The following is a 72,089-nucleotide window of genomic DNA, read 5'->3' on the forward strand; positions in this document are numbered from 1 at the left end:
CCTCCAGGGCAGTGAGCTCCTGGATCTGGGGTCTGCTCCTGGTGCCTTCGGTTGTTGGCAAGTTTTGCCTGCAAGAGAAAGGACGGCCTGTAAGTACGGTGTGTAGCCCTGATGTGGTGTGCGCTGCCTCCCATGGTGGAATAGCTTGGCCAGTGTGTAGCCCTGATGTGGTGTGCACTGCCTCCCATGGTGTAAAGTGCAGAATGTGCAATTGATGTTCATGACTGTCCCATAGCTGCTGGCTGAGGGCTGGCCATTAGGGCTTTCAGGTCCCTTTGCCCATCATGTCAGGTGTACATGCAAGGATGAGGAGGAGGCTGGAAAGGGTACTCACCCTGACAATCCTGGTCAGGTCATTAAACTTCTTCCGGCATTGGACATTGTCCCTGGGGGCATCGCCGGTGGCCGACCTCCCTCCAGGCTTTCCTATAGACGCTGGTGGGAGGCTTCCTGCCAGTGTCCGGGAACAAGATGTGCTGTCTCTTCTCCAAGGCCCTCACCATCACCTTCAAGTCATGGGCTGAGAAGCGCAGGGCACGCTCACGGGCCTTCTGTGCCGTTGCCATGGCTCCTTCTGATCACCAGCAGTGTGCAGGCCGTTGCAGCAGAGCAAGTCGACCCTTCCCCCTTTAAGAGCTGGCCGGCGCCACGGTGTCTGCTGTCAATCAAGAAATGACCGCACCTGCGCTGCGCCCGGCCTCGGCGCGATCCCTCAGCGCCGCCGGCTTAGCACCTAAAGATAGGCGTGCATCGCCAGTTTTAGCGCTCAAGCAACCTCTTAGGGCGAAGCTACTGAATATCGGCGAAGTGCCATCGACTTTGCGCCGGGCGCAAACTTTAGCGCCCGCCCGACTTTACCGCCCCAAAAGGAATTTCTAGGCCAGAGTCTCTTTACTGTTGAACCGCATATGTAATCTGTTGTCCACAGCGGAGGTACTGCGATCTACGAGACTCGAAATCTAAGATCTAAAGTTATTTTTGTAATCATTTCCTTTTCAGCCTATAGGCAGAAGGGATCTGATCCTGACAGTATCCGGTCTTGAAACAGCCCGGGGATATTTTCATTAGTAGAAGAGCGCTATAGAAATCGATCACCCTTGTGTGATGGGATAAGACAAGTCCGTGAAGGGACAGGATCCTTGTTTGATAGGATCATAGAGATGAATAAGATTTTTTAATAAATTAGGGTAAGTTAAGGACTCGGTCTGTAGTGGCGTACAACAGAGACTGAGAATTGACTATTTGTTTAGATAGAGTTTAAGGCTATAATTTGTATACCCGCGTGGATGTGGTTTGTCCTAGTTGTCGTCGTTATACTGTTGTGTTCAATACTTCTGTGCGACATTGCAATTGAAGAAACGGGAAGAGGCACTAGGGAAAATTGTGATTCGGAAAAAAATTGATTGAGAAAGGAAACAGTGCCTAATTGATCGACTACGGTTGGTTCATGTCAACATATCTCACACACCCAGACTGAGCCTGAATTAAGAGCCTTTTTAGGCCACGTGACGGCCAGTAGAAGTGGGCGTAGAGAACTCAGTTGACCGAAAAGGATTGCGAGATCAGAAACTGTAAAAACTCTCAGAATGGGTGCCGGAGCAAGTAAAACACCAAAGGGCATGCCAGCCTATTTCATGATCCGGAATTGTGGTCAGTCTTCAATTGACCACTTACAAAATTGGACAAAATGGACTAAGGATGATAACAGGCCATTTCCACCTGATGTTATTCTTTCTAAATTAAAAGAACCATGTCTAGGAGTTGTAGGAATTACTAGGGGGTATATTATATATACTGGGGTTATTGCCTCTGGCCAGTCAGAAGTATGAGCTGCTACAGAGCCCCGTGCGGTTTCAAATCGCTCCCCTTTCCTAGTTCTGACTGCCGGGCTTACTCAGTAGCGATGTAGACAAAACGAGACTCGTGGTTGGGTGCAAAACAGACCAGTATTTATTAAAATAAAAATAAATTGAAAATAATCAATACAGCACGCCTATGCTTAATACAGCAATTTTACTTAACACAGTACACTTATTGTCTACTACAGCACTCTCTTGCTTAGTACAGCACTCAACTAGTGTAGCACTCTTTTACTTAATAGGGGAGGCGAAAACAGACACTAGGGAAAATTGACTAAAATTACAATTTAACAAAAATGCCCCTTAATTCCCCACCCCTAATACCTATCTAGGTTGCCTTGTGATGGGCCAGAAAATCTATGCTCACCAGAGAACGCCTGCTCCGTGCCCTTGTGGTCTTAGATTCTTCGATACCCCAGTGTTTAAAAGCAACTGCTGGTATTCCACTCCTTTGGGCGGGCTGTCGAGTTGTTCTTCCTTGCAGGCAGAGCGAGGAGGCAGAGGCAGAGAGAGACATCCTGAGAAGCTATCTTTATACCCCATTTGGAGCCGAAATCTTCGCGCCCAAATCCAGATGTATCTGGGTTATACAAAAGGAAATCGATCTGTCCCCATTCATTGTGATGGGTTTTTGAATGTATCCCCATTCATTGACTGGTTTGAATAAAGATGTCTCAGTTTGAAAAACAATGTCTGTTTCCTTAAGTGCTGAGTACACAGCCCTTGGATGTTTGTTTACACTAAGTCCAATTGTCCTGCGGTCACGCCCAACCACAATTGATTGACAGTCTCAAGTCTTAAGCCAACATTGTAGCTTTGTTAGTGTAAACAGAGTTCTTTGACAGTTTGAATACCTCATTACTTCAGAGGCTGGTTTTTTTTAAATCCTTTGTCAGCCATCTTTGATTTTCCTTTCCACATGCACACACAGGCTGCCCTTTTCTTCTGCCACGAGGTCTGACAGCCATTTTGATGCCCTGGATTTTTAAAAAAGGTATATGCTACCCAGGTTTTCTTTAATCAAAAATATAATCTTTGGGGCTGTAGAGATTTTTGAAATTCTTGCGAAACCCTACAGAGTGTCTTATAGACAGAGACCCAGGCAGAAGAGGTAAAAAGAAAGTAAATTGGTTGGTATTTGGGGATTGGAAAAGGGAAGCTGAAAAACAACCTGAGAAAAGCCTACAGGTCAGCAAGCAGTGTACTAAAAGGGAAAAAACAAGCAAATAAACAAACAGAGCAGGAAAGTTGTCCTAGACATGGTAAAAAACCTATTTATGATGGTTGCTAAAGAAACAAAAGGACACCCGCCAAATGCCCCTAAGGATTGGGATGAGAATTGGACTCCCTACGGCAGGCCACCACCATATGTTCAGCATGCTCCAGACCAAAATGAAGGTGGTGGTGGTGATCAGGCTGTTCCCCCTGTAGTTCAAGCAGAGCCTGTACTTCAGGCTCTTGCACCCCCGGCTGCCCCACAAAACGGCACAGTAGCAGGAGCACCTGTCACTCCTGACAATGATAATACAAATCAATTCCATGAAGGTCCGGCAGGGTATACACGGAGTCGGACAGAACAAAGGGAACGCAGTGAAAATAATACAGGATCTGATCCTCCACCCGCTCTTATAATGCCAGTGAGACTTTTTCCCAATCCAACACCGAACGGATATCCAGTTGCTGTTTATCGACCATGGTCACCAAGTGAGTTAAGAATTGTGGAAGGATTAGCAGACCCCAAAACCAGTCTTGAAAAGGCCATAGACCAATTAAAAGTAATCGTCATGTGCCATGAGCCCAGCATATTAGATGGCCAAATTCTGCTAAAAGCATGGTTAAATAAGACACCAAATTTGCCAAATTAGAGACGAAATTGATGTGTATGTACCTTTAAGAGAAGAACTGATTCTATACTGCAGTACCGGCAGTGATCACCCCTGTATATAAAGCCATAGCAGGCTTCTGTACGTCAGTCTTAAGTTACCCTCTGTTCCCGCATTGCTGGCTGTGCAGCTGCAAGCACAAGCAGAGGGAGCAGCCAGACTTGGAGAGTGGACCAAAGTGGTGGTCCCCTGACCAGGCAGAGGAGGAGAATGCTGGACCACCACCTCCACCATCATCATAGCAACTGAGGTGCCTGGAGAGAGAGAGGACAGAGGAGAAGGAGAAAGGAGGCCTGCAATAACATCAACCAGGGGAGAGGCCTTTCCTATCACTGCCTCCCCAAATTGGCCTCCACTTCAGGAGAGGGAGAGAGGGGAAAAGAAACCAACATCAGCAGAAAACAACCAACTGTTTGGAAGGAGGGAAGAAACATCATTCTGAACATCTACAGGTGGGTGTTATTTGGGGCACTCTCCCAAAGACTTTGGGCTGGATTTTGCTACGGGGGCGGGTTGGGGTCGTGTTCCCCACACGAATCCTGAACGATGTGGGAAATTGATGCAATTTTGATTTTATAGCCCAATTGATTCCCCACGTGTGGGAAACCCTAGCCGGAGAGCTTTTCAGGTGAGAAGCTCGCCTCCGATAACATCATCACTGCTGCTTCATTTAAGGGCTTCCACAAGCCTTGCTCACTTCAGCAGACTGCCAAGCTTCTGGCCCTGGCAGCTGCTGCTACCATCATCAATCATGGCGACACATCGGAGTAAGGCATCCCCCAGGTTTGACGAGGCAGCCCTCCAGGCATTGGTGGAGGGAGCGACAGAGAGCAGGGAGGTGCTCTTCCCCTCCTCGGGGAGGAAGAAGCCACCCCAGCAGAGCAGGTGAACGCCAGCTCGAATACCAGCAGAACATGGATCCAGTGTCGGAAACGCTTCCATGACCTTCTGCGCACTGGAAAAGTGAGTATGATGTTCCCATCACTCTTAATCTGATCCCCATTGCCTTTCCTCACCAGCTCTCAGCTTTACCGATCTCTTCCTCCACATCCCACTTGACACCGACATCCATGCACCCTTTCCCACTCCCTCTCTATGGTCACATTCACCTAACTAATGGACTATGCAGCCCTCACACTCCCTATCACTGTCATGCTATGAAAACAACTTACATCACATAGGGAGGGCCCTTGGTCTTGCCATCTCACTCCATCTTTCTCTCCTTCTAAGCATCTATGCCATCGATTCTCTACACTCACTCCTTCATTCTCGCTCAAACTCCACTTGTCTCCCCCATTGCAGGAAAAGAGAGCTCACAACCGAAGAGCGCGAGCCAGGACAGGGGGAGGGGCAGCCTCCTTAGCCCAGCTGACCCCATGGGAGGAGGCGATCCTGGAGATCGTCGGCATCCAGGATGACACACAAGTGGGGGACGGAGAGACCGGTGCAGCAGAGCAAGCTGGTGACAGAAGAGTTTTCCAACTCTCTCAATTGCATTGCATGACTCGCTGATAATGACTTGGAAGCTCTAGCAGATGGACCTCTGATCATCTGCAATAAGCACTGTGCAGGTAACCCTGGCCTCTCATCTCTGACACTTTCCTTTACTCCCCCACAGGACCATCGCAAGCTCCCGTCTCCAGGACGCAGGAGGAGGTTCAGCCTCAGCATCCAGACTCGTCAGAGGAAGCTGAAACCTCTGAGGGCGCAGCGTCAGCAGAAGGCAACGCACCCAGCACCAGCGTAGACACTCACACCTCGGTGGGACCTTAAGGACATAGAGTAGTGTTGTGAGCTGTGATACACCAGGTGACAAGTGAGCCTCAGCAGATGGTGGAGACAGGGACAGCAGTGGAGAGTCCTAGTCGGAGGGCGCAGCACTCTCCCAGCTCGGCTCAGCTGCATGTCGACCCTCTGCCTCTGGGTCCATCCACAGTATCAGCGGTGATGGCACTCCAGAAAAATATGCAGGAGTCTCTGGCAGGTTTTGTCTCCAGGGTTGCTGCGAGTGTGGAGCGAATGGAGGAGTCCGTCGCTAACATGAGCAAAGCCTCTGTGGAGTCATTGGCGCATCAACGCATTACCACGGAAAGGATGGCAACCTCCGTGGAAAGGCTGGCTATGGCCATGGAGGAGATAAGTCGCGCGAGTGTTGAAAACATGGTGAGTGTTCAGACTAGACTGACATCTCTGGAGGAGCGATGGGCAGCTATTGAACAGAGAAACCAGACATTCATGGCAGTCCCTCTGAGAAGGACTGCCAGTCCCGACACGGGTCACCATAACTCCCCTGATGTGCAGCAAGGTGCTCTCTCGCCACTTGCAAGCGCTGAGGGGGACCTGACCAATGAGAGGGATGATGGTGGCAGAGAACAAGGAGGTGGGGGCTCCTCTCCGAGCGCTCAAACTTCCATGCCACTGACAAGTCCTCGGTCAGAGCCCCACCTGAGTCAGCACCCAAGTGAGATCGGCGTCTCAACCCCTGCACAGCCGCAGCAGCAGCAGACTGTTGCGCAGCCCTTACAGGCTCGCAACCCCAGAGGACGCCCGCCAAAGGTGTCCAGACAGGAGCAGCAAGGAAGTGAGCAAGGGGCCTCCACATCTGCTGATGCCACTGGGGAACCACTACGTAGGAGCACGCGTAAGAGAAAGAAACTGCACAAATAGTCACAAGGGTAGTCACTTGGGTGGAATTTAGTGTGTTATGGTTGAAAGCCAATCAGAATAATGGTAATAAATCATCTGTTGGCTACTGCTGTAGTTGTGGCGTGTGTCATTTCGCGAATGGGACTTTCACTTTGAGGTCAGTATGGTGGTCACATCGCGAGAAGTCAGCTGGTTCCTGGCTATTGTCAGTGCTCAGGTAAAAGGATGCGAGGCAATAGTCCCTCATGGGCGAGGCTCAGCAAATCTGCCCAATATGAGCGCGTTCCTTGCATGCCGGCCACCAATGTTCTCGCGCACTGCTACCGCTGGTTGATGAGCCTCTGCAAGATGTTCGTCTTTGCTCTCCTCCTCCCCCTCATCCGAGGAGGATATGTCAGGAGCCACTTGGTCCTCGGCCATCTGCAAGCCACGATGCTGTGCCATGTTGCGAAGCACACAGCAAACCACAATGATTCTGGAGACCCTGGCTGCTGAGTATTGCAGGGCTCCACCTGATCTATCCAGGCATCTGAAGCGCATCTTCAGCAGACCAATGGTCTGCTCGATCATGGCTCTGGTGGAAAGGTGGCTGGAGTTGTAGTTCTCCTCAGCTGCGTTGGCTGGCCTCAGCAGCGTCAATAGCCACATCCTCAAGGGATAGCCCTTGTCTCCAAGTAGCCATCCGTTAAGTTGGTGTGGCGGACTGAATAGCGGAGGCACAGTAGACTGGCGCAGTATGAAGGAGTCATGGCAACTGCCAGGGTACTTAGCACAAACATGCAAAATTTCCTTCTTGTGGTCACACACACCAGCTGAACGTTGAGGGAGTGGAAGCCCTTGCGGTTGACAAAAATACCAGGATTGCGATGGGGAGCCTTAAGGGCCACGTGTGCAATCAACGATGCCCTGCACCCTTGGAAAGCCTGCAAGATTAGCAAATCCAACCGCTCTCGCCATGACACTTGATCGATCCTTGGTGAAATGGATGTGATTGTGCGCGATGGCAAAGAGGGCATCAGTTACCCGCTTGATGCAGGTGTGTGCGGCCGCCTGGGAGATGCCGCTGATGTCTGCCGCTGATCCCTGGAATGAGCCCGAGGCAAAAAAGTTGAGTGCGATGGTGACTTTGACGGCCACTGATAAGGGGTGTCCAGCTGCTCCTCTGGGCTCCAGGTCTTGCTGCAGCATTGCGCAGATGTCAGCCACTATCTCTCGCGAAAGTCGGAGCCGCCTTTGGCACTGCTGCTCAGACATGTTGAGGTAGCTGACCCTGCATCTGTAGACCCTGTTTGGGGGGGTTATCTCCTGCGCCGACGGCCTTCCATGCGCTGGCCCCTTCTGGCCTGTGCATCCTCAGGTGGGGCAGCAGCAGCTTGGCGCAACTGTTGCTGCTGCTGTTGGGCGGCCTCATGTAATATCCAGAAGGGCAGGACAAAAATGGCTCCCATGCTTCTGGTAGATGCCTCAGTTGAGGAAGCGCTCAGTGAAGGTGGCAAGAGGGGTTTCCCAGGAGGTCACACTGGAGATGGTTGTCAGGCTGCAAACTTCCAGAGCTGTGGGTATGCCTTCTGAAAGATCCCCCAGACCTGAGAGAGCAAAGTTATGCCACTGCAATTAAAGCCTGTTCAAATCTGCCATTTAACGGTTGAGCTGCAGCTGCTACTCCGCAAGCCAGTTGTGCTCCCGCCACGTTTCAGATGTGTGTTTCCCCACCAGGCGTGTTTCACGTGGGAAAACGATTAAACTTGCAACTGGTTAGGAAATTGGGATTATAGAGACAATTGAGGGCTTGTTAAAGGGCCTTAAGGGCCTATCCCGCCTCCTGGAGGCGGGACGGAGTCGGGACCAGCAGACACAAATTTAGGAAAATTGCGTGGAGGCAGGATGGGGCCTGCACGCCAGTTTTGCGATTTTTATCCCCCACACACCTCCAATCCCACCTCCCCGGCCCTAGCAAAATCCAGCCCTTTGTATTTTAGGTGGGGGGAGAAAAGAAGAAACAAGGCCTTCTATTGCCTGACCTGGTGCTGAGCCTGGGCATCTCCAGCTTTCCCAGGTGAAGACATCTTCTCCCCCTGCCAGAAGACCACCAGTTTTAGAGACTTTAAATTTCCATTAGGAGAGTGCACCCCTGCCAACACCCACCCACCCTCCTGAGTGGCGACCCTGCCTTTGTGGCCTCCCTCCTTCCCACCCCCCCCCCTCTCTCTCTCTCTCTCTCTCTCTCAAGAGGCACCTCTACTAAATCTTTTTATTAATTGCCACTTGAGCAGAGGGGAGAAGGCCCCTCTCCCAATTCCAATCAATAGGGGGAGAGGTGTGCCTTCAATTTAACAGCACCCTCTGCTCAAGGGAGGACTTTTAACCCGAGGCCATTAACACCTTCAGGCCTGTGACTTGGGGTGAGTGTAGCCCTTATAAAAACACCCCAGAATGGCGACTGCATCTTCGCCGGTGACGGGGCCAGCCAAGACGTATGCGGGAGTGGCAGCCACAGCTGCTCCGTCACCATTCAGACTAATAACTAAAAAGCTTGGGGTGAAGAGCTACACTCACCCCACTATGACTATTGAGGCCTGCGTTAAAGCCATGGCTGGGGTTGTCGGCCCCTCAGCCATCGTCGCGGCCTCAAAAATGTATGGGAAGGCTTTGTTCTTCCTGGGGTCGGAGCGGGCGGTGTCCCTGGCCATTGCCAAGGGGCTCACCGTGGGCGGGACCTTCCTGCCAGTGGATCCTCTCGAGGCCACCGCGCAGAGGATCGTCGTTTCCAACGTCCCGCCCTATGTTCCTGGTGAGCTCCTCCTTCCCCATCTACGTCAACTTGGGGAGGCGAGGTCAGGGATCACACCCATCCTGCTCGGCTTCCGGGAGGCCAGCCATCGCCACGTCTTCTCCTTCCGGCACCAGCTGTTTATCCAGCTGGCGCGGGAGGAGGACACTGACGGGGCCCGCCTATCGCATCTTCTGGACGTCGGACGGTGTGCGGTGCCACGCCTGCAAGGAGGTGGGGCACATCCGGAAAAACTGCCCCGCCTCCAACGCCGCCGGATCATCTCGTGCGGCCGAGGCTGGCGCCGCTGCCGCTCCTCCCCCTGGATATGCCCGCGCGTCGGGAACGTCTGATGCGTGGTCGACGTCGGGGGCCGATGCCACCAAGGCCTCCGGCGGGGGGGGAGGGAGCGTGTCCGGCCGGAAAGAAGGCGCGGCGAAAAAATAAACACCCCCGTGGATGGCCAGCCCTTGCCCCTTACACCCGCGCTCCTCGCGGAGTTAATCGGGGCAGACGCGAGCGGGAGGGGCCTCGTGCCCAAGCCTATGGCTGCAACCGCAATGCCGATACCTGCGGCCGGGCTCGGGCCCAAGGAACCCGACAAACCTGCTCCGCCGGAGGGAGCCGAGGAGGAGGCCCCTGCAGACATGGAGGTCTCCCTCGCTCCCTCCGTGCTAAAAAGGCGCGACCCCCCTGGAAGAGGAGGAGGACCGGGAGGAGGAAGGTCCTTCAGGGGAGTCGTCACCCGCCACGGGTACTGCGCCCCCCCCGCTGTCACCATCGGCAGGGGTCGCCTGTCCCTCGGGAGGCTGAGGCAGATGTGTCTGTCCAGCACGTGCCTCCCGGGGATGGGGACGAGACCCTGCCCGTTGGGGGGGGGGGGGGGGGGGTCGCGGAACAACCCGCGGTGAAAATAGACATTCTATCGGTGCTGTTACCCCTCGCCGGGTCGGGCGAGCTCGAGGATAATGAGCTCACCCAATGCGACCCAGACATCTCCCAGGGGCTGCTGGACCTGGTAGAGGGTTTAAGTCAAAACACCCCATCCGCTGGGTCGGAGGTTGGTGGCGGGGAGGAGGATGGCCCCCTGGCTGCGTCTCTGGTGCCGGACGTATTGGAGGAGCTGGGATTTGTTCTCTCCCCGGTCGTTCCGGCATCTGGGGCGGAGGGGAGCTCTAAACCACCGCCGTCTTCTGGCCCAGCACCCCTAGCCCAGCCCTGTTCCTGGGACTAGGGACAGGGTCACTGGCAAGGCTTGGAAGCTAAGCAGAGCCAGGCCTGGTTAGTCCCTGGAGGGGTGACCATCAGGGAAGACCAGGTGCAGAAGGTCACGGAAGGAGCCCCGGGAGGGGCGGCTGGTGAGCAGGCCCAGGCGTTGGGCTGAAGATTGTCAGACAGGAGGAATGGTGGAAATGGAATGGCAGCGCGCACAGACACAGCGGCTTTGCTTCTCCCAGGACGGTGCTATTTATGTTTAATGTTAATGTTATTTGTACTGGACTCATGGGAGCTTGCAAGATCACATTTTGTTGTTCATGTACTTGTGCATTGTACAATGACAATAAAGTTGAATTATTATTATTTATTATTATTGGTGGAGGAGCCCAGGGAGAAATGCTCTGCCGCCGATCCTGGGGGTGGGATCCAGGCGGAGGCAGGGCTGGCTGGTGCGGCCGAGCAGTTCGCTTCGCACTGCGCGGCGGACGGGTCGGCTGCTGGTGACGACCCCCTGGAGGAGGATGGAGACTTGGTGATGGGCACGGAGGACGATTTGGACTCCAGCGCCGAGGCGATGGATGACCTTGTGCCCCTTGCTGAGTCTCCCCTCATTCCTGTAAGGGAACGCCGGGATTTTATGGCTACGTGCCTGGGTCGGTGCAATAAGGTCCGGCTGGCCCTCGACAGGTGGTCGGAGCTGGCGCTGCTCATCGTATCCGTCCGCGCCGCCGTTAAGATCATGGTCGCGGACGACGGTGTGAACCCGCTCGAGCTGCGTCAGCTCGGAACGTTTCTCACTGGGCTGCTGAGGAAGTGGCGGCTGACCAGCGGCTGCGCTTCCTCCCCCCATTAGGTGTAGGTAGAGGTTGCACTATGCTTCTGACATGAAGATAACCATAGCCAGCCTCAACTTCAACGGCAGCAGGGAGGCGCGCCGCAGATTCAATAACTTCTCGCTCCTTCGGGACGGGAAGTATGCGGTGTGCTTCCTGCAAGAAACCCACACCGTTCCGGGAGACGAAGCCACGTGGCTCCTGGAGTGGCCAAGAGAGGTCAGCATGAGTCACCTCTCCAACAATTCCAGCGGGGTGGCTATCTTGCTGGCCCCGCATTTTCAGCCGGAGATCTTGGGGGTCAAGGAGCACGTGCCGGGCCGCTTGCTCCAGGTCACTGTTCGCCTGGGGGGCATGCCGCTCCATCTAGTGAACGTGTATGCCCCTCAGACCGGTGCGCAGCAAGTGCGCTTCTTCGAAGAAGTGTCCGCTCTTTTGGGCTCCGTCGACGTGGGCGAGTGAGTCATCCTCGGGGGGGGGGGGGGGGATTTTAACTGCACCCTCGAAGCGAGGGACCGTTCGGGTCCCCCGCGAAGCCCGGCGGCGATGGAGAAGTTGAGGGACCTGGTCGGGTCCTTCGACTTGGTGGACGTCTGCTGAAATCTCCACCCCGACTCCAGCGCCTTCACTAGCGTGAGGTCTGGGGGAGGAAGGTCCAGAATCGACCGCCTCTACATTTCCCAGGCGTACATCTCCTGCGTTCCGGCGGCTTCCATGCGGCCGGTGCAGTGCACGGACCAGTGCACGGACCACCACCTGGTGTGGGCGGAGCTCGCTCCGCGCGCGGTGGGGGGGTCCGCATACTGGCATTTTAACAACCTGCTGCTGGAGGACGCGCAGTTCCGGGATTCGTTTTGTCGATTCTGGGCCGACTGGAGAAGGATGCGAGGGGGCTTCCCCTCCTTGAGGCTAGGTTGGGATGTGGGTAAGGCTCACATCCGTTTCTTCTGTCAGGAGTACGCGAAGGGGTCGACCAAGAGGCGGGAGGCCCGGGTCGGGCAGTTGGAGAAGGAGGTGCTCGACCTGGAGTCCCGTCTCGGTCAGGTCGTCGAGGACCCGGCCCTGCAGAAGGTGTACGAAGAGAAGGGTGCGCTGAAGGACCTGCAGCTCGTCGGGTCCCGAGGCACGTACGTGAGGCCACGGATCCAGCTCCTGCAGGACCTGGACCACGGCTCCCCCTTCTACTCACTGGAAAAAAGACGGGGGGTCCATAAGCAGCTCTTGGGGCTGCTGGCCGACGACGGATCTCTGGTCTCGGATCCGGAGGTAATCAGCGCGGAGACCCGCGCCTACTATGGGGCTCTTTTCTCTCTGGATCCGTCCAGCGAGGATGCGCGCAGAGTTTTGTAGGAGGACCTGCCGGTCAGGCCGGAGGGCGCTGAAAAATTGGACGCTCCGCTAAGCCTGGCGGAGCTGACCGGCGCCCTCATCCAGCTCTCTAGGGGAAAGTCCCCGGGGCTGGACGGGCTGACCGTGGAGTTCCACAGGACGTTCTGTGGGGGGGGGGGGGGGCGACTACGCGTGGGTCCGGGGGGAAAAGTTTGGCGACCGGGCGGTCATTGTCCTGCTGTCTAAGAAGGGCGATCTCCGCCTCCTTAAGAACTGGCGCCCGGTCTCCCTCCTCAGCACGGACTATAAAATCTTTGCCAGGGCCATGTCTGCTCGCCTTGGCACCGTGCTGGCCCACATGATCCACCCCGACCAGTCCTACACGGTCCCGGGCCGGACCATCCACGATAACATCCATCTGGTCCGGGACCTGGTCCACCACTCCCAGAGGGTTGGTCTGTCAGTCGCCTTCCTTTCCCTGGAGCAGGAGAAGGCGTTCGACAGGGTGGATCACGAGTATCTCTTCGGGATTCTGCGCGCATTCGGGTTCGGGACGCATTTCGTTGCCCGGATCCGACTTCTGTACGCCGCCGCGGAGTGTCTGATTAAAGTTAACTGGTCCTTGACGGCGCCCCTTCACTTCGGGAGGGGGGAGCGTCAGGGATGCCCCATGTCCGGTCAGTTATACGCCGTTTGCGTGTAGCCATTCCTGCGCCTCTTGCGGAAGAGGTTGACGGGACTGGCTCTGCAAGGGCCTGGCGTGGAGGTGGTCCTCTCGGCTTACGCCAATGACGTGCTCCTCACGGTCATGGATCCCGCTGACTTGCGGAGGATGCGGGAATGCCGGAAGATTTACTCGGCCGCATCCTCCGCCCAAGATCAACTGGGAGAAATGTTCCGGACTCCTGGTGGGTCAGTGGCGGGTGGACTCCCTGCCGGAGGAGTTCAGGCCCTTCGCCTGGAGCACCACGCACCTCCTCTATTTGGGAGTCTACCTTAGCCCTGCCGAGGACGCCGGGCCGGGGAACTGGCAAGAGCTGGAGGCCAAAGTCACCGCTCGCCTAGGACGCTGGACAGGACTGCTCCGAGTGTTGTCCTACAGGGGTCGAGTGCTGGTCATAAACCAGCTGGTGGCCGCCATGTTGTGGTACCGGTTGGTCACTTTGATCCCTCCGCCTGAGTTTGTCGCCAAGATGCAGAAGAAGCTCATCGACTTCTTCTGGGACAAAAGGAAGCACTGGGTTTCTGCCACAGTTCTATGTCTCCCGCTTAGGGAGGGCGGTCAGTCGCTGGTGTGCCTTCGCACCCAGGCTGCGACTTTCCGTCTTCAGACGCTGCAGAGATACCTGTACGTCGAGAATCCTCCGAGATGGTGTGCGCTGGCGACGTTTTTCTTCCGCCAGCTGCACGGCCTCAATTACGACACGCAGCTCGTTTGCAAAAGTGGGCGGCAGGCATGCCGGCCTGCGGGTGCTGCCTGTCTTCTACCAGGAACTATGGGTTTGGAACTACGTCGCTTCCAGGTGGAGCTCTCCCCCGTCAGGAGCGGCAGCTCTCCTTCGGGAGCCGCTGCTCAGGAATCCGCACCTCCACGAACACGGGTTTGGGCGGCTGGCAGGGGGGGCAGGGCTGTGCCTGGCAAGGTGACCAGAGTCGGGGACCTGCTTGATGGCGGAGGAGCTGGCGCGGCGCCTGTCCTGGACCAACGTACGGCTCACAGTCGAAGCCATCGAATCGGTGAAAGCGGCACTGGGCCCCGACTCCACTAAGTGTATCGAGGCGACTCAAGCACGTGGGGCGATCCCGTCCGAGCTTACCCCCGTTCGGACGGAATTCCTCATCGGCGCCCGGCCCCGAAACTCCTCGGGAACCGGCACCTCTGTGGTAAACCACTGTTCTTGTTATTCACTGTTGTTGTTGTTGCACACTGTTGTACCAATGCATGCCTCAACATCTCGGCTGGCTCCACCCACAGGCCCAGGTATAAAGGTGATTGACCTGCAGCCCCCTGCCTTCTTGGAACCCAGTCAACCACGAGAGGCATGCTCTGTTCTTTGCTAATAAAAGCCTTTAGTTACTCTCCTAACTCTCCGTCTTTTATGAGTAATTGATAGCGCATCAACCTCACAACTTGAACCATCGAGGAAATACCCTCCGTGCCTTTTCATTCCACGCAGGGGGGGTTTCCTGTACGGGCTGCTCCTGCACACTCTCCACTTTGCCATCTTCTACCGTCCGGACACGCCTTGGCGTGGCGTCTTGCCGACTGGCGATGGCCCCCATTGGAGGGCTCTCTACGCGGGAGTCCTCCCTTGTTCCATCGGGGGACTTGGCCTGGACGGTGTTGCACGGAGCGGTCCCGTGCAATAAGGTTTTAAGTAGGTTCACGGACTCCCAGGCCGCCTGCATTTTTTGCGGCCTGGAGGAGTCAGTGTTTCACATTTATATGGAGTGTGAGAGGTTGCAGCCCTTCTTTCACTACTTGAAGGGGCTGCTCCTCGATTTTTGGTTGCACTTTATTCCCACGCTCTTGATCTACGGTCACCCGGTGCGGAGGGGAGCGGACAGGTTGGAGGACCTCCTTGTGGGCCTGCTCCTGGGCCTGGCTAAAAGAGCCATCAATTGGTCCAGGCAACGGGCGGTCGAGGGGGGTCGTCCAGCCGGATTGCCTACCTCTCTTCCGCGGCCATGTTCGCGCCCGGGTGGCCCTGGAGTTGGAGCACGCGGTGTCCGCCGGCACGCTTGAGTATTTCCGCGACCGGTGGGCGCCGCGGGGACTGGAGTGCATTAGCAACCCGGAAAAGCAAATTTTAATTTGATTTGTTAAGTTTTAGTTGAACTTTTGTTTATTTACAGTCCAATTGGGTTTTTTTTTGGGGTCCAAACAAAAAAAAAGTACCCTCTTCAGTAAATAACTTATTATTGTTCTCCTGCAGTCCGTGTATTATTTGTACTCGGACACTACATAAATTCCAAGATTTTAAAACGCATCGTGAAACTGTCGGTGCTGCTCCTGGCACCAGACCGCCCAATGACGAATTCTGGAGAAGGTGCTGGGAAGCCTTACACAAGGTGTTCACAAGGTGTTAACTCTTGCTACAGTTGCACAGGCCCTTGGTGAGACCGCACCTTGAGTATTGTGTGCAATTTTGGTCGCCTTATCCGAGGAAGGACGTTCTTGCCATGGAAGGATCGCAGCGGAGATTCACCAGGCTAATACCTGGGATGGCAGGAATGACTTATGAGGAGAGATTGGGTCGATTGGGCTTATACCTCACTGGAGTTTTAGAAGAATGCGAGGGGATCTCATCGAAACCTATAAAATTCTGTCAGGCCTGGACAGACTAGATGCTGGAAGGATGTTCCCGATGGTCGGGGAGTCCAGAGCCAGGGGTCATAGTCTAAGGATAAGGGGTAGGACATTTTAGGACTGAAATGAGGAGGAATTTCTTCACCCAGAGAGTAGTGAACCTGTGGAATTCTCTGCCACAGAGGGCAGTGGAGGCCAGTTCATTAAATATATTCAAGAAAGAGTTGGATATATTTCTTAAGGCTGAAGGGATATGGGGAGAAAGCAGGGACAGGGTACTGAATTTGGATGATCAGCCATGATCTCAATGGCGGAGCAGGCTCGAGAGGCCGAATGGCCTACTCCTGCTCCTATCTTCTATGTTAAAACAAATTGGTCTAAAATTATGGAAACCACACAAAGGAAGGATGAGTATGTTGAGGATTACGTTGAGGGTGCGAGAAATTATGAGCCAATGTTCAGGCATGAAAACAGAGGAATTAGATTCTCCCATGCTCAGCGCCATTGTAAACGGACTACGACCTGAACTCAGGGATCCCTTTAAATTAGTTTGTTTCGGATGGCGACAGGAAGCGCTATCCATGGTTGTTTCTATGTTAAAAGACATACAAGATCGAAATAGAGAAACTAAAAGCAAGGTTACCATGTTCATGGAGCAAGCAGCTCCAACAACACCCACCAATTACCCACAACGTGGTAGGGGAAGAGGACGGGGTGGTGGAAGAGGAAATTTTAGGGGTAGCGGCGGTGGCGGTGTCGGACGAGGACAATCCGGTGCCGGTTACAATGGTGGCCAGACTGGGCACTGGGCTAAAAATTGCCCATCAAAACAGCAGCAACCAAATTATAACGGGACTCAACAGGCTGGTAACAAGCCACCTCCTCCACCTCCAGAACCCAATCCGTATGTGACCCGAACCCAGGTACATTCTAGACCTCAAACTAAATTTTCTGTTCAAAATCCATTTGGACCACAAAATTCAAATTCAAATCAATTCAGCCAAGGATTCAATTGTCCATATAATCAATGACTAGTTGCTCCATATCCAAGTGCTGCAAGTAAACAATTACCCGTTGTTTCATTAAATGCCACAAGCGAGCCTGAAGTAAAAATACGAACAGGGAAAGGATATTCCATTTCTAGTGGATACTGGTGCCACCTTTTCGATCCTTACGAAACAGGATACACAGGGAATTCCTATTTCCACCAATCAAACCTCAGTAACTGGACTATCTGGGACAGCTCATCAAATGGTTTTCTCCAATCCCATTAATGTCCAATTCAATGATTATGAAGACAGTCATTCATTCCTACTATCTAATGAAGTCCCACTGAACTTGTGTGGACGGGACTTAGTGTAAAATGAATGCCACTATCCTCTGTTCTCCAACCGGTATGGAAGTACGAATCCCCATGGATAAGTGTGGAGCCTATCCACTACTCCAATCAAGAACACCTATATTATATGCCTGGGAAAATTCGGATCCCACACTAAGCAAAGCCCTAGCCTGTCTGGTCGGCTCATATTGGTGTGTGACAAGATTAATTAGACTACCTCAAATCTTTAAATATAGGTGTGGTAAACCACTTAACTCTGTACAGGTCCGCCCCTGGCTCCACCCCTAAGCCCAGGTATAAAGGTGACTCACCACCCTTCCCCCGGGAGCTCTTAGGATGGATCCACTAGCAGAGGCATGCTCCAGTTCTTAGTCAATAAAAGCCTACTTTGTATAAGTTCAACTCGTAGTCTTTGGTGTTGTTGATAGTGCATCAATTTTATTGACTAAATTTTCGACATGGAGCAAATCTTGAAGCCGGAACGTTTAGACCTGGATCCTCAAGCAGCAGATGCAGCCAATAACTTTGAACACTGGCTGAGCTGTTTCGAAGCCTTCCTGGAGGCCTCCAGCACTACCGTCACTACAGATGACGCGAAACGGCTTGTCTTGAACTCACGGGTGAGCCACCGAGTCTACTCGATCATCCGAGACGCCACAACTTACGCGGCCACCATCGCGACGCTAAAGGAACAATACGTGAGGCCTGTTAACGAGGTCTACGCCAGACACCTCCCGGCTACCTGAAAACAGCGCCCCGGGGAATCGGGCGCCGAATATTTACTGGCACTGAGTCCTCGGCCAGGCCTGTAATTGCAAAGCGGTGACGGCTAAGGAATGCACGGAAGACCTGATCTGAGATGCCTACGTAGCCGGCATCAGGTCCAACTATACTCGGCAGAGGCTGCTGGAACAGAGGGGGCTCGACCTGCAGAAGACGGTGGCCCTCGCTAACTCGTTAGACGTGGTCCTCCAGAACATGGACGCCTACCCCCCTGACCGGATGGCCACGTGGATGTCACGGGAGCAGCCATCTTGGGACCCGGTAAGGCCACAAGCCGCCAGCAGCCCAACTACAGCTGCAATGACCAGAGGCCAGAAATGCTACTTCTGCGGCCAGGCCAAGCACCCCAGACAGCAATGCTCAGCAAAGGACGCGACCTGCTCCAAATGCGGCAAGGCCACTACGCGAGAGTGTGCAGGGCGAAATCGACCCCCAATTCCAGCAGCGTCGCGTGTGAACCGTGCAGGCCGCCATTTTGGACCCCACCAACCACGTGTGAGCCGCCATTTTGGGCACCACCAGCCGCGGGGGAGCCGCCATCTTGGACACCATTGAGACCAGGCCCCCGGCGCGGGCGAATACTACAGCGACCCACCAAGCTCGACGATGGCCTCCATCACCCTGGACCAATCTAGGCCCCATCAACTAGCCAGGTCCATGATGAACGTAAAGGTAAATGGCCATGCCACAAATTGCCTTTTCGACTGCGGAAGCACGGAGAGCTTCATCCAGCCCGACACGGTGCGACGCTACTCCCTATCGGTTATGCCCACACGCCACCAGGTCTTTATGGCCTCAAAGTCCCATACGGCGGACGTCGGCGGCTACTGTGTAGCGACTGACAGTGAACGGCGTGGAGTACAGAGATTTTAAATTCCTCGTCCTGCCACAGCTCTGCGCTCCCGTACTGCTAGGATTAGACTTCTAGTGCCATCTGGAGAGCGTCACGATGGCATATGGCGGGCCCCTGCCCCCACTTACAGTCTGCAGCCGGCAGAATTTAAACACGGCGCCGCGCAAAGTATGCAGCCTGTCCACCTTGAAGGTCAAATCCCCCCCGTTGTTCGCTAACCTCGCCAAAGACTGCAAGCCAATTGCTACTAAAAGCAGGCGGTACAGTGCCGGGGATAGGAGCTTTATTAAATCAGAAGTAGAAAGACTCCTGAGGGAAGGGATTATCGAGGGCAGCACCAGCCCATGGCGAGCCCAAGTGGTGGTAGTGAAGACCGGCGAAAAACAGCGCCTGGTTATTGATTACAGCCAGACGATCAATCGATACACGCAATTAGACGCATACCCACTTCCCCGCATATCTGACATGGTCAACCAGATAGCACAATACCGGGTATTCTCGACGATTGATCTGAAGTCGGCATACCACCAGCTCCCCATCAGGCCTGAGGACCGCCAGTACACGGAGACGGTCGCCTCTACCACTTCCTCCGAGTCCCCTTCGGCGTCACCAACGGGGTCTCGGTCTTCCAAAGGGAGATGGACCGGATGGTTGACCAAAACGCGCTACGGGCCACCTTTCCCTATCTAGACAACGTCACCATCTGCGGCCATGACCGGCATGACCACGACGCCAACTTAGAAAAATTCCTCCGTACGGCCCAACGGCTGAATCTGACATACAACAGAGAAAAATGTATGTTCCGCACTACGCGCCTTGCTATTCTTGGCTGCGTGGTGGAAAACAGCGTCATCGGCCCCGACCCCGACCGAATGCGCCCCCTCCTGGAACTACCCCTCCCCCACTGCCTAAAAGCCCTGAAGAGATGCCTAGGGTTCTTCTCTTACTATGCCCAGTGGGTGCCCAACTATGCGGACAAAGCCCGGCCCCTCATCAAGTCAACCTCCTTCCCCCTGACGGCAGAGGCCCGTGCGGCCTTCACCCTCATAAAAGAGGACATTGCGAAGGCCACAATGCACGCAATGGATGAGTCCATCCTTTTCCAAGTGGAGAGCGATGCATCCGACTTCGCCCTAGCCGCAACCCTTAACCAGGCAGGGAGACCCGTGGCCTTTTCACGGACCCTCCAGGGCCCCGAAATTCGACACTCCTCAGTCGAGAAGGAGGCCCAGGCAATAGTGGAGGCTGTACGGCACTGGAGTCATTACCTGGCCGGTAAACGTTTCACCCTGCTCACTGACCAACGGTCAGTAGCATTTATATTTAACAACAGACAAAGGGGGAAAATCAAAAATGATAAGATATTGCGGTGGTGGATCGAGTTATCCACCTACAACTACGATATCTTATACCGGGCCGGGAAACTTAATGAGCCCCCAGACACCCTATCCCGTGGGACATGTACCAACGCACAAGTCGATAGGCTACGGACCCTCCACAATGATCTCTGCCACCCGGGGGTCACCAGGTTCTTCCATTTTATTAAAGCTCGCAACCTGCCTTACTCCACCGAGGAGGTCAGGACCATGACCAGGAACTGCCAGGTCTGCGCCGAATGCAAACCGCATTTTTATAGGCCAGACAGGGCACACCTGATTAAAGCCACCCGCCCCTTCGAACGTCTCAGCGTCGATTTCAAGGGGCCCCTTCCCTCCTCTGACCGCAACACGTACTTCCTCAATATTATTGACGAGTACTCCCGTTTCCCCTTCGCCATCCCCTGCCCGGACATGACCAGCGCCACAGTCATCAGGTGCCTCCACGACCTGTTCACCATATTTGGCTTCCCCAATTACATCCACAGCGACAGGGGCTCGTCGTTCATGAGCGATGAGCTGCGCCAGTACCTGCTCGAGAAGGGCATAGCCACGAGCAGGACTACCAGCTACAACCCCCGGGGTAACGGACAGATAGAGAGGGAGAACGCAACGGTGTAGAAGACCGCCATGCTCGCCCTAAAATCCAAGGGCCTCCCAATCTCCCGCTGGCAAGATGTCCTCCCCGACGCGCTCCACTCCATACGATCACTGCTCTGTACTGCCACAAACGCCACCCCTCACGAGAAGATGTTCGTCTTCCCCAGGAAATCCACCTCGGGGACATCACTACCGCCATGGCTGACGTCTCCGGGACCCGTCCTGCTCAGGAAACACGTGAGGAGCCATAAGACGGACCCCCTGGTCGAAATGGTTCACCTCCTCCACGCCAACCCACAGTACGCCTATGTGGCGTATCCTGACGGGCGGGAGGACACAGTCTCAATTCGAGACCTCGCACCCTCAGGTACCACCCGAAACACCATCGATCACCATCCACTACCCACGACACACCACCGGGGTGTCTACCACGAACTGACGACATGCCGGTGCCATCCCTACCCCGAGCGGACGACACGCTAGTGCTCCGTCCCACGCGAGAAGCGGCCGCGGGCAAAGAACCGCCGCAACCGGCACCACGAAGATCATTACGGCAGACAAGACCCCCGGAGAGACTTTCGTATATGAACTTTTGAAACACTTCACCCCGCCGGACTCTTAAACAAGGGGTGAATGTGGTAAACCACTGTTAACTCTGTACAGGTCCGGGCATGTCTCCGCCCCTGGCTCCACCCCTAAGCCCGGGTATAAAGGTAACTCACCACCCTTCCCCCGGGAGCTCTTAGGATGGATCCACTAGCAGAGGCATGCTCCAGTTCTTAGTCAATAAAAGCCTACTTCATATAAGTTCAACTCGTAGTCTTTGGTGTTGTTGATAGTGTGGTGTATGTGCCTTTAAGAGCAATTATGGTGTATGTGCCTTTAAGAGCCCCAGGTGTGCGTAATGCCGGTAATTGCCACTTGGGCTATATAAGCCTGTGTATTGTGTATATCCTTTAGAAACCCCCCCCAGACTTGCTTAGTAAATACCTATGAACCAACTCCTGTCTTCAGTGTCTTTATCTACACACGGACACTACAAAGATGACCTCCGCAATCTCAACGAGGTGGAGGCGAAGCGCCTGTGCATCATTGGGAATGAGCAGTTGAGGGCACCGCGAAAAGGTCAGATGGTAGCTTGGTCGGAAGTTGCCCAGGCTGTCAGCGCGAACTCCACTATTCCATGTACAGCGGAACAATGCCGCAAGAAATTCAGTGACTTGTTGCAATGTCAAGGTTTGTACAGTTATTACAAAAGTGTACTGTAACATTGCTTAGAGTTTAAGTTAACTAGATGTCAAAAGGCTTTCAATGCATGTGCTTTAAGTCAAGTGACTTCTTGGTCAAGTCACCTGAGGTAGCAATAAAACTTTATGGCTTTGGGGCCAGCTCAGGGTTATCTATTGTTCTCTTACAGTGCTTTGAGCTGTAAATCTTCAATCAGAGATTTAAAGAAACACCCAACCCAGTCTTCAAAGCTTTTGCTGTCCCTGTCAGAAATGCAGCTGTGAGATTCTCTTTTTTCTGTTGCCATTTCCAGAGTAAAAGTGCTCACAACTCCAGGGAACTTACACTCACAGACGGTGGTGTTGCCACGCTGAGGGTTTTGACTGAACATGAGGAACGGGTCCAGCAGATGTTCAGGTTTACTAGCAATCGCCCAGCGGATGAATCTCAAATCAGACATTGTTGAACCTGAACGTGAGTTGGCCTGGCCAGCTAGATGTTAAAGGAGGTTAGGTGTGTGCTGAATATCTGATGTGGCACATCATGCTTTACCTTTGCAAATGTTTTCTGCTTCCTTCCCACAGCTGGACAGAATACACCTCACACACGGGATGAGCAGTGCGTGGAGTCAGCGGCCACAGAGGGCATTGGGGAAGGTGTTTCTGATGCAGTGGCAGCAGTTACTGAGGTGGTTGAGGAACAGGAGGAACTTGTCCTGTCAGCAAGTGCAGCAGGAGTGTATGGACCCTGTGGTCGCTGCCCAGTATCTCACCATCTCCTGGCCCCTGTGGCTCTGTGCGAGTCACTGCTGACACTAGCTCCACAGACAGACACCATATTGACACTTCAGCGCAGGTGGGAGGAGCAGAAAGACATTCGGTACAACAGCACCTACAAGATGAGGAACAACATATTGCAGGTTTCAGTCAATTGCTGAGTTCTCTTACTGAAAAGGATGTTGACTCTAGAGACTCAATCAGGCAGGGAATCGATAATCTTGGCATTACACTAAATCAGATAGCATCGCAGTTGGTGGTGCTTAAAATGAGAATTCACTTAATCAGGTGACATTGCAGTTGGTGGCGCTTAATGAGAATATGGTTGCACTAGTTCATTCGCATGAACCTATAACTACTGCCATTACACTGACTCCAGCAGAAGGGCCCTTCCCAGCTCAGTGCAGAGCCACTTTGGTCACAGGAGCCAGCAGCTGCGCCAGTCATGATGCAGGGAAACGTAGACTTGCATCAGCAACAACCATTTCATGAGGCAACTGCTGAAGAGCAGGAAAAGTCACACAGGGGCCTTGCAAGTAGCTCCGGAGGGCTCCAGTCACGGGGAGTGAAAAGGCGCAGGAAGCGTTAAAGGTGTCACCTTCAGCTCACTGCGCCTCCTTCAACCCTCAGTCACAGAAGTGAGTGGCCAAATCGTTCAGTTTTTCATTTTATTGAAATGTGTTAAATGTTTTCTTACATATTTAAATTCAAATGTTTATTTTTGAATGAAAGGATATGTAACCTTTTCGTTTAAGCAGTACACCCAGTAGTCAATGTGAAAAGAATTTCAAATTTTATTCCAGTAAAAAAATTGACAACTGTTACAAAAGTAGAAAAGAGCTAGTTTCCACCTTGAATGTCTGTATTGCAGTTAATACTGTAAAATGTTTACAATTTTTTTTCTAACATCAGTTTGAAAACTTTAGGTAGTTAACATCTTCAATTTTGTAATTGCACTAAGAAACCAAAAAATGACTTAAACCTATTTACAAAGTGATTTCCAAACTTAACGTTTTCATCTTTTTCAATTGCCGAAAAGAGGTAGTTAACATCCTCAATGTCTTACTTGCACGAAGACAGACAAGTAAATACGAACTGTTTACAAATTTTTTTCTTTACTTTTAAAACATGTGAACAGGAACAGTTGAGAAGCGCTACTTAAAATTTACAAGTTATTCACTTTATACATCGAAACTGAAGCTGAAAACTTTGATGATACAATAAAAGGTCACTGTTTCACTTTAATATGTGTCTGCTCCTGTCTTTGCCTTGTGGGGGAGGGGTAGGTACAAGGCGACACTACCTCGTGAAGGTGTTGGCTACCAGCAGTTCCCGAGCAGCCTTATTTTCGGTGGCACTTGGCTCCTCCCCATGAGGCCTGGCAACATGCACATTGCAGAACAGCTGCCTGTTGAAATGGAGGATGAAGGCGATGGCAGTGTTAAGGGTCAGTCCTTCTTGCAGGGCAAGGTTGTGCAAAGCACAACAGGCCAGCACAATCCTTGCCACTTTCTGGAGAGAGAGTACTGCAAGGTCCCCCCTGACCTATCCAGGCACCGGAAGCGTGATTTCAGAAGTCCTATTGTCCTCTCCACCACTTGACGTGTGGACACGTGTGCATGGTTATATCTCTCCTGAAACTGATTATTGGTCTTGCGGTAGGGGGTCATCAGCCATGGTCTTAGCGGGTAGCCCTTGTCGCCCAATATCCATGCGGATCCTGTAGGCAATTTGCTGAGAGCATCATACGATTTAGAATTACGGAGGACGAAGGAGTCATGATTACTTCCCCGGTGCCCTGCATTCACGTTTAGGATCTGAGGTGCGCATCACATAATATCATTACATTCAATGAATGATACCCCTTCCTGTTTATGTATGTCACAGGTGCATCCATTGGTGCCTTCAATGCAATATGGGTTCCATCGACGGCCCCAATCACTTTGGGGAATCCAGCAATGCGATGAAATGCTAAGGCCATCTCCTTTTGATGTCGAGTGGACAAGTCATACTTAATGAAATCTGAAAGCCTACGGCAAATGGCTTCTGTGACCTGGTGAATGCAGACCCTCGCAGCATTCTTGGAGATGTTGCTTATGTCACCGGTGCCTGCTTGAAATGACCCACTTGCAAAGAAGTTTAATGCTGTGGTTACCTTCATGTTCACTGACAAGGCAGTGCGGGTCTTCGAGCGTGGTTCCAGGTCTGCCTTCAACATGTCACATAGTCGGCCAATTGCCTCTTTACTGAAGCGCAGCCTCCCGACACACAACTCCGACAGCATCGCAAATGATCGCCTCTCCCTGTACACTCTGGGGTGGGTAGTTGTTCCTTCTGATCAGGAGACGGTTATGGTTCCTCACTCTTCTACGGGGGCTTTACTCATCCTTTTTTTAATGTGTAAAATGTGGGGACTTACACTCACTCAAACCATTCATGAAAATGCCAAAGTTTAATGCGCATGTGCTGCCTGAAACGACGCACGCGTTCCACCTCTTAACCCCTTGGTTCAGAGGACAGGAAATGCCGGTTTTCAGCACATGTGCTGTGCATCTTGAAAACCGGCACTTCCAACGGACCCATGCGTGAGTACCCCGTCCGTACTCACGCGTTGGGACCCAAATTACTGGGCCATTCTCTTGTGCTGTTAAAAGCTTTAGCCTCGAAAGGACACAAAAAGGCCTAGAAATTGGGTATAGCCCCATTTGGGGCGCTAGTTCTGGAGAAGCGCAAAGCCTAGCGCCAGTTGCGATTTAGCGCCACCTGGCGCGATATTGGGTCGTTGCGCCCGAGGGTGATTGCAGCGCTAAATCAGGCGCTGCATGAGGCTAAGGCGCTAACCCGGGGGCGCAACCCAATTTAGCGGCGGCGGGGCGCAGTGCAGGTGCTTTCAATAATCACTTTCCCTAAGACACACTGGCGCCGGCCAGCTCTTAAAGGGGCAGGTCAATTGGCATCACCAGACACACTCACTGCCTTGTAGGCCTTCAAAGCGGTGGGAGCCTACTTGTGGTGTACCAGCCTAGCAAGAAATGGAAAGGGTGAGGCAGAGGGCGGAACGCCTCACTGATGGGGCATTGGATGCTTTGGTTGACGCAGTGGAATCAAGGCCAAGGAAGATGGTCGGAATGCGATTTATGTTTTGGACAGTCTCCCGAGTGTGAGAGAAAGTTGTGTGTCAGTGTATTAGTTTTGCTTTCTGTTGCCATAGCTTTCTCATGTTTGAAGGAACCACATTTTGGGTAATGAAACACTTTCTTCATTTACAATGGCTATGCCTTCTATTTACATGCATCTTGCCCTTCACAGGCTTGGGGGTATCAGACCGGTTCCATTCCTGTTCTTGGAATGGCCGCAAGCATTCCGTGAGGGGCCTAGAAGCTACTTCTGATCAGCCTCTGACACGCAGCCTGAGAAGAGCCGCTTGCGTAGAAGTTCAGGCCAGCTGGCATCTTCGTAGCCACCGACAGATGTCCTGCACCTTATCTGAGGCTGCAGATCTGGCTGAAGCAGCTGGCACAGCTCAGTCACCACCTCTCTTCTAAATCGCAGCCTTCTGACACACTGCTCCTCCGGCATGTTCATATAGGAAAACTGCTGTCGGAAAACCCTGCCAGTGTAAGGTCTGCTGTGGCGACGTCTGTTGGTCCTCATCCGTCTGGCCATGACCACCCCCCTCTCCCAGAGTCTCAGTGCCCTTTCCAGATGATTCAGCAGCAGGACGTTCCCCTCCAATGCAGCCCCCATAATAAAAGTGGCCACAGAAAGATTCCCTGTTGTCAAGGCTCACCAACAGCAAGGTGATGGTCAGAAGGCTGAAGATCATCTGCCTGCGCTGGCTCAGTGGTCAAATGGCTCTCAGTGTGCAGCTCAGCAACTCTTTGTAGCTCTCGAGGAAGTTGTGCACCAAAAATGGCTGCCGGTTTTAAACCACACCAGTCCCCTTTAAATAACGCTCCTGCAGCCCGAGAGCGACTTGGTAAGGCCCAGGTAAGCTGTCACTATTAGCGCCAGGCGCTACGGAGGGGGGCGCCACTGAATTTCCAGTCCGGGGCGCCAAAAAGGCGTTGCACACTCAAATGACATCATAATCAGCCTGCGCTAAAATTTAGCGCCAGCGCTAAATGCATGCTCAATATGGGGCGAGGCGCTAGGCGCCTTGCGCCCGCCCGGAAATTGGCTAACGCCCCACTTCTCGGCCTCTTTAGGCGTTAATCAGTGGCGCAACCAACCGAATTTCTCCCCCAAAGTGTCAAAGGCGAAATGACAATTGGTCTCAAAGGGTTCGGTATCTAGGACATGAATTGGTATGAGATACAAGACAATTGACACAAGACAAGAGTAAAAGCAATCTGCTCTGCTCCACTACCAATAACCAAGAGAGAAATGAAACATTTCCTCGGCATGTCAGGATATTGCAGACAATGGATTATGAATTATTCCGAAATAATTAGACCATTGTTAGACATGTCCATGCCCTCACTACCAGAAGATTTAGTTTGGAATGAAGCATCCCGGAACACACTTCAGAATCTTAAACAGTCTCTCATATCAGCACCTGCTTTGGGACTACCGGACTATGCTAAGCCATTTAATTTGTTCGCTCACCACAAGTCAGGTTTTGCGCAATCTGTCTTGACTCAATTACACAGACAGTCAGCGACCGATAGCGTATTTTAGCACCCAACTAGATCCAGTGGCACGCGGACTAGCAGGATGTCTTCCTCCTTTGGCAGCAGCTTATTATGCTGTACAACAGGCTCAGACAATAACTCAATCATCAGGCTATTTTGGATATCCCACACTGTCGAGATTTTACTTATCAAATGCGCCACCCAACACCTAACTTCTGCAAGAACCACTAAATATGAAGTTGAACTGTGATCAAATCCGAACCTTCTCAAAAGATGCACTACCTTAAATCCAGCCACTCTACTCCCCACGGAAGATGGCGAACCCCATTCATGTGAGATGGTAACCGAACTGGTAACTAAACCACGTATCGATTTAACAGATATGTAACCCTGATCTGGTGTACTACTTTGACGGATGAGCCCTACGAAATGACAGGAGCCAGCCCAAAGCGGCATATGCAGTTGTGACTCAGTATAAATGTTGTTGAAACAGCCTCTCTTCCAGATTCCTTTTCAGCCCAGCAAGCCGAATTATTTGCACTGACTCGAGCATGCATTCTCGCTCAAGGACAAACAGTTAATATCTACACTGACTCCAGGTATGCTTTTGGTGTAACTCATGACTATGGACAAGTTTGGAAAATTCGCAGGTACCTGACTTCTTCAGGATCCACCATTAAGAATGCAGAACAGGTAGAAAATCTTCTGCGAGCCAATGTCCTTTAAAACTTGCCATTATTAAATGCCAAGCACATACAGGCTACTTGGATGAGGTAGCACTTGGAAATGCCAGAGCTGACAATGCAGCTAAATCAGCAGCTCTGTCAGACAAAGGGGAACACGTATCAGTGTTCCCAGTAAGGGAAAATAATTCCACAGATCAACCGCCCACTATTAATGATGTGCTGGCCTTTCAGTCACAGGCCAGTACGGATGAGGTATTAACCTGGGCAAGGGATCAATGTTGTAAAACTCAAGGAGGAATATGGGTTTACCATGATGGCACCCAAATCCTTACTTCCATGGATTGCCCGATGTGTTCATGCATTCACACACACGGGCAAAGGGGGGGGCTGGTGGATTATATTTTGGCAACTTGGTATGCACCAGGTATTTCGGCAATTGCAAAACAAATTTGTGAAAATTGTGTTACTTGTCAGACAATGAATCCGGGTGAGACCGAAAAGGTAAAACCTGCCTCCCACCCAAACCCAACGGGACCTTTTGTACATTTACAAATGGATTTTATTGAATTACCTTTGTATATGGGATTTAAGTATGTATTAGTTATTGTAGATGTGTTTTCTAGATGGATTGAAGCTGTTCCTTGTAAAAAGGCTGATGCCACTACTGTTGCTAAATATTTGTTGAAAGAAATTGTGCCGCGCTTCGGAATTCCTGTTAAACTTAAGTGATAATGGGTCTCATTTTACTGGAACTGTTATAAAAGAAATGTGTAAAGCCTTACAGGTTAACCAACATTTCCATTGCAGTTATCATCCACAATCAGCTGGACTTGTTGAGATATAATGGAATGCTTAAACACAAACTGGCAAAACTATGCAATGACACTGGACTAAACTGCCCAATGCATTACCGGCACCCGGCTACCGACCATAGAGCACATATACCAGAAACGCTGTTTACGGAGGTCACTGACCATCAAAGACCCTACCCACCCCAGCCACAGCCTGTTCGCCCCCCTGCCATCTGGGAGACGCTACAGATGCATTCGCACCCGAACGACCAGATTTAGGAACAGCTTCTTTCCCAGGGCTGTCATCCTACTGAACTCCACAAATAAACTCTAAAGCCTGCACATCTGCCAATGCACTTTATTATGGTTATGTTTATGTTAATGTATTACAAGCCAAATGAATGTTGAATGTTTAAATGTCTTAATCTAAATGTACTCTCTCGGGAGCCGCAAGCCTACATTTCGTTGTACTGCACTTGTGCACTAACAATGACAATAAAGTTGATTATGATTAAGCCTTGATGGTAATGCGATCTGCAACTAACAGAACAACAGGCCTGTCACCGCATGAGATAGTTATGGGACGTCACCAACGGCTACCTTTTACAGCACCATTTACTGCAAAACAAATGGACATCCATAAAATGGAAGAAAATATGCTGAATTATTGTATTGCACTAACCAAATGTATTTCCAGCTTTTATTCACAGGTAAAAGCTCAAGTCGAACCAGCAGAAGGGAAGTACCATAACCTGGAGCCTGGAGAATTCATTTACATCAAGATTTTTAAACGAAAAAGCAGTCTACAATCCAGATTTGAAGGACCATACCAGGTTTTGCTGACAACTAATACTGCAATCAAGATAAAAGACCAACATGGATCCACGCGTCCCATTGCAAAAAAGCACCCGATCCGGAGGAAAAGGAGAAGGAACCAGAGGGAGAGAAACAGATTTACACAGACTATGGGGACTGACAGTACTGTGCTTAACAGGATGATGCTTTGTGTTACTGATAGCACCAGAGGTACAGACACGAGAACAAAGGGAACTACATATAAAATGTATTCATGACACTGAGTCATGAGTATGCACAAGAAAGATTTATCCAACTGTTGGGTATGTGCACATGTGCCCACTCACTCAAAAAGGAGACATCCCTCCAAGACCTTTAACGAATCAGACATGGCTGAGTGGATAATCAGTCAGAACGATACACCAGTAATACTTCCCAGAAAAGGCACACATCCTATAGGGGCACTAGTGCAGAGGATTGGAGGCCGGAATGGGAATCAGCAGGCTATAATCTCACTGCCTTCCAGGGGTGGTACCAACCCAAATATAAAATCGGACTCGGCAGCCCCCATTCCTAGTTCTTAGTAATACCTCAGGTACAGGGGCCCCAATGGGTAAAATGTTTAGTAAGGAACATAGGGGGCGAGAATGTGGGTAAAAGCTAATGCGCCCAGAATTTTACCATAACTCGACCCCACAACTGGCGCGATGTGGGTCAGTTTGACATGACAAATGTCCGTAATAAGATGGGTGGGGGTACCTGGACAGGTTCCAACCCTATGATGACAAAGGAGAAGTTGCAATTCACTTCTTATAATGGAACCTATTTTATCTGTGGTCATAAAGTTACCACAATCATGGACAGGATCCTGTTACTTAGGATATGTGATACCCTTTATTAGAACAAAGACCCTGAGGGGTGCCTATGAAAGCCATCGACCTAAACAGGATTGGACATGATTGAATGGAATGTTCAAAAGGTAATGATACCACCCTATGGGACAATGTCAAACGAGTGGGAAATACAGGAACTGGCTAAATTAGTAGCCAACGCAACCTCACAAACCTTCGAAAGGGTAAATGACGAAATGGTAGCCAGTCGGACAGTGGCTCTCCAAAATCGTATGGCCCTAGATTATCTCCTAGCCAAGGAAGGAGGGACATGCGCTTTGATTGGTGAGGAATGCTGTACGTACATCCCGGATCACTCAGAAAAAATTAGCAGTCTGGCAGAACTTTAGAGAGAAGGTAATAGAGTACAAACAAGTTACTGGCCTAGGCGGTACCACTTTGTGGGGATGGGCATCCGGATGGCTAGGATCCCTGGGAAAATCCCTGGTACAGGGCCTGATCATATTCTTGCTGATAATCTTTTCCCTATACCTTCTGTTTGTTTGCATCAATCAAGTGCTGCTGTGTCAGAGTGGGAAAAACAGTGTTACCAACAGCAACCACTACTACGGTTATGGTAGCAACAACTACTGAAGGATTCTGCGCAGAAATGGAAATAGAAAGACTAAGCAGGATTGTAATGGATTAAGTTGTCCTCGTGAAGGACAAAAAAAGGGGGGGGGGGGGGGGGGAGAAAATGTGGAAATGTACCTTTTTAAAGCTGAATATAGTTACATGTGCCCCTTTGACAAACAAAATGGAGTCCCGGTCCCAGAAGCCTCTGCAGAAATGTCCTCTATTCCTTCCTTAAACATGTTAACCTTGACTAAACACTGAGAACAGTTGCTTATCTGCATTGTAAACAAAGACCATTTACATGAGTAAAGGGAACCTCACTCAAGCCACCTGGCCAGAGGCTTGACCACCAGATAACAGAAGAAACATACTGTATGAAGTATCTACATTCCAAACAGTACTGATAGTCTTAATTAAATAGTCTAGAATAAATAACTACCCATTGTATTAACAGTCTTTCGCTACGCCAGTCTCAAGAAATATGTAGAAACTTAGATAAGGATTGAAGGACTCTTTGTCCGACTTGAAAGACACATGATAAAACCATAACCTGTTTACTTTACTGTATAAATAGGTTATTGATTTGTACTTCTAGAGAGTCTCTGCTTAGCCTTTGACTGAGCAGGACGCTCTCCTTGCCGCAAGTAAAAGATTAAGAACATCTACCGGAGCTGATCGTTTCAGAGTCTCATTGAGTGTCGAGATTTCGACACAGGACATCGCCAAGGATGTGCCTACAGCACTGCCAGAAGAGGAGATTCCTTCCCAATACGGGTTCGAGCACAGTGCTGCTCCAGTGAATTGGACTTCCCCCTCAATCTCCGGCTACAAATGGCAGCAAGTACTGCCCAATACACACCGTTCCTAAAGTCCCACAAAACACCAAGTCCATCACAGACTCTGGTAGTTTGGAGGTATGTCCGCACCACAATGAAGTTGTCAAGGGCCAAACCTACCCATTGTAAAAGGCACAACTTTCTAGCTGCCCTCCCAAATGGTACTCCCGTATAGTTAGTGCAACCTGCAAAACCACATAGACTCTGCTCCATGTTTGATTACTGAAGAGGGTGTTTAAGCAATGGGATTTTGTGTTAGCTTTATTTGCAGCATTAACCATCACTTGCTGAAGCACAGACTATACAGCAAGTTAAGCTTTGAGAAAACTTAGTGGAATCAACACAACAGTTCAGAGAAACTGACTAACAATGGGTCTAACAAGTCAATGCATGGCTACCCAGACAGTAACATCTGGGCAACAGAGGGTGGGTGGTGTAGGCTGTCCAAGGATTAAGAAATAAGAGAGAGAGAGAGAGAGAGAGAGAGAGAGAGAAAGTATTGGAAGAGTCTTTTGGAACAATGCTACTTCAGAGCCTCATCATTTTTGCATGTTAGTTTTTTTTTAATGCTGTTAGTTCCCAGTACACATCCCAATACCCTCCAGAATCAGATTGGTAGCTTAATCATCACCACGCCAGTCAGTTTCAGGTCCTTTTAAACCAACCAGTTACTTCTAGATTTTGTTTTGAAGCTATACAAAAAAAAAGACAGCTAGGTTTGTGGACACGGACAGGTCAGCCCATACTGCCTGCGTAGGAGAAAAAAACCCTGAAATTTTATTTGGAGCCATGAAGCAAAACTGGTCCAGTGGATATCCCAACTTGTTATGTTTATTCTTTAATGTTTGACTGAGAGCTGGGCTATGACATGTGTATTTGGCTTAAATGATGAATCAATGCATCATTGGATCTCATCCTTGTAATTCCAGGCTATTAGGCCAGGCCACTGATCAGTTGATATGATCAAGATGTACTGATCAGTTAACTAGTTACAGAATTAAGTCTCCCCAGAGCTCCCTCTCTCCACTTCCCCCACTAACCAAGAGGTTTAATCACTCAACTCAGTTTAAGTGGATTTTTTAATTGACTGCTAGTTTGAAGTGTAGAGTCAAAAACTTAAGTTATAACTTCTCCTCCCCCCCCCCCCTTTAGGTCTCAATGAAGCAGTTGATCACTTAAAAAAACTGACTTAGGAGTATCCAACACACTTAATAGCCACACATCTGCAGAAAATTCACAGCAAACGGTCTTTTGCTTGTCTGTAGAGTGGGCTTATAAAGAGGCAGCCTAGAACAAAGACAGTTCAGCTGGTTTTCTTTTGAGAGTACAATTCTCATTTCAGATTTCACATTACTTCAGCTCTCCTCGACAGAGGGAGTTAGAGAATAGAATAACTTAACTTTTGCCTCCAAGCTTCATTTCACATCTGCACTTGGGTTGAATTTGAACTGAAGTTCAAATCAAATATCTCCATTCTTCAAAGAGCAAGGATGATACTAATAGAGTTAGGTGGCCATTAGCTGATGTGAATATACTAAAAACTACAAACCGCACAGCAGTTTTTACTATCTCCTTCCCAATTCTGACTAACTATAAGCTCACAAAATTCAGTAATTCCAATCTTCTATTATTTCTTCTTCAACAATGAATTACCCTCACACACCTATACTTGACAAGCAATGATCCAAAGCCTCCTCAAGGTCTGCATTTATACTGAAGGCAGGAGGGGGCGGGGTTGGGTTGGGAGCAACAAGTCTTCAATTAAGAGAGGGCAAGAATGGTCTCTTTTGGCAAGAAAAGTTTTATACTGCTGGGAAACAGCGCCATCTACTGTCTGGAGGATTTTATTCCTTGACTTTGTCACCTCATCTCAGACTGTGCTTTTAAATTCAATATTCCAATCCAATTATATATGAATAAATTAGAGAACTTTACAATGTTTCAATGAGACTAGCCTGCATAGTTGCTACTTATTTGCTCCTGGCACCTAAAAGTTCACTGATCTCTTTAAAAAAAAAATCTTGACCTCCCAGATAGTTCGCAGATGACATGAAAACTGGTGGAGTGGTAAATGGCAAGGAGGGAAGCCTCAGGCTACAGGACGATATAGATGGGTTGGTCAGATGGGCAGAACAGTGGCAAATGGAATTTAACCCTGAAAAATGTGAGGTGATGCATTTTGGGAGGACTAACAAGGCAAGGGAATACACGATGAATGGTAGGACCCTAGGAAGGACAGAGGATCAGAGGGACCTTGGTGTGCATGTACATAGATCCCTGAAGGCAGCAGGCCAGGTAGATAAGGTGGTTAAGAAGGCATATGGGATACTTGCCTTCATTAGCCGAGGCATAGAATGTAAGATGAGGGAGGTTATGATGGAGCTGTACAAAACGCTAGTTAGGCCACAGCTGGAATACTGTGTGCAGTTCTGGTCACCACACTATAGGAAGGATGCGATTGCATTGGAGATGGTGCAGAGGAGATTCACCAGGATGTTACCTGGGCTGGAGCGTTTCAGCTATGAAGAGACACTGGACAGGCTGGGGTTGTTTTCCTTAGAGCAGAGAAGGCTGAGGGGGGACCTAATTGAGGTGTACAAAATTATGAGGGGCACAGATAGGGTAGGTGGAAAGGAACTTTTCCCCTTAGTAGAGAGGTCAATAACCAGGGGGCATAGTTTCAAGGTAAGGGGCAGGAGGTTTAGAGGGGATTTGAGGAAAAACTTTTTTACCCAGAGGGTGGTTGGAATCTGGAACTCACTGCCTGAAAGGGCGGTAGAGGCAGGAACCCTCACAACATTCAAGAAGCATTTAGATGAGCACTTGAAACGCCATAGCATACAAGGCTACGGACCAAGTGCTGGAAAATGGGATTAGAATAGATAGGGCTTGATGGCCGGCGCAGACACGATGGGCCGAAGGGCCTCTTTCTGTACTGTATAATTCTATGACTCTATGAGATACCTCCTGCACTGCCTCAGGCCCCTGGTACAATCAGCAATAGGTGCCAGGTTGGCCAATCTCAGCAGTGGTGGCAGCTGAGATACTACAGTGGGTCCCAACACCACAGGCCAGGAAGGCGGGGGGGGGGGAGAAATCAGCCAGGGTTGCTACTCCTATTTGCTATCCAGTGACCCTTGCATTAAAAATAGATTATTTTTTAGTAAGAAACTAAATAGGACTTCAGGTTAACTCAGGGGAACTATCTTTTCGAATCCCTCAGGACTGACTTCTGCCCTTCTGATAGCATTGAAACACCCTCGTCAAAGTCATGAGCGACATCCTCTGACTGTGGTGCACTATCACTCCTTGCCTGCCTTGATATTTCCGTAGCTGTCGCTATGGTTGACCACGCCATCCTTCACCAACATTTTCTTTCTCGACCACCCGGCTATGGTTCCATTCCCACCAATTCGAAGGCAGATGGCACATAAAAACATAGAAACATAGAAACATAGAAGACAGGAGCAGGAGTAGGCCATTCGGCCCCTCGAGCCTGCTCCGCCATTTAATGAGATCATGGCTGATCATCCAAATTCAGTACCCTGTCCCTGCTTTCTCCCCATATCCCTTGATCCCTTTAGCCTTAAGAAATATATCCAACTCCTTCTTGAATATATTTAATGAATTGGCCTCAAATGCCCTGTGTGGCAGAGAATTCCACAGGTTCACCACTCTCTGGGTGAAGAAATTTCTCCTCATCTCTGTCCTAAATGGCTTACCCCTTATCCTTAGACTGTGACCCCTGGTTTTGGACTCCCCTGCCATCAGGAACATCCTTCCTGCATCTAGTCTGTCTAGTCCTGTTAGAATTTTATAAGTTTCAATGAGATCCCCTCTCATTCTTCTAAACTCTAGCGAATAGAAGCCTAATCGACACAATCTCTCCTCATACGTCATTCCTGCCGTCCCAGGTATCAGTCTGGTGAATCTTCGCTGCACTCCTTCCATGGCAAGAACATCCTTCCTCAGAAAAGGTGACCAAAACTGCACACAATACTCAAGGTGTGGTCTCACCAAGGCCCTGTACATCTCCAGCAATGGCTTCTCTTCCCACCTCTGGGCTCCCTAAGGATCTATTCTCGTGCCCCTCCTGTTCCTTATCTACATGATGTCTCTCAGTGACATCATTCACAGGCACAAGTGTGCTCATGTTATCCCATCTATCTCTCAATCTGTTGACTCCTTCTGCGCTGTTAGACTGTCTAGCCAACATCAAGCCTGGGATTAATCACAAATTCCTCTCGCTCGTCACTGGAAGGCTTTCACCTTCAGCAACCACCACAAACTCCACACCCTTGCCACTAACTCCACCCTCCTCACCACTTTCTCAGTGTTGGATAGGATGTAGGATTCAAAGGACAGCTCAGGATCAAACCGAAAGTATCCCCACTTTCTCAGGCTGAACCAAAATAATCTGTAATCTTGCAGGCTGTTTGCTCCGGAGCAGTCCTTTGAACCCTACATGCTATCCATCGCCAAGACCGCTTGCTTCCACCCCTGCAACACTGCTTACCCTGCGTCTCTGCATCAGCTCCTGTGCCACTGAAATCCAATGTCATTTGTTGTCTAAATATGTTAAATAAAATGGTGCAGCAGATGGCGCCATTTTGTAACACTGCAAGACTTTGATCCAGGAGTGACCTTTCTTTCACTGACTGAGACATTGTTGGCTATACACTCTATCTATAAATAGAGGCCCTGGCAACCTTTAGGATTAGAAAAAGAATGGTAGTTTAAATAGAAGTTGGTTTAATTTCTTTCTCCTAAAGCTGTTTGTGTTTAGTTTTAAATCTAGCTTCCAGTTATAAAATTTTGTTTTCTGTTTGTTGGTATCAAATCTTGTTGAAGATATACCCGTCTTTACAGTGGGGTTTATTTTGAATGCTTTTGATAGAGTTCCTAGTAACAAAATTTACTGGGATTATTTTTAAATTAAGTTTGCTAGATTTTTGTTAGATAAGGATATTGAGAGTTATGGAACCAAGGCGGGTAGATGAAAATAGATCAGCCATGATCTAATTGAATGATGGATTAGGCTTGTTGGGGTTGAATTACCTTCTCCTGTTCCTATTAATACAGTCTGCATTGTCGTTGATGAAAACAGTAGGTCCACATCAGCCTTTTGTTATTGCCCTTTTGTCAATTCACATTATTGAGATATCGGCGATATTGAGGTTTTGGGAAGTGTGCAGAGAAGGACCATACGAGTAATGCCCAATTTGGAGCATTTAGTTACCAAGATAAGCTCAGAGCTGGGACTCTACACTTTAAGAAATGCAGACTTGGGGGTGATTTGATTGAGGTTTAGAAAGTGATGAAGGAACTAGATTGTGTCTGGGTAAAAAGTTTGTTCCAACTAAATAGGTTGAGAAGGACCAGGGGTCATTATCTCAAGTTATGCAAAGCAAGAACTATGTTAGGAGGTGGTTCTTTTCCCAGAGAATGGTGGTCATATGGAGCAGGCTTGTGCGGTTAATGCTGATTTGCTAAATTCCTTCAAGTAAGAGCTGTACCATTTCTGGCTGGGTGGCGATCAAGAGGTAGGTGCTGTATAGCATTAACCAGGGCCAGAGTGATCCCCCTAAACTCTGTCGTTGAGCAATTTTCCAGATTTCTCCCGGCTAATTGGCTTGGGTTTTTAAAGGTTTTTTGCCTTTCTCAGGAGATCATGTGGCTTTTAGGTGGAGTGTATATATTGTGATATACAAGGAGTTACAGTTGTGGGAGATAGGCTGGATGGACCATGTCTTTTCATTTCCGTCATTGTACGTAATTCATTTAGGTTTGGCTTGGGCTAGGAAAATGAATTCCTAAAAGGATGTAATCTTCCTTGTGTGATGGGAAGTTTGTTGTGTAATTGAGAGCTCCTCTGTATCCTAACCTTTGAAAACTGCTACCATTTTGGCCCTCCGGAACCAGCCTACAACCTTTGTTAATGCAATCTATATTCTTGCATTTTCCCATTTCTTTATTTTGTGCTCCAAATATTCAGCTTCAGATTGTGTATCTGAGCTGAAATGGCCTTGCCAATCTACTTCAGATCTCCATATTGTGTAGCTGCACATAGATTAGCTAAACTCTCTGTACATCTTGGCTCGAGTGCAACTTCCCAAAAGATTTTCCATTGAAAATGGCCTGTTGTTTAAAGTATGGTAAATGTGGGAAGTAATCTCGAGTCTAGGGTACTAAAATATCTCTGGCCAGACGTTCTATAACACACCCTTCGTTGCTCCACTGGCTCTAATCTGAAAACTGGAGCTTGTTGCTACCTGGAGTCTTTTTTTCCTGCAACAATTTTCAGACCTTTAAAACCCAACCTTGATGTGCCTTTTCACTATTTCCTCATTCAGCTTGGCTTCTCTTAAATTTGGTGTCCTACACAATGGGTTGTAGCTTCTCCAACTTTGCTCAATTGGGTGGGGGGGCAGGGGGCGGTGGTAGAAAAGTACCTATAAACTTTTAAGAATGAACTGCACTGCCTTAAAGGCCACCACTTTTAACTTTAATATTCTACCCAAGATATGCACCACCCATAACCGATGCTTCACTTGTGTGAACCGTACACCATAGAAATTGGCAGTGAAGTGGTCTGCCGAGCCTCCTAATCTCACTGTTCCACAGGCTACAACAATACCTTGCATTTATATAGCAGCTTTTTTAATGTATAAAAAGTGTCCCAAAATGCTTCACAAAGGCATAACTTAAAAAGGAGATGAAATCAAAGGAGGGGTGATCAAAATCTTGGCCAAAGAGGTGGGTCTTAAGCAAGGTCTATGTAGGAGGTAAGGGATGTGAAGAGACGGACAGCATTAGGGAGGGACTTTCAAAGTGTGACTGAAGATGTAGCTGTCAATTGAAGGGTGAGGATGCACAAGAGGCTAGAGTCAGGAATGTAGAGTTTGTAGTGTTGGATATCGAGTGAAGTGTCTTTAACCTGTCTGTAGCTATGTCCCAAGGTGCTTTGAGATTTTGCATAATATCTCTAAAACTGGTACGGTACAACATTACTTAACTGATAACCCAATGTAGAGCAGCTATTCATAAAGATTTAGAAAAAGGAATCCAAAGAACAGGAAGCAAAACAGGAATTTTCCTATATATGTATGTATGTATGTATGTATATGTGTATATATATGTATGTATGTATGTTAAACAGAGAATATTTTAATGGCATTAGTTTAGTTGGAACCTCCAGTGCACAATTTTTGGCTGCTTCTTCCTTCCGAGTCTAAAGCTTGCCTGCTCTCCATTTGGATGGTTGGTTGTTTATAAGCAGACATTTATGTGCTAATCATCTCAGTTTCTACAATGGCTGAACTCCCATTCACAGGTGATCCATTGCTTTTCCTGTTTAGTCTGGTTAATTGTTAACAAAGGTGAAAATTTTAAATGAGGCATGAGGGACCCGGAGCCACTGTAGGTAAGTGCAGCTGAGGATTGAAGGTGAAGTGGAAGTTGGTGCCGCTTAGGATACGAGTCTCTTTGCCGGGAGCAAGTGGAAGCCAAGCGCAGGCAGCGCACGTCAACCCAAGCACCCCACCCACCCGCCGTCTGCCCCACCTGTGACAGAGACTGTAGGTCCTGCACTGGACTCGTCAGTCACCTGAGAACTCATTTTTAATGTGGAAGCAAGTCATCCTCGGTTCCGAGGGACTGCCTAAGAAGAAGAGAAGGTGCCGCTTAGGATACGACCAGCAGAATTTTGGACGTCTGAAGTTTATGGAGGTCACCCAGCAAAACATTTGCGTAATTGAGTCTGAAGGTGAGAAAGGTGTTGAGGGTTTAAAGAATGGATGGGCTGAGATGGGGGAGGTCGGCAGTGTGACAAATTCAGCTAATCTCTTGGGTACAGTGGTACAGGTCAGTTCTGTAAGTTTGAATCTTGTTTTAGGGGTGTGCCCATTCTGCACAGCACCTTTACCATTAGTGTAACCTGGCTGTGATAGAACCCCAGTGAGATCTAAACTGGTTGTTCTCTTTAGCACATATGCCATATCTTGAAGGTAGAATTATAAAACATTTCACAAGATGGTTCTAGAGACGAATCATTGAGCTGCTGAATCAGAGTTGCTTTATTTCAGAGCAAGTAAACAGAACAACAGTTGTGATTTGATCAGTATAACTTGTTTGTGCAATTGAAAGTGACTATGCTGTACTCTCCTAAATCAGTGGATCTTATCAAAAAATCACTTCTAACTACTGTACCATCCACCTTCCTGCATCCTAAGCTTTGAGTCTTGACAAAAAGCTACCCTACCAGCTTTGTTTTGAAAACTTGTAAGTGTTTTTGTTATTTTGTTGTGCTCAATACCAGAGGAGCAGGGCGTATACCAGAAACTCCTGCCAGGTACCCAAGACCTCTTCACACAATGGGTGTGAGGTGTTTATATTTTGCTGAGACAGGCCGAGTGGCCTCTGCTGACGTGGTATTCTTTGTTTGGATGGAGGAGAAGGCTGTGGCAGCAGCTGTACTGGCTTTGGCCATCTGGGAAACGGGCAGTTTTTTGGAGATGTGACGCTGCGAATCGAAAGCTGTCCAAACGACACGGTGAACAAATGTTGTCCAAGATGGACAGCCAAGCTTGCGTGTTTCTCCTCCTTTTGTGCCAACTTGGATATGCACTTGGCAGAAGGATTGAATATGGCAGAAGGATTGGATGTGCGAACAAGCAGGATGAGTATAATGAAGGACTTAAACCTCCCAACCTGAGGGGCGCGGTGAGCTTTGCTGGTCATGAAGAGCAGCGTGTTGGAGAGGATAACCTGCTGGGCAGCAGCAACCAGGTAGCTGACTATCAGCAAGTTACTGACTAGCCCTCCTTAACAGCAGCTGAGAGATGAGGCATCACGCAGGATACAGCCTTCCCCATGACCTTGAGATGATGACCACACGGACTTGCTACATGCCTCATTGCTGGTATTTGAGTTTGTGTGACATTAGATGCCCTGGTTGCAGGTGAGCAACCTACAAGGACTGGTGGCAGCAGCTACCTTAACCCATTCACCTCTAGGACCCTGAAGCTGGCTCATGGCTGGCTGTCTGGTGCTTTCAGCAAGGTTTGTCAAACTACAATAAAAAGTTAATTGAGTGGGGAAAGTATTAAAGTGCTTGTTTCATGAGTTCTCCTCCACATCAGTGGCCACAGCTGTGACCAACTGGTTTCACAATGATTAGTAATCAGTTAGCTCAGATATGACTGAGGCTGGGGAAAGGTTAAAGATAAGACCAGACTCTCATCCTCTTCCCTAAGCAAGAGAAGGACTGCCGAGTGTTGTGGTTTCACTTACTTGAACAATATAAAAGTCATCTTTCAGGTATTTGAACTACCTAGAATCAAACATGAAATCCAAGAGTAACAGTTGCTAGATACAATCCTTTTCACCAGGGTTAAAAATCAAAATCCTTCTCCTTATTCCCACCCCCCTCTCTTCCCGGGGACAGTTAATTAAGAGCTGTCTTCTATCTTGCCCCTATAACCAGCAAACCACCAAAGAAACGGTGTAAGCGGTGGCTCAAAGCTGGCATTCTCTGCTGAGTCAGTTCAAGTGCCACTCCAGAGACTTGAGAACTCAACCAACATCACCATGACTGGTCGCTATCACATTGTTGTTTGTGGGACCTTGTTGTGTGCAAATTGGTTGCCGCATTTCCTATATTACAATATAGTGACTACATTCTCAAGTGCTTTATGCTATCCTGAGGTTTGGGAAAGATGTTCTATAAATGCAAGTCCTTTTTGAAAGGAAAGGAGATGGTTAGGTTAGTGTAAGACACCCATCTTTCTCCTGTTAATGTGGCTGAACTCTCCCTTTTTGGACATGATGTTTTATGTGGGCTGGAAATGAGAGTGAAGAAGTCTTCCACTTGTGAAGGGATGTGGGGATGAACTGCTTTCCGTGACGTGGTTGGTTTGGTGTTTCTTTCCTCAACAGGGCTGCAGGAACAGAACTAGAATGGCTACTCCCAGAGCAGCAAAGGGAAGAGAACACCTCCAGTCTAGTGTGCAGCAGATATATCTTTCTAAGGTAATGTTGGGTATCGAAAGACTTGCATTTCTATAGTGCATTTCAAGACCACCGGATGTCCCAAAGCGCTTCACAGGCAATGAAGTACTGTTTGAAATAGTCACTGTTGTAATGTAGGTGTGGGGTGGAGAGGAAACCTTGCAATACATTTGCTTACACGAAAGGTGAAGGTTCTTTGCTGAAGCTGGATATTTGTTGCTTTAAGAAACTAATGGAAGACCTGAAGTATCTTTATTTTTGACTTCCTGGGTGAGTCAGCAGGAAAGACTTGGTATCCTGTTTAACTTTCTGCCTTATTCACTACTCTTGATTTTTCTATTTCCATAATTAAATTCAGTGCTCAGTGACTTGGACCGCTCTGCCGACTGACACTACCAGCAATTCAAATTACATTACTATCCATCTAGAAGGGAAAAGGAACACAAGACCAAAGAGGAAATCAAAAAAGATAACCTGCCCTCCTTATTCGAAACGCCATTGTTTGGCACAAGACCGACTTTCTCCTGAAGGGATGATTCTCTCCAGGGTAGTCATGTGCTTTCCAGGTGTCAGACTTGCATGATTAAGTGGACAACCAAATGAAACGAGTCTCGTTGAACTGTGAATTGGTACAAATGTGGATTATAAATTCCGTTTGAGTAACTGTCTATATTTCTATTGGGAGTACCGGAGATCATTTCGGGATTTAAATTTTAGATTTAATTAATTATATGGGGTGGTGGTCATGTGGCTAGTCATGTGATCTAGGACCATGAGAATTCTACTCGGTGATTGAAGTGTTACAAAAGGGAAGGTTCCTACTCGAGTAAAACAAGATTCTGCCAGAAGCAGTTGTCTTTGGGATTTGTAACTGAGGAGGTTAAGATGGCACATCCTTGATTTGCTTTGTGTTTCTCTTTTTTATATCTTTGCAGAAGTAGCGCTGATTTCATCATGGCCACCTCGCTCCCCCCCTCCCCTGAGCTAGGGCCCAGAAGAGAGGAGAATGTCCACAGTGCAAGGTGTGCACTAGATACACCTTTTTAAGTAACCTTGAAAAGGAAGGGGCTTGAGAGGAGGTGTAGTGCTATTCCTGTGTCCTAAATGCAACAAACTTGAATCTGAAACATGATCAGCATTCTGAGGAAGCTGGTAAAGAAAATGACATACCTGGTGGATTTGGATTTCCTCGACAAAACTGCAGGTACCTTAGAAACTCCGATTGGTTCTTTCTCTACTCCGAGATGGTACATTTTAATCAGTCAAGAGATTTAGAAACATAGAAACATAGAGATAGGAACAGGAGTAGGCCATTCGGCCCTTCGAGCCTGCTCCGCCATTCAATGAGATCATGGCTGATCTTCGTCTGAGATCATAGCTGATCTTACCAGTTCAGTACCCCGTCCCCGCCTTTTCTCCGTAACCCTTAATCCCCTTAGCCTTCAGAAATATATCCAATTCTCTCTTGAAAATATTTATTGAATTAGCCTTCACAGCCCTCTGTGGCAGGGAATTCCACAGGCTCACCACTCTTTGAGTGAAGAAATTCTTCCTCATCTCTGTTTTAAATGATTTGCCCGCTATTTTTAGACTGTGGCCCCTGGTTCTGTGCTCCCCGGCCATTGGAAACATTCTCTCTGAATTCAGCCTGTCCAGGCCTGCCATAATTTTATATGTTTCGATGAGATCCCCTCTCAATCTTCTAAACTCCAGTGAGTACAAGCCCAAACTATTCAATCTCTCCTCGTAGGTCATTCCCGCCATTCCAGGTATCAGCCTGGTGAATCGCCGCTGCACTCTTTCCATGGCAAGAACATCCTTCCGCAGATGGGGCGACCAAAACTGTACACAATACTCCAGATGCGGTCTCACCAGCACCTTGTACAGCTGTAGTAAGGTATCCCTATTCCTATACTCGAACCCCCTTGATATGAAGGCCAACATACCATTTGCCTTCTTAATCGCCTGTTGCACCTGCATGCTCTCCTTCAGTGACTGGTGCACAAGAACACCCAGGTCCCTCTGCACTTCCCCATCTCCCAATCTATTGCCATTTAGATAATAATCTACCCTCCTGTTTTTACCCCCAAAGTGGATAACCTCGCATTTATCCACATTATAGTGCATCTGCCACGTATCCGCCCATTCCCCCAACCTGTCCAAATCACACTGTAGCCTCCTGACATCCTCATCAGAGCCCACCCCTCCTCCTAGTTTAGTGTCGTCAGCGAATTTGGAAATATTGCATCCAATTCCCTGATCCAGATCATTTATATATATTGTGAACAGCTGGGGTCCCAGGACAGATCCTTGCGGCACCCCGCTGGTCACTGCCTGCCACTCCGAAAACGAGCCGTTTATTCCAACTCTCTGTTTTCTATCCGCCAGCCAGTTCTCTATCCACGTTAATACTTTGCCCCCAATCCCATGAGCCTTAATTTTGCATGATAATCTTTTGTGTGGAACCTTATCGAAGGCTTTCTGGAAGTCAAGGTACACCACATCCACTGGCTCTCCCCCATCTATTTTACCAGTTACTTCCTCAAAAAATTCCAGCAGATTAGTCAAACACGATTTACCCTTTGTAAATCCATGTTGACTCTGTCCGATCCTTTCCCCATTTGTCAAGTGCTCCGCTATTTTATCCTTAATAATGGACTCTAGCATTTTGCCCACAACCGATGTAAGGCTTACTGGTCTATAATTCCCTGCTTTCTCTCTACCCCCCTTTTTAAATATTGGGGTAACATTAGCTACCCTCCAATCCACGGGTACTGTTCCCGAGTCAATGGAGTTCCGGAAGATGATCCTTAGAGCATCTGCTATCTCCAGGGCCACCTCCTTAAGTACCCTAGGATGTAGTTTATCAGGCCCCGGGGATTTGTCGGCCTTCAGTCCCCTCAACTTACCCAACACCATATCCCTAGAGATACTAATTTCTGTCAGCTCCTCCCTCTCATTAGTCCCTATGTTTGCCGATATTCCTGGGAGGTTATTTGTGTCCTCCTTTGTGAATACAGAACCAAAGTATGAGTTTAATTGGTCTGCCATTTCCTTATTCTCCATTATATATTCTCCCGAATCGGACTGCAAGGGACCGACTTGGGATTTTACCAGTCTTTTCCTCCTGATATACCGATAAAAGCTTTTGCAGTCTGTCTTTATGTTTGCTGCAAGTTTACTTTCGTATTCTATTTTCCCCTTCCTGATTAATCCCTTTGTCCTCTTTTGCTGTATCCTGTACTGCCCCCAATCTTCCGGTCTGGTGCTTTTTTTTGCCAGTTGATATGCCCTTTTTTTTGATTTTATGCTGTCCCTAATTTCCCTCGTTATCCACGGTTGAGTCACCTTTTTAGGTTTATTTTTATGCCAAACCGGTATAAACATGTTCTGGAATTCTTCCATTCTATCTTTGAATGCTTGCCATTGTCTATCCACTGTCAATCCCCCCAGAAACACCACCCAATCAATCTTACCCAATTCCCGTCTCATACCCTCGTAATTCCCTTTATTTAAGTTCTGGACCTTAGTCTCTGATTCAATTTCCTCACTCTCCATCTCGACTGAGAGCTCGATCATATTATGATCGCTCTGACCCAAGGGGCCTCGTACAAGAAGATTGCTGATAAGTCCCTTCTCATTGCACAATACCCAGTCTAAAATGGCCTGATCTCGAGTCGGCTCCTCGACATATTGGTCCAGATAACCGTCCCGAAAACATTCCAGGAATTCCTCCTCCTCAGAATTTTTACTAATTTGGGTAGTCCAATCAATATGTAAATTAAAGTCCCCCATGATGACAGCTGTGCTCTTATCGCACGCTTCTCTAATTTCCCTTTTTATGCCTTCCCTCACCTCCATATTACTATTTGGAGGCCTATATATCACACCCACTAACGTTTTCCTCCCCTTGCTATTTCTCATTTCTACCCATACAGATTCCGTTTCATCCGAGTTAATATCCTTCCTTTCCATTGCATTAATCCCCTCCTTTACCAGCAATGCTACCCCACCTCCCCTACCTTTTTGCCGATCCTTCCTAAATATTGTATATCCCTGGATGTTAAGTTCCCAGCCTTGCCCACCCTGCAGCCACGTTTCTGTAATCCCAATCAAATCATACTTGTTTACCTCTATTTCCACAACTAATTCATCCACCTTGTTCCTAATGCTTCTAGCATTAAGATACAAAGCCTTCAGGCTTGCTTTTTTCACACTCTCATTATGAATTAGTTTGGCCCTTTGTGTTTCTCTCCTTTGCTTATTGCTTCTCACCTTTCTACCATCTATTTCTAACTTCATATGACTTCCCTCTTTTCCACTACCTAGGTTCCCATCCCCCTGCCAAATTAGTTTAAATCCTCCCGAACCGCCCTAGAAAATATTACCCCGAGGACATCGGCTCCCTCACAGTTCAGGTGTAGACCGTCCCCTTGGTACAGGTCACTCCTCCCCAAGAACTGGTTCCAATGCCTCAAGAATTTAAATCCCTCTCCCTTGCACCACTGCTCAAGCCACGTATTTAGCTTATCTATCTTACTCTCTCTAAACTTATTAGCTCGTGGCACTGGTAGCAATCCAGAGATTACTACCTTTGAGGTCCTACTTTTCAATTTAGCTCCTAACTCCCTAAATTCAGCTTGTAGGACCTCCTCCCTCTTTTTACCTACATCGTTGGTACCTACATGTACCACGACAACTGGCTGATCCCCCTCCCCCTTCAGAATGCTCTGCACCCGCTCCGAGACATCCTTGACCCTTGCACCAGGGAGGCAACATACCATCTTGGAGTCTCGGTCTCGGCCACAGAAACTCCTATCTATCCCCCTTACAATTGAATCCCCTATCACTATAGCCCTATCCCTCTTTTTCCCGCCCTTCTGTGCAGCAGAGCCAGTCATGGTGCCCTGAACCTGGCTGCTGGTGCCTTCCCCTGATAAGTCATCTCCCCCAACAGTACCCAAAACGGTAAACCTGCTCAACCTTTCTTATAAGACAACCCCTTCATCTCCGGAATCAACCTCGTAAACCTTCACTGAACTGTCTCCAATGCAAGTATATTCTTCCTTTAAATAAGGAGACCAAAACTGTACGCAGTACTCCAGGTATGGGCTCACCAACGCCCTGCGCAGTTGCAACAGGACTTCCCTACTTTTATACTCCATTCGCTTTGCAATAAAGTCCAACATTCCATTTGCCTTCCTAATTACTAACTGTACCTAGAATCATAGAAAGTTACAGCACGGAAGGAGGCCATTTCAGCCCATCGTGTCCGCGCCAGCCAACAAAGAGCTATCCAGCCTAATCCCACTTCCCAGCTCTTGGTCCGTAGCCCTGCAGGTTAGAGCATCCCAAGTGCACATCCAAGTGCTTTTTAAATGTGGTTAGAGTTCCTGCCTCTACCACCCTTTTCAGGCAGTGAGTTCCAGACCCCCACAACCCTCTGGGTGAAGAAATGTCCCCTCAAATCCCCTCTAAACCTTCCACCAATTACTTTAAATCTGTGCCCCCTGGTTTTTGACCCCTCTGCTAAGAGAAATAGGTCCTTTCTATCCACTTTATCTATGCCCCTCATAATTTTATACACCTCAATAAGGTTTCCCCTCAGTCTCCTGCATGCTAACCTTTTGTGATTCATGTTCAAGGACCCCCAGATCTCCCTCTACCTCAGCATTTTGTAATCTCTCCCCCATTTAAATAATTTTATTTTTTATTTTTCTTACCAAAGTGGATAACCTTGCATTTTCCCACATTATACTCCATCTGCCAGATTTTTGCCCACTCACTTAGCCTATCTATATCCCTTTGGAGATTCTTTGCGTCCTCCACACAATTTTCTTTCCCACTTATCTTTGTATCATCAGCAAATCTGGCTACATTACACTCGGTCCCTTCATCCAAGTCATTAATATAGATTGTAAATAGCTGAGGCCCCAGCACTGATCCCAGCAGCACCCACTAGTTATAGTTTGCCAACCTGAAAATGACCCATTTATCCCAACTCTCTGTTTTCTGTTAGTTAGCCAATCCTCTATCCATGCTAATATATTACCCCCAACCCTGTGAGCTCTTATCATGTGTAGTAACCTTTTATGTGGCACCTTATCGAATGCCTTCTGGAAATCCAAATACACGACATCTACTGGTTGCCCTTTATCCACCCTGCTCGTTACATCCTCAAAGAACTCCAGCAAATTTGTCAAACATGATTTCCCTTTCATAAAACCATGCTGACTCTGCTTGACTTATGATTTTCTAAATGTCCTGCTATCACTTCCTTAATGATGGACTCCAGCATTTTCCCAATGACAGATGTTAGGCTAACTGGCCTATAGTTGCCTGCTTTCTGTCTCCCTCATTTCTTAAATAGGAGCGTTACATTTGCGGTTTTCCAATCTGCTGGGACCTCTCCAGAATCCAGGGAATTTTGGTCGATTATAACCAATGCATCCACTATCTCTGCAGCCACCTCTTTTTAAGACCCTAGAATGCAGGCCATCGGTTCCAGGGGACTTGTCCACCTTTAGTCCCATTAGTTTGCCTAGTACTTTCTCTCTGGTGATAGTGATTGTTTTAAGCTCTTCCCCCACCCCAATAGTCCCTTGATTATCCATTATTGGGATGCTTTGTGTCTTCTACCGTGAATCCGATACAAAATATTTGTTCAAAATCTCCGCCATTTCCCTGTTTCCCATTATTAATTCCCCAGACTCATCCTCTAGGGGACCAACATTTACTTTAGCTGCTCTTCCTTTTTATATACCTGTAGAAGCTCTTACTGTCTGTTTTTATATTTCTTGCTAGCTTACTCTCATAGCTATCTTCTCTCTTTTTTAGTCATCCTTTGCTGGTTTTTAAAAATGTCCTAATCTTCTGGCCTTTCACTATTCTTCGCAACATTGTATGCTTTTATTTTCAATTTGATACCATTCTTTACTTCCTTAGTTAGCCACGGATGGTTCATCCTTCTCTTGCAGTCTTTCTTTCTCACTGGAATATATCTTTGCTGAGAGTTATGAAATATCTCTCTAAATGTTTGCCACTGCTTTTCTGCAGTCTTAACCTGTAATATATTTTCCCAGTCCACTTCAAACAAGTCTTCCTTCATACCTTTGTAATTACCTTTATTTAAGTTCAGGACACTAGTTTGAGACCTAGCTTTCTCACCCTCAAACTGAATTTGAAATTCTACCATGCTATGATCACTCTTCCCAAGAGGATCCTTCACTTCAAGATCATTAATTAATCCAGCCTCGTTACACATTACCATATCTAAAATAGTCTGCTCCCTGGTTGGTTCCACAACGTATTGTTCCAAGAAACCATCCTGCAGACACTCTAAGAACTCTTCCTCAAGTCTACCTTTGCCAATTTGCTTTGTCCAATCAATCAATATGAAGATTAAAATCTCCCATGATTATAGCCGTACCTTACAAGCCTCTATTATTTCTTGATTTATTCTCTGTCCTACAGTGTGGCTACTGTTTGGGGGCCTGTAGACCACTCCCACCAGTGACTCTTTAACCTTATTATTTCTTATCTCCACCCAAACTGATTCTATGTCTTGATCTTCTAGGCCAATATCATTTCTCACTACTGCACTGATCTCATCCCTTATTAACAGAGCTACACCACCTCCTTTTCCTTTCTGCCTATCCTTATAAAATGGCAAATATCCCTGAATATTCCGTTCCAAGCCTTGGTCACCTTGCAACCACGTCTCTATTGGCTATCAGATCATACCCATTTATTTCTATTTGTGTTGTCAACTCATCTATCTTATGAATGCTGCGTGCGTTCCGATATAGAACTTTTAATTTTGTCCTTTTTTACCATTTTTCCCTGCTCTAACCCCTCTTTCTGATGCACTCTTGTGTATACGCTCTGTCCCTTCCTGTCACACTCTGGTTATCATTACCCTTATTGCTACCCAGCACTTTTGCCTTTTTTTTTGTCACTTTTTTTAAATGTCTGCTCAGCATATCCCTCCGCCCCCACCAACCCCCCCCCAACCAACTATTTAGTTTAAAGCCCCTATCTACCGCCCTAGTTATTCGATTTGCCAGGACACTGGTCCCAGCCTGGTTCTAATGAAGCCTATCCCAACAGAACAGCTCTCTCTTACCCCGGTACTGGTGCCAGTGCCCCAGGAATCGAAACCCATTTCTCCCACACCAATCTTTGAGCCACTCGTTCATTTCCAGCCCAGAGGAGATGTCCTTAACCCTGGCACTGGGCAGGCGACACCGCCTTCGGGACTCATGCTCTTGGCTGCAGAGAACAGTGTCTATCCCCTGAACTATACTGTCCCCTACCACATTTCTAACGGCTCCCTGTACCATGGTGCTGTGGTCAGTTTGCTCATCCTCACTGCAGTCCCTGCTCTCGACCAGAGTAAGAACCTCGTAACTGTTGGACAAGAACAAGGGCTGAGGTTCCTCCACCACTACCTCCTGGTTCCCCATACCTGCCTCTGCAAATGTTGAAATTGTACTCCCTATACCCAAGTCCAGGACATTTTATATAAAACAAGAAAAGTAATGGTCCTAATACCAACCCCTGGGGGGTCACCACTGCGTACTGCTCTCCAGCCAGAAAAACATCCGCTCACCACTACTTTCTGCCTCCTATCTTTTAGCCAATTTTGTACACAACAACAACTTCCATTGATCTAGCACCTTTAATAAAATGTTCAAGGCCCTTCACAGGAGCATTATCAAACAAAATTTGACACTGAGCCACATAAGGGGATCTTGGGACAAATGACCGGAGGCGGGATTTGAGAACCAGGATGAGAATTTAAAAATTGAAGCGTTGCTTAACCGGGAGCCAATGTAGGTCAGCGAGCACAGGGGTGATGGGTGAACGGGACTTGGTGCGAGTTAGGACATGGGCAGCTGAGTTATGGAGGGTGGAAAATGGGACGCCGGCCAAGAGTAACATTTGAGTAGAAAAGTCTCAAGGTAACGAAGGCATGGATGAGGATTTCAGCAGCAGATGAGATGAGGCAGGGGCAAAGTCTGACGATACGGAGGTGGAAATAGGCGGTCTTGGTGATTGCACAGATATGTGGTTGGAAGCTCATTTCGTGACAGGTTGCGAACAGTCTGGTTCAGCCTCAGATGGGTGTTAGGGAGAGGGATGGAGTCATTGGCTAGGGAATGGAGTTGGTGGAAGGGTCCGAAGACAATGGCTTAATCTTCCTGTTATTTAGTTGGAGGAAATTTCTGCTCATCCAGTACTGGATGTCGGACAAGCAGTCTGACAATTTAGAGACAGCGGTGGGGTCAGGAGAGGTGGTGGTGAGGTAGAGCTGGGTGTCATCAGTGTACATGTGGAAACTGACACTGTTTTTGGATGATGTCACCAAGGGGCAGCGTGTAGATGAGAAACAGAAGGGAACCAAGGATAGATCCTTGGGGACACCAGATGCGGGAGCGGGAAGAGAAGCCGTTGCAGGTGATTCTCTGGTTACGATTAGATAGATAAGAATGGAACCAGGCGAGTGCAGTCCCACCCAGCTGGATGACGGTGGAGAGGCGTTGGAGGAGGATGGAGTGGTCCACCGTGTCAAAGCCTGCAGATGGGTCGAGAAGGACAAGGAGGGATAATTTGTCACTGTCACATAGGATGTCATTTGTGACTGAGTGCTGTGGCGGGGGTGGAAATCTAATTGGAGGGGTTGGACCATGGAGTTCCAGGAAAGATGGGCATGGATTTGGGAGGCGACAACACATCCAAGGACTTTGGAGAGGGAAGGGAGGTTGGAGATGGGATGGTAGTTTGCATAATGGCTCCTTTATTGTTTCTCAACTCCAACTAAATAGATTCTGTCTTTGATCCCTCAAAGACATTCTCTCTTTCAACACTAATATTTTCCTTAATCAAAACAGCTACCCTTCCTCCTTTTATTCTTCCCTATCTTTCATGAATACCGTGTACCCAGGAATATTAAACATCCAGTCCTCCCCTTTTTTGAGCCAGGTCTCAGTTATCACCACTACATCATATTCCCATGTGGCTAATTGCATCTGCCGCTCACCACCCTTATTAACCACACCGTGCATTTACACACATGCATTCCAAACCTAACTTAGACCTTTTGTATTTTCTACGATCCCACCTAAATCTGTATTTCTAACTCTTAAACTGTCTCTCCCAGTCCTCTGCACCTTGTTTCTACTTTTTTAATACTACATCCTGGTGTCCAACCCCCTGGCAAATTAGCTTAAACCCTCCCCCACAGCACTCGTCAACAACAACTTGTATTTATATAGCGCCTTTGATAGTAAAACATCCCAAGGTGCTTCACAGGAGTGTTATAAGACAAAACAAATTGGACAAATTTGAAAAAGGAGAAATTAGGGCAGGTGACCAAAAGCTTCGTCAGAGGTAGGTTTTAAGGTGCGTCTTAAAGGAGGAAAGAGAAGTCGAGGTGAAGAGGTTTAGGCAGGAAATTCTAGAGCTAGGTTCCTGGGCAGCTGAAGGCACGGCCACCAGCGGTTGAGCGATTATAATCAGGGATGCTCGAGGGTGTAATTAGAGTAGCACAGATATCTTTTGGGGGGGGGGGTGCAGGGGTTATGGGGCTGGAGGAGGTTAGAGATTGGGAGGGGCGAGGCCATGGAGGGATTTGAAAACAAGGATGAGAATTTTAACATGGAGGCGTTGCTTAACTGGGAGCCAATGTAGGTCAATGAACACCGGGGTGATGAGTGAACTGGACTTGGTGCGAGTTAGGACACGGGCAGCCGAATTTTGGATGACTTCAAGTTTAGAGGGTAGAATGTGGGAGGCCAGCCAGGAGTGTGTTGGAATAGTCCAGTCTAGAGGTAACAAAGGCATGGATGAGGGTTTCAGCAGCAGGTGAGCTGAGACAAGGACGGAGATGGGCGATGTTGGAGGTGGAAATAGATGGTCTTAGTTATGGTGTGGATATGTGGTCAGAAGCTCATTTCAGAGTCAAATGATACCAAGGTTGCGAACAGTCTGGTTCGGTCTCAGCCAGTTGCCAGGGAGAGGGATGGACTCGGTGGCTAGGGAACAGAGATTGTGGCAGAAAACGAAGACAATGGCTTCGCTCTTAGTATTTAATTGGAGAAAATTTCTGCTCATCCAGTACGGGATGTTGGACAAGCAGTCTGACGATTGAGACAGTGGCGGGGTTGAGAGAAGTGGTTACCCTACCCGCAAGGATATTAGTCCCAGCTCTGTTCAGGTGCAACCCATTTGTCTTGATCCCATCCCTCCTGCCACGGAACTGGTCCCAATGTCCAAGGAAGCTGAAGCCCTTCTTCCTTCACCATGCCGCTAGCCACACATTAACCTGCCATTTCTTCCTATTTCTACTCGCACTGGGCGTAATCCAGAGATTCCTGCCTTTTAATTTCCTCCCTAGCTCCTTAAACTGCAGGACCTCAGCCCTCTTCCTCCCTATGTCGTTGGTTCCAACATGGAGCAAGACTTCTGGCTCTTCCCCTTCCACCCGCAGAATTTTCTGCACCCTCTCTGTGATGTCCCTTACCCTGGCACTAGGGAGGCAACTTCTTCTCTTAGGCAGTCCCTCAGAACAGAGGATGACTTGCTTCTACACACAATCCGTTCTCAGGTGAGTGAGTCCAATGCGGGACCTACAGTCTCTCACAGGTGGGGCAGACGGTGGTTGAAGGGGCGGGTGGGTGGGGTACTTGGGTTGACGTGCGCTGCCTGCACTTGGCTTCCGCTTGCTCCCGGCAAAGAGACTGTGTTCGGCGCCTTCCCGGATGCTTCTCCTCCACTTTGTGCGGTCTTGGGCCAGGGATTCCTGGGTGTTGGAGGGGATGTTGCACTTTTTCAAGGAGGCTTTGAGGGTGTCCTTGAAGCATTCCCTCTGCCCACCTGGGGCTCTCTTGCCGTGTCGGAGCTCCGAGTAGAGCGCTTGTTTTGGGAGTCTCGTATCTGGCATGCGGACAATGTGACCCGTCCATCGGAGCTGATCGAGCGTGGTCAAAGCTTCAATGCTGGGGATGTTGGCCTGAGCGAGAACACTGATGTTGGTGCACCTATCCTGCCAATGGATTTGCAGGATCTTGTGGAGGCAGCGTTGGTGGTACCTCTCCAGTGCTTTGAGGTGCCCGCTGTACATGGTCCATGTCTCTGAAGCATACAGGAGGGTGGGTATCACTGCTGCTCTGTAGACCATGAGCTTAGTGCTGAGTTTGAGGTCCTGGTCTTCAAACACTCTTCCTCAGGTGACCGAAGGCTGCACTGGCACACTGAAGGTGGTGTTGGACTTCGTCATCGACGTCTGCCCTTGTTGACAGTAGCCTCCTGAGGTATGGAAAGTGGTCCACGTTGTCCAAGGCCTTGTCGTGGATTTTGATAATCGGGGAGCAGTACTGTGTGGCGGGGGCAGGTTGGTAGAGGACCTTTGTCTTACGGATGTTTAGTGTAAGGCCCATGCTCTCGTATGCTCTCAACACCTATCTATTGCTTTAATCACCCACTATAACCATAGTTGTCTGTATATAGATTCTTGAAGTGAATGAACCTTTTGGGTAAGCCCATCCTTTCAGGGGCTTTGATAATATTTTGTGCCCCACCTGAATCAAAAGCTTTGGCCAAGTCTATGAAGACTAGAGCCAATTCTTGTCTTTTATTTTGCTCCCGCCCCCCACTTTGAGGGTAGCTTCACGGAGGGTTCTGTCCCGCCCTCCGGAAAAGTGGATGACTCCTGGCACCTTCAACCTCTTAGCAGGTCTTTAATCAAAGGCTGATCAAGTCCCAGGGGTGGGGTGAGGTGAGGTGGAGTGGGTGTGGTTGCCAGTGCCAGCCTTTGCTGCCTTGGCAGTATTGGTGGCCTGGGAGACGGGGCACACTGCCCGACGTCCAGAAGATGTGGTAGGTCGTCAACTAGTGTTGGATGTAAAATCCACGCTCTGTTTCCTCATTCTGCACCAGCTGGAGAGAGCCAAAAGGAGAAGGCGTGACGGAGGCTGGTCTCCCTCAAACTGAGCAGGATCGGCCTCGCAACTGTCCTTGCCTCCCCCAGTCGATGCAGGTGGGGAAGCGGGAGCTCCTGGTGATAAAGGGCGGGAGCCTAAAGAGGGTCCACTGGCAGGAAGGTCCTGCTCACAGTAAGCCCTTTGTTGATGGCCAGGAACACCACCCACTCCGACCTTGGGAAGAACACAGCCTTCCCGTACATTTGAGGCGGCGACGATGGCTGAGGGGCCGACAATCCAGCTATGGACTTCTCGCAAGGTCCGATGGTCATGTTGAGGTGAGAGTAGCTTTTGACCCTGTGCTTTCTCAAGTAAACAAAGGTGCTGAGTCTGCAGGAGCAGCTGTTGTGGCCACCCCTATCAGGACCCAGCATCAGCGAAGATGGAGACATCATGTTGTGATTGGGACCCACACTCGCCCGAGTCTCGGGCCTGATTTCTTTAGTGGCCTTTTATTCAAGTTGGAGAAGTTTTAAAAAGAAAGACATCTCTCCCTGACCTGATGGAAAAGGGAGAGGAGCATTCTTCCCCACCCCCTCAAATCAAAGAGGGAGCTTCTCTGTGGGACAGGAAGGCTGCAGGGGTGGGATACGGTGGGTGGGTGCACTTGATGGTTAATGTTGTAGATGATCTTCCTAGGGGAGGGGAGGGGAGGGGAAGAGATGTCTTCACCCAGGACAGCTGAAACTGCCTCTGCTCAATCGTCCACAGGATCTTATTTGGGGGGAAAAGTAACTTCAGAGGCAGCTCTCCTGGGCCAAGCAGTGGGAGTGGCTAATAAAGTGGTGTAATAAAGCCACACCCCCTTGATCTGGACTTTTCTCCTTTCCCCTCCCCCACCTTCCTTCAACCTCCTTCTTGGGTCTTTAATCAAAAAGGCTGAGCAAACAAAAGCATACAAAAGTGCACGGACACCCACCTCTTCTACCTCCTGCAGTGCTGCAAATCCAGCCACACCCCTGGAACTGATGTTTGATACTGTCCGTTGCTTTCCTCTCCCAGGCAGACATTGCTGCTTCACTTTACTTCCTTCCCACCTCCGCGCCAGCAACCACCAAACACTTACAGCTGAGGCTAGCTGGGGACAAGTGAACCAAGCTCAATGTTGCTGTGGAAGAGAAGCAGGCAGTCTTGACAGAACGGTCCCCTCGACCGTGCGCTGCCGGTACCTATTGATGGTCGCCTTGGCCAGGCCCAGGAGTAGTCCCACAAGGAGGTTCTCTGACTTGTCCGCTCCCCTCTGCACCAGGTGGCCCAAGATCAGGAGCATGGGACTGAAGTGCAGCCAGAAGTTGAGCTATTTTCGGGACTACTCTGGGATACACTCCACCCCAGATCCCCAACGGAACATGGGGCGCTCTCCCGTATAGAAAGCCCTCCACTGGTTACCCTGCCTCTGCCAGATGGTAAGCTGGAACACCAGGGTGTGTCTGGGCGGCAGGGTGGAATGCTGGGGCATGTCCAGATGGAAGTAGAGGGCGATGGAGTGGAGTGTGCAGGAGCAGCCTGTACAGGAAAGCCCGCCGTGCAGTGTGGCATAGCACGGAGGGAGATTTCCGAGAGACCGCTCAAGTTGTGAGGCGGAGGCTCCCGAGGGAGGATTCCAGGCCTCATGCCAATGAGAAACTCTGATCCAAACGGGTAAGCTCGGGATAGACCTCCATATCTCCGGAGGTCTTGTCTCCTAACTGGCATCACTTCCTGATTCAGTAGTCACTAAAGAGCCCACAGTTGACGACATGAGCCCTCCACGTCGGCACCACTGGGGAGTCTGACTAGTCTGAGTTTAATCTTTATGTATTTTTCCGCCCTGATTATTCCCTCCCTCCCTTTGATGAAGGCAGTATCTGGTATCGCCTCTGCTGCTGAAATGGTCGTGGGTGACAGAGGGGGGAGATTATCAAAATGAACTTCATTCTCAAGTATGATGCAATTTCCGCTTGGAAGTGGCCCTGGGACAGAAACTTGTAGGTTGATTGATTTTATTTGGGTCCTTGATGGAGATTTGAGAACATTTGGTTCTGAGCACATACTGTAGAATGCCTAAATTTGGCAACTACATAAGTGGGTGGAATTAAACTGATTAGTAATGAAATATTCAAAACTGCCTCCTAATTGAGCAAATGCAGAAAGTAATAGAGACATTAACTCCCTAGTTAACTTTGGAGAGGTACAAATTTACATAAACTGCTCCAAATGCACCCACGTTGTTCTGTCTTTCCCTCCCTCCATCACAAAGATTCCTCTGGTTTTTCTAGTCGTAAAAGAAACTTCCAATTGGCTAAGAATCCAGTTTGGAATGAGTAGCCCCATATCTGAAGGAAATGTGACCTTTTGCCATCTTTTCATGCCCTTGTGGACGGACATTATTGAAGGTCTGCAATTATCGGGAGGAAAAAGATGGAACAAGGTTTCTGCACATGATCAATGTACAGTGACTCCAGCCCAATGATGAAGCAGCAGAGTTGGACCTTGAGTGGAAGCATCACTTAGCTTTACCTGCCCGCAAGTCAATCTGGGGATAACCTGACCCGTTAAATGGCTTGGCTCGTCTTAAGAATTTCTTCAATTTGATGCTTTTTTTGTTGATCAATAAAAATACAACAGCCCAAATCACTGCTAGTGGAAGAAGGACCAGTGTTTTTGTTGTGTAGTGGTTTGGAATAGTATTATCTAAGAATTGGAATAGTCAAAGTAATAAAAGGTTATGGGTCCCAGAAATCAATTAAAACTGCGATGGAGCAGGCAAGTTTGACTTTACAATGGAAAGGAGAGTTTTGATCTAAATGAAGAGGAAATTATACTGAATTTTAAAAATGTAACGATGCTGTGTAAATGGGATGGTCCATCTTCCACAGATAACCCCGAGTTGATTAGTTGTGTACACTGAATATTTCTAATTGTAGATTTTAAGGTTTGCAACCAGGAAATTATCTCTTTTTTAACGTACAAGATAATGTAGCGTTTTTTCTTAAATCATCGCGAAAGCTTTATCTCATTGTGATTGAGTGACTGACAGTGCTGCTAATGTTGGGTTTAGTCCGTAGCCAAAGAGAGACAACCTGAGTGAAGCTACTTTGAGCATGTGAAATTTTCCCCACGTGACATTTGAGCTGATTGAAGCTCAGTGCCAGGAGTGCTGCAGGTCTGTGTACTCGGTGCAAATAGCAGATGGTGTTGCAAATATCCTCTTAAGGAAAAACGTCTACTATTTCAGACTTTGTAGTCAGCGGGCTGTGAGTACCTTCTGCTTGTATCTGAAGTGTTTTAACATTTAATTATAAAACTTAAAGATTCTGAAGATGTTTGTTCCAGATCCAGAAGACTGTGATGTGGTTCAACAATTTGCTTTCAACACCTTGGCACCATTAATCATTGGTCTAATGGGAGCTCTTTAACAGAACATGAGCTGCCTCCAATGTTTGCTCCTGCTATATGTAAACTCCATCACCTAATACCAAATATTAGCTAATTGTGTTTAACAGAAAACCTGTACTTAACCATTTCTGTAAAATGAGAATTCCTTGTGGAGGACCAGATACTGACCTGAATTAGCAGGTGGCCATTGTATTGAGCCAGTGCAAAGATCTCTATCCAAATGTGTTTGGATGATGGTCACCACCTACAATATTCAGAAGGAGGTGTTAATTTGTGATCCGAAGAGGAAATGGTCCCTGGGATATATTGTGGTTAAAAGCAGACCAATTGCCATTTTTGTTCAGGAAGAAGCCAGGTTTATTTTTCAGTAAGATGCGGAGAAGGAACCTCCAATGGTAATTAAGGAAACCGGTTGGTGATATTTGGCTGAGACCTGGGAAGAAGCCAATTTGGACAAGTTCAGCTCGAGAAGGATCTGAAATGGATGCAAGATAAAACTTCCAAGGCCTGAATGAATTGATCCCAACAAGAAAGGGAAAATTATCGCACAAGATATGGATGCTCATCTTCGATATGAAGTATGCATTCTGATTTGATAAGGAAGATGATCATATTTCCCAGAGATGGAGTAGGCATATGGCCATTCCAGCTGCTTAGTCCTTAATGTGTGGGAGGTGGGGTCTGAAATTCCTGGTGCATTGAGACTGACTACTTTGGTTAAGTGTAGTGCAGGTATCCAAAAGAAACCCCCCCCCCCCCAAAAAAAAAAATTGCAGACAGAATCACTAATACTCGAGTTCAGTTCTACTGATGTCTGGTAACTTCAGGCCATGCTGCAACTAAACTTCTGGGTGTAGATGTAGGAAATTCACATGCTATTCTTTCGCATGGGAACGGCGTTATGCAGATGAGCAGCAGAGGGCTTCGGCGGATGTATCTCTGAAGTGGCACAAACGGTCGAGGAAATTTGCAAGTAGCAAAGTTTTTTTTGGTTTAAGACTAGCATAAATCAGTTACTCGCAACTCCACTCCTGGACTGTAGTTAGCTGGGACATAAGAACATAACATAAGAAATAGGAGCAGGAGCAGGCCAATCGGCCCCTCGAGCCTGCTCCGCCATTCAATAAGATCATGGCTGATCTGATCCTAACCGCCAATCTACTATCACAGAACCATCTCCTGAATCTAACAGAATTAGACACACGAAATAGGAGCAGGATCAGGCTACACGGCCCCTGGGCCCGCTCCGCTACCCACAGGGCCATGACCGATCCGAACCTAGACTCATGTCCAAATTCCTGCCCGCTCCCCATAACCCTTTATTCCCTTTACTTCTAGGAAACTGTCTATTTCTGTTTTAAATTTATGTAATGATGTAGCTTCTACAGCTTTTTGGGGCAGCATATTCCATGGACCTACCACCCTCTGAGTGAAGTAGTTCCTCCTCATCTCAGTTTTGAAAGAGCAGCCCCTTATTCTAAGACTATGCCCCCTAGTTCTAGTTTCACCCATCATCGGGAACATCCTCCCCGCATCCACCCGATCCAACCCCTTCACAATCTTATATGTTTCAATAAGATCGCCTCTCATTCTTCTGAACTCCAATGAGTAGAGTCCCAATCTACTCAACCTCTCCTCATATGTCCATCCCCTCATCCCCGGGATTAACCGAGTGAACCTTCTTTGTACTGACTCGAGAGCAAGTATGGACACCAAAATTGTATGCAGTATTCCAGGTGCGGTCTCACCAATACCTTGTACAACTGAAGCAATACCTCCCTATTTTTATATTCTATCCCCCTAGCAATGAAAGCCAACATTCCATTGGCCTTCTTAATCACTTGCTGCACCTGCATACTAACCTTTTGAGTTTCGTGCACCAGGACCCCCAGATCCCTTTGTACTTCAGTACTTTCCAGTTTCTTGCCATTAAGATAATAACTTGCTCTACGATTTTTCCTGCCAAAGTGCATAACCTCACACTTTCCAGTATTGTATTCCATCTGCCAAATCTCTGCCCACTTACTTAGCCTGTCTATGTCCCCTTGCAGGTTTTTTATGTCCTCCTCACTCACTACTTTCCCTCCTATCTTAGTATCATCTGCAAACTTTGATATGTTACACTCGGTCCCCTCCTCCAAATCGTTAATATAGATTGTAGAGTTGGGGACCCAGCACTGACCCCTGTGGAACACCACTAGTTACTGATTGCCAGTCTGAGAATGAACCATTTATCCCAACTCTCTGCCTTCTGTTAGATAGCCAATCCTCTATCCATGCCAGAATATTACCCCCAATCCTGTGATTTTTTATCTTAAGCAATAATCTTTTGTGTGGCACCTTGTCAAATGCCTTTTGGAAGTCTAAATACACTACGTCCACTGGTTCCCCTTTATCCACCCTATACGTTACTTCCTCAAAGAACTCCAGCAAATTTGTCAAACATGACTTCCCCTTCATAAAACCATGCTGACTTTGTCCTATTAAATTATGATTACCCAAATGTCCTGTTACTGTCTCCTTAATAATGGACTCCAATATTTTACCTACCACAGATATTAGGCTAACCGGTCTATAGTTTCCAGCCTTCTGTCTACTGCCCTTTTTAAAATAAGGGCGTTACATTAGCAGTTTTCCAGTCTGCCGGGACCTTTGCCGAGTCCAGGGAGTTTTGGAAAATTATTACCAATGCATCCACAATCCCTACCACCACTTCCCTCAGGGCAGCACGGTGGCATAGTAGTTAGCACTGTTGCCTCACAGCGCCAGGGACCTGGGTTCGAATCTGGCCTCGGGTGACTGTCTGTGTGGAGTTTGCACATTCTCCCCGTGTTTGCGTGGGTTTTCTCCGGGTGCTCCGGTTTCCTCCCACAGTCCAAAGATGTGCAGGTTAGGTTGATTGGCTATGATAAGTTGACCCTTAGTGTTAGGGGGATTAAAATATGTGGGGTTACGGGGATAGGGTGGGATATGTGTTGGTGTAGGGGTTACGGGGATCGGGTGGGATATGTGTCAGTGCAGGCTCGATGGGCCGAAATGGCCTCTATCTGCACTGTGGGGTTTCTGTGATTTTGTGAAGACCCTAGGATGTAAGCCATCAGGTCCAGGTGATTTATCCGCCTTGAGTCCCATTATTTTACCGAGTACCACTTCCTTAGTGATTTTGATCGTGTTTAGCTCCCCCTCCCCCCCCCCCCCCCAATAGCCCCCTGTTTGTCCAGTGTTGGGATATTCTTTAGTGTCTTCTACTGTAAAGACTGATACAAAATATTCATTGTGTTTTTGCCATCTCCATATTTCCCACCATTAATTTCCCGGTCTCCTCCTCTAAGGGACCAACATTTACTTTAGCCACCCTTTTTCTTTTTATATAACTATAAAAACTCTTACTATCTGTTTTTATATTTTTTGCTAATTTACTTTCATAATCTATCTTCCCTTTCTTAATCAATCTTTTTTTTGTTATTTTTTGCTGTCTTTTAAAGTTTTCCCAATCCTCTATCCTCCCACTAGATTTGGCTACCTTATATGCCCTTGTTTTTAGCCAAATACTATCCTTAATTTCTTTACTTAGCCATGCATGGCTGTCTTTTCTTTTACACCCTTTTCTTCTCAGTGGAATATTTTTTTTGGAAGTTGTAAAATAACTCCTTAAATGTACACCACTGATCATGTATCATCTTACCCTTTAATCTATTTTCCCAATCCACTCTACTCAATTCCGCTCTCATACTTTCATAGTCTCCTTTATTCAAGCTTAGCACGCTTGTTTGAGATCCAACCTTCTCACCCTCTAATTGAATATGGAATTCAACCGTGTTATGGTCACTCATTCCAAGGGGATCCTTTACTAGGACATTTTTAATTAATCCTGTCTCGTTACACAGGACCAGATCTAGGGTTGCTTGCCCCCTGGTCGGTTCAGTTACATACTGCTCAAGAAACCCATCCCTAATACACTCAATGAACTCATCCTCAAGGCAGCCCTGCCCAATTTGATTTGTCCAATTAATATGATAGTTAAAATCCCCCATAATTATAGATGCTCCCTTATTACAAGCCTCAACTATTTCCTGATTGATACTCCGTCCAACAGAGTTGCCACTGTTCGGAGGCCTATAGACTACGCCCACTAGTGTTTTTTTCCCCTTATTATTCCTTACCTCCACCCAAACTGTTTCATTATCCTGATCTTTTGACCCAATATCATTTCTCTGTATTACAGTGATTCCTTCCTTTATTAACATAGCCACCCCACCTCCACTTCCTTCCTGCCTGTCCTTCCTGATCGTTAAATAACCTGGTATGTTTAATTCCCAGGCATTGTCACCCTGCAGCCATGTTTCTGTAATGGCCACAAGATCATACCCATATGTAGTTATTTGTGCCATTAACTCGTCTATTTTGTTACGAATGCTACGTGCATTCAGATAGAGAACTTTCAAATATATTTAGTGACACTTAGTTCCTGCTTTTGCCCTTTTTTATTACTTTACCTTTTACTCCATACCTTCTGCCCCTTCCTGCCACGCTCTGGTTTTTAATTTCCCCACTGCTACCTAAGTCTATGACCTTTTTCTCTGTTGTCATTTTTATTATTTGCTCTCTAGGAACCTCCCCCCCACTAGTTAGTTTAAAGCCCTCTCTACAGCCCTAGTTATATGATCCGCCAGGACTCTAGTCCCAGCACTGGCCAAGCGAAGCCCGTCCCAACGGAACAGCTCCCTCCTGCCCCAGTACTGGTGCCAGTGTCCCAGGAAGCAAAACCCATTTCTCCCACACCAGTCTTTGAGCCACGCATTTAACACTCTAATTTTATTTGTCCTAGCCAAATTCACTCGTGGCTCAGGTAATAATCCAGAGACTGAAAGTCCCAAGAAATTCCAGGCCATGTTGTATAGTTACTTGTATGTGATGCGCTATCAATTACCCAAAAGACTGAGGTTAAGCGAGTAACTAACAGGCTTTTATTAACAAGAGAATGAAGGTGTGCCTCGAGTGGTCGACCAGTCCAGAATAGAGGGACTGTGGAGCAGTCACCTTTATACCTGGACTTGTGGAAGGAGTCAGCCGAGGCATGTACACAATGGAATACAAACATCCATACAGGCAGGTATAACAGTAGTTTACCACATTCACCCCTTGTTTAAAAATGAGTCCGGCGGGGTGAAGTGTATTAAAAGTTTGTGTATTGGAGTCTCTCCGGAGGTCTTGTCTGCCGCTGTGATCGACGTGGCGACGGCAGGGGTAGTGAAGCTTCCGGCGTCGAGTCCCGCGTAGGCTGGGGCACTGGTGTGTAGTCCTCGTGGGTGTTAAGCGGGTCGCGGGGCCCAAGCGTGCCGTCTGCTGGGGTTGGATATTGGATCGTGGGGGGGGGGGGGGTGGTAGTGGGTAGTGGGTTACTGGGGCCCCCGAGGGTGCGAGGTCTCGTATGGAGACTGTGTCCTCCCGCCCGTCCGGGTACACAATGTAAGCATACTGGGGGTTGGCATGGAGGAGGTCGACCCTCTCGCCCAGGGGGTCTGTTTTATGGGTCCTCGCGTGTCTTCTCAGTAGGACCGGCCCTGGGGACGTCAGCCACGGCGGTAGCGATGTCCCCGATGTGGACTTCCTTGGGAAGACAAACATTTTCTCATGAGGGGTGGCGTTAGTGGCAGTGCAGAGCAGTGACTGAATAGAGTGGAGCGCAGTGGGGAGCACATCCTGCCAGCGGAAGGCCCCTAGACTTTAAGGCTAGCAGGCCGGCCTTCCAAACTGTCACATTCTCTCTTTCCACCTGTCCGTTCCCCCGGGGGTTGTAACTGGTGGTCCTGCTTGTGGCAATACCCCTAGCGAGCAGGTACTGGCGGAGTTCGGCGCTCATAAACGATGAGCCCCGGTCGCTATGGATATAGCTGGGGAAACCGAACAGGGTGAAGAGGTCGTTCAGACATTTAATGACCGTGGCACTGGTCATGTCCGGGCAGGGGATGGCAAATGGGAAACGGGAGTACTCATCAATGATGTTGAGGAAGTACACATTGCGGTCGGAGGAGGGGAGAGGCCCTTTAAAATCAACGCTCAGGCGCTCGAAGGGGCGAGTGGCTTTTATCAGGTGAGCCCTGTCTGGTCTATAAAAGTGCGGTTTGCACTCAGCGCAGACTTGGCAGTTCCTGGTCATGGTCCTGACCTCCTCAATGGAGTAAGGCAGGTTGTGGGCCTTGATGAAGTGGAAGAACCTGGTGACCCCCGGGTGGCAGAGGTCATTGTGGAGGGCCCGCAGTCTATCGATCTGCGCGCTGGCGCAGGTGCCACGCGATAGAGCATCCGGGGGTTCATTGAGCTTCCCGGGCCAGTACAAGATCTCGTAATTGTAGGTGGAAAGTTCGATTCTCCACCTCAAGATCTTGTCGTTTTTGATTTTGCCCCTCTGCTTGTTAAACATAAAAGCAACTGAACGCTGGTCAGTGAGCAGGGTAAATCGTTTTCCGGCCAGGTAGTGCCTCCAATGACGCACAGCCTCCACAATAGCCTGGGCCTCCTTCTCAACAGCGGAGTGTCTGGTCTCCGGGCCCTGGAGGGTTCGTGAAAAGAAGGCCACGGGTCTCCCCGCCTGATTAAGGGTAGCGGCCAGGGCAAAGTCGGACGCGTCACTTTCCACCTGGAAGGGGATGGATTCGTCCACTGCGTGCATGGTGGCTTTGGCAATGTCTTCCTTGATACGGTGGAAGGCTAAGCGGGCCTCTGTCGTCAAGGGAAAAGAGGTGGACTTGATCAGCGGGCGGGCCTTGTCCGCATAGTAGGGGACCCACTGGGCGTAATAGGAGAAAAACCCTAGGCACCTCTTCAGGGCCTTGAGGCAGTGGGGCAGTGGGAGTTCCATAAGGGGACGCATCCGGTCGGGGTCGGGACCGATGACTCCGTGTTCCACAACACAGCCAAGGATGGCGAGGCGGGTTGTGCGGAATATGCACTTCTCCTTGTTATACGTCAGGTTCAGGAGTTGGGCGGTGCAGAGGAATTTTTCGAGGTTTGCGTCATGGTCCTGCAAGTCATGGCCGCAGATGGTCACATTGTCCAGATATGGGAAAGTGGCCTGCAACGCATTTTGCTCGACCATCCGGTCCATCTCCCTTTGGAAGACGGAGACCCCGTTGGTGACGCCAAAGGGAACCCTAAGGAAGTGATAGAGGCGGCCGTTTGCCTCAAAGGCAGTATACTGGCGGTCCTCAGGGCGGATAGGGAGCTGGTGGTACGCTGATTTCAGGTCAATGGTCGAGAAGACGCGGTACTGCGCGATCTGGTTGACCATATCAGCTATGCGGGGGAGTGGGTAAGCGTCCAGCAGGGTGTAGCGATTTATTGTCTGGCTGTAGTCGATGACCAGGCGCTGCTTCTCGCCGGTCTTAACGACGGGCTCGCCAGGGGCTGGTGCTGCCCTCAATAATCCCCTCCTTCAGGAGCCGCTCCACTTCGGTTTTAATCAAAACCCTGTCCCCGGCACTGTATCGCCTACTCTTTGTGGCGATGGGCTTACAGTCGGGGGTGAGGTTAGCAAACTGGGGGGGGGGTGACTCTGAGTGTGGAGAGGTTGCACCTGGTGCGCGGCGGGCAGTTTGGAAGCTGCTGGCTGCGGACTGTGAGTGGGGGGAGGGGTCCACCGTACGCCATCGTAACACTTTTAAGGTGGCACTGAAAATCTAACTCCAGTAGAACGGCAGCGCAGAGGTGGGGCAGGACCAGAAGTTTAAAATTATCGTACACCGTCCCGTCTACTAAGAGTGTCACCATGCAGTAGCCGCCAATGTCCGCCGACTGGGACTCGGAGGCCATAGAAATCTGCTGGTGCGCAGGCAGGACTGGGAGAGAGCAACGCTGCACCGTGTCGGGGTGGATGAAGCTCTCCGTGCTCCCAGAGTCAAAAAGGCAGGTTGTTTCGTGACCATTTACCTTAATGTCCATTGTGGACCGGGCCAGTTGGTGCGGTCTCGCTTGGTCCAGCGTAACGGAGGCCAGCGTAGGGGTCGGTGTGTCGCTGCGGGTATCAGATGAGGCGGTGTTGGGGGCCTGCTGCGTCCCGGCTGGCGTCCAAGATGGCGGCGTCCATGATCCCCATGTGGCTGGAGGCGTCCAAAATGGCTGCTGTTCCGGTGGTTCGCACATGGCTGGGGAGGCCCAAGATGACGGCCCACACGCGGCACTGCTGGGGTTCGGGGTGGCTTTGGCCCTGCAGACGCTGGCGTAGTGTCCCTTCTTCCCGCAGCCCGAGCAGATCGCATTTTTCGCCGGGCAGCGCGCTCTGGGGTGTTTGGCCTGGCCACAGAAGTAGCATTTCTGGCCTTGGGACACTGCTGCGGTAGTTGGGCCGTTGCTGGGATGTGGCTGGCGTGGCACGGCGCTATGAGACGGTCCTACCGTGTCCCAGGCTGTCGTTCCCCGCGGCGTCCACGGTGCAGAGGAGTAGGCATCCATGCTCCGGTAGGCTGCGTCCAATGATAGTGCGAGTTCAGAGGCCTTGTTGAGGTCGAGGTCACTCTGCTCCAACAGTCGCTGTCGGGTGTAATTGGACCTGTGGCCCGCTACAAAAGCGTCCCGGATAAGTTCCTCTGTGTACACGGCGGCCTTTACATCCTTACAACCACAGGCCCGGCCAAGCACAGACAGTGCCTGAAGGTATTCCTCAGTCGATTCCCCAGGTTGTTGTTTACGACTCCCCAGGAGGTGCCTGGCGTACACCTCGTTCACTGGGCGCGTGTACTGGTCCTTGAGGAGCTTGAGAGCAGCCGTGTACGAGGTCGCATCCTGGATGACCGAGTACGCTCGGTGGTTCACTTTGGAGGTCAGGACATCCAGTTTGTCCTCATCCGATTTGACCGTTGCAGCGGAGGCGATCAGGAATTTTTCAAAGCACCTAAGCCAGTGAGCAAACTTGGTGGATGCGTCCGCCTCCCGATGGTCTAAGTCCAGGCATGCTGGTGTGAGGATCTTCTCCATTATAAAAAATCTTGTTAATAAAATTGATGCGCTGTCAATTACCCAAAAGACTGAGGTTAAGCGAGTAACTAACAGGCTTTTATTAACAAGAGAATGAAGGTGTGCCTAGAGTGGTCGACCAGTCCAGAATACAGAGGGACTGTGGAGCAGTCACCTTTATACCTGGACTTGTGGGGGGAGTCAGCCGAGGCATGTACAGACATGTACACAATGGAATACAAACACCCATACAGGCAGGTATAACAGTGGTTTACCACAGTATGCTGGTTATTGCATTTGTTTATTTTGTGAACTGTTTACTGTTGCATTGTAATTTCCATATTACCATATTTGATTTGCAGAAGTAACTATATAAATTGTATACATTGTATAAATGTAAAATATACATATGTCTTTAATAAAATTCCAAAGAGCAGGACCATTGTCTGAAAGCTGTGCTGCCAACTGAAATAAAGGGAGCATCTGCTACAGGAGAGGCCAAATGAATGGAGAGCTGGTTGGGCGGGGATGATGTCTGGCTGAGGTGAAGAGTGATTGAGGCTGAAGGAGATTGCAGAGATAGGTATACAGAACCTTAAAGATGAGGACACAGATTTTAATTGAAGTGTTGGGGTCAGGGAGTTGATGACTGGGCTGATGGTCTAGTGGGGGATAGAATGCATGCAGCAGAGTTGAGGATTGGCGTTCATGAAGGATGGAAAGGTAGAGTTGAGGTGATGGTGTTTCAGCATTGGAGATACTGAAGCAGGAGTGGTGTGCAATGCTGTAGAGGTAAAAGTTAAGTGATTTTTGTGATTCTAAAGCTCAGCTTGAAGTCAAAGTTGCAGACATTCTGATTCAGCCCGAGTGCAAGGTGAGGGGGGGACAAAATCTGTGGTGAGAGCGGAGTTTGTAGTGGCTTCCCAAAGTTGAGCTGGTAGATGAGACTTGGCCAAGACTGGATGTTGGATAGGCAGTCTGACTTAAAGGGTTGGGGGAAAAAATGAAGTTGAATTGGGTGTCATTGGCATAAATGCAGAAGCAGAACCTGTCTAGTGTCGCTGAGGGGGGCAGCATGTAGATGAGGCAGAGAAAGAGGGGTGTGCCAATGACAGTTCCTTGGGTGAATCTAGGAGGTGGGTGGAGAAGATATTGAAGATGGTCTGGCTATGTTCAAATAGGTAGCAGTAGAACCATGCAGGGGGAGTCCCATGTAGCTGAGGAAATGCAATGGAGGATGGTGTCGTCGAAGGCTGCAGAATGGTTGTGCATCACGAGGGATGAAGCACGATAGTCAGACGATGCTGCTAATCACTTCTGGGCCCATTTTCATGCTGTGAGGAGGACGGAAGCTGCACCAGAGGGATTTGAACAGGTTGTTAAGGAAGAGCCAGGCACAGAGGTGATGTGTAATCAAATACAGTATCCAGTCCATTCTCAATGTTGATTGCAGCTATTTCCTACATTACAACAGTGACTACACTTCAAAAAGTGCTTTGGGACATTCAGTGGTCGTGAAAGGTGCTTTTTACATGCAAGTCTTTATTTTTCTTTATGTACCTCAATTCTGAAAATTGGCTTTTGTACACTCTCATTATATCTGTAAATTCTATGGTCTTGATGTTCTGTGGGTTAAATTTGGTTCCACTGCACTCTGGGTTGAAGGGGGACCAGCTCGCTGATTAAGTGATGAGGCAGTATAAATGGAGTTGAGTCAAATTAGGATGGGTTTTTCTTTACTCATTGAACATCCAGCTGCACAAATGTAAGGGGAAATGAGCTGTCTTTGCATGTTAGAAAATGTCACTGAAGAAAAGGGCAGCTTCATTGTCTACAGCCAAGATTGTGGTGTGCGTACTATCTAATGGAAATAAGGTGAACCAACCAATCCACAAAAATGGGATTGCTACATACAAGATGAGGTTTTGGGCAGAATATTTAAACATTTTTATTCCATAGTTTTGTCTCTGAATCCTTTTCTTCACTGATCAATTTATAGGTGTTCAATAATTTTTTTTTTTGCTCCACAATGCCTCTGATGCATCATGTAATACTGAGCCACACTGATCACATGGGTTCCAGTTTCAATGCTCAGTCTGGGCTGAGTTATGTCAATGTAATTTAGTATAAATTCATTGTTGGTGGTAAAGCAAAGCGGGTAATAACTGACAGCCTGCTATACACACTGCCCGATTTTCTTGTCTAGTGATCGCCTACTACATGCGATTAATTTATACCCTGGTGAGTCTGGGTTTGGGGTGTTGGAACACAGCTCGAATTGAGCAATCTACCTCCTTATCTATCTTCATGATAATACTAAGAGGCAAAGAACATTAGATTAGAAAATCTGATCTGCAAGAAGTTTTTATTCACATCACTTTCAATATTCATACAACTATGTTGTGAGGTCTACAAAGCTTTTAACATGAAATACTTCTGATTTAAACTAAAGGCCACAGGGTAAAACATGGAATTGTGTTTTTAAACCCAAGTGTCCTGTCACAATGGTGGGGGTAGTTTCAAGTGGGAGCTTGCAAGAGTTGGTGCTTCAACCTGCATTAATTCCAACCTACTGTACTTGAATGACCAGTGCACTGGAGCTAACTAAAATGGCCAGGTTTGCTATGGAGACTAAATTGCCAAATGATGGGTTATGTAACTGGTCGGACACCTAGCAAGTGAAATGTTAACATTGTACAAAGTGACAAAGCTAATAGAATGTTTGTCTGTAACCAGCAGAGTATCAGTAAGGATGCAGTTTTTGAAGGAAAATTATGGAAAGTCACGAGCTGTTTTGTGGTAACCAAACTTTATTTGTACGTTTTTACTTTCCTGCTTTGTTTTTTTTGTTTCTTGTATCTTTATATTTTTGCTAATTTTTTTTCACTTCTGTTTATTCCCTACTGCTGATCACTACACCACAGCTACAATCATTACGCAGGCGTTTACTGTCAACATTTCTGTGGATTCATGCAAGTTATAGCACAGAAGGCGGCTTTTCAGCCCATCATCTCTGTGCTCGGGCTAGCTCTACTCTCGTCTGTGCTCGGGCTAGCTCTACTCTCGTCTGTGCTCGGGCTAGCTCTACTCTCGTCTGTGCTCGGGCTAGCTCTACTCTCGTCTGTGCTCGGGCTAGCTCTACTCTCGTCTGTGCTCGGGCTAGCTCTACTCTCGTCTGTGCTCGGGCTAGCTCTACTCTCGTCTGTGCTCGGGCTAGCTCTACTCTCGTCTGTGCTCGGGCTAGCTCTACTCTCGTCTGTGCTCGGGCTAGCTCTACCCTCGTCTGCTCGGGCTAGCTCTACTCTCGTCTGTGCTCGGGCTAGCTCTACTCTCGTCTGTGCTCGGGCTAGCTCTACTCTCGTCTGTGCTCGGGCTAGCTCTACTCGTCTGTGCTCGGGCTAGCTCTACCCTCGTCTGTGCTCGGGCTAGCTCTACCCTCGTCTGTGCTCGGGCTAGCTCTACCCTCGTCTGTGCTCGGGCTAGCTCTACTCTCGTCTGTGCTCGGGCTAGCTCTACTCTCGTCTGTGCTCGGGCTAGCTCTACTCTCGTCTGTGCTCGGGCTAGCTCTACTCTCGTCTGTGCTCGGGCTAGCTCTACTCTCGTCTGTGCTCGGGCTAGCTCTACTCTCGTCTGTGCTCGGGCTAGCTCTACTCTCGTCTGTGCTCGGGCTAGCTCTACTCTCGTCTGTGCTCGGGCTAGCTCTACCCTCGTCTGTGCTCGGGCTAGCTCTACTCTCGTCTGTGCTCGGGCTAGCTCTACTCTCGTCTGTGCTCGGGCTAGCTCTACTCTCGTCTGTGCTCGGGCTAGCTCTACTCTCGTCTGTGCTCGGGCTAGCTCTACTCTCGTCTGTGCTCGGGCTAGCTCTACCCTCGTCTGTGCTCGGGCTAGCTCTACCCTCGTCTGTGCTCGGGCTAGCTCTACTCTCGTCTGTGCTCGGGCTAGCTCTACTCTCGTCTGTGCTCGGGCTAGCTCTACTCTCGTCTGTGCTCGGGCTAGCTCTACTCTCGTCTGTGCTCGGGCTAGCTCTACTCTCGTCTGTGCTCGGGCTAGCTCTACTCGTCTGTGCTCGGGCTAGCTCTACTCTCGTCTGTGCTCGGGCTAGCTCTACTCTCGTCTGTGCTCGGGCTAGCTCTACTCTCGTCTGTGCTCGGGCTAGCTCTACTCTCGTCTGTGCTCGGGCTAGCTCTACCCTCGTCTGTGCTCGGGCTAGCTCTACTCTCGTCTGTGCTCGGGCTAGCTCTACTCTCGTCTGTGCTCGGGCTAGCTCTACTCTCGTCTGTGCTCGGGCTAGCTCTACTCTCGTCTGTGCTCGGGCTAGCTCTACTCTCGTCTGTGCTCGGGCTAGCTCTACCCTCGTCTGTGCTCGGGCTAGCTCTACCCTCGTCTGTGCTCGGGCTAGCTCTACTCTCGTCTGTGCTCGGGCTAGCTCTACTCTCGTCTGTGCTCGGGCTAGCTCTACTCTCGTCTGTGCTCGGGCTAGCTCTACTCTCGTCTGTGCTCGGGCTAGCTCTACTCTCGTCTGTGCTCGGGCTAGCTCTACTCGTCTGTGCTCGGGCTAGCTCTACTCTCGTCTGTGCTCGGGCTAGCTCTACTCTCGTCTGTGCTCGGGCTAGCTCTACTCTCGTCTGTGCTCGGGCTAGCTCTACTCTCGTCTGTGCTCGGGCTAGCTCTACCCTCGTCTGTGCTCGGGCTAGCTCTACTCGCGTCTGTGCTCGGGCTAGCTCTACTCTCGTCTGTGCTCGGGCTAGCTCTACCCTC

The sequence above is a fragment of the Somniosus microcephalus genome, chromosome 5 (assembly GCF_052327205.1).
Source record: "Somniosus microcephalus isolate GS21.2 chromosome 5, FLI_Smic_1.0, whole genome shotgun sequence".
Classification (NCBI taxonomy): domain Eukaryota; kingdom Metazoa; phylum Chordata; class Chondrichthyes; order Squaliformes; family Somniosidae; genus Somniosus; species Somniosus microcephalus.